The sequence below is a fragment of the Arachis hypogaea genome, chromosome 5 (genome assembly GCF_003086295.3).
Source record: "Arachis hypogaea cultivar Tifrunner chromosome 5, arahy.Tifrunner.gnm2.J5K5, whole genome shotgun sequence".
Taxonomy (NCBI): Eukaryota; Viridiplantae; Streptophyta; class Magnoliopsida; order Fabales; family Fabaceae; genus Arachis; species Arachis hypogaea.
This window is the reverse complement of record NC_092040.1, coordinates 9,858,249-9,922,090: the sequence shown is the minus strand read 5'-3', so window position 1 is coordinate 9,922,090 and position 63,842 is coordinate 9,858,249. Positions and strand designations below refer to the sequence as shown.

The 63,842-nt window shown below is 32.1% G+C and overlaps 1 protein-coding gene, 1 long non-coding RNA gene, 1 other non-coding gene and 1 pseudogene across 3 annotated transcripts; 1 reads left to right on the top strand and 3 right to left on the bottom strand.

Moving 5' to 3' along the window:
- Positions 1 to 11,033: 11,033 nt before the first annotated feature.
- LOC112800666 (UDP-glycosyltransferase 72E1) lies at positions 11,034 to 12,967 on the bottom strand. The gene has a single exon (XM_025843020.3). It carries the CDS (start codon positions 12,802 to 12,804, stop codon positions 11,326 to 11,328), a length of 1,479 nt encoding a protein of 492 aa, XP_025698805.1. The 5' UTR covers positions 12,805 to 12,967; the 3' UTR covers positions 11,034 to 11,325.
- A 3,123-nt stretch (positions 12,968 to 16,090) lies between these two features.
- On the bottom strand, positions 16,091 to 16,746 carry LOC140173310 (uncharacterized). Its single transcript, XR_011861891.1, has 2 exons — positions 16,588 to 16,746; positions 16,091 to 16,449 (listed from the first exon to the last, which is right to left on the bottom strand). It is a non-coding gene; the product is annotated as an uncharacterized lncRNA (long non-coding RNA).
- Positions 16,747 to 36,802: 20,056 nt separating this feature from the next.
- On the top strand, positions 36,803 to 36,910 carry LOC112804551 (small nucleolar RNA R71). Its single transcript, XR_003203162.1, has one exon. It is a non-coding gene; the product is annotated as a small nucleolar RNA R71 (small nucleolar RNA).
- An 8,937-nt stretch (positions 36,911 to 45,847) lies between these two features.
- On the bottom strand, positions 45,848 to 48,862 carry LOC112800665 (anthocyanidin 3-O-glucosyltransferase 5-like; annotated as a pseudogene).
- Positions 48,863 to 63,842: the final 14,980 nt, after the last annotated feature.

Here is a 63,842-nt window from a genome sequence, read left to right as displayed (position 1 = left end):
AGAAACCTTTTGCAACTTGTTGCATGCCATAAAATTCTTCTCCAAGAATCAGGTTCACATACATTTATGTGTGTAGAGGTAAATGTATAAAACCCTTGTGTTTTATTCTCTCTCAGTCACATTCCTCTACTCTTGACATACATATATATAGTATGAGATTTGTTACTGATTTTAAACTTGAATCTCAATTCAAATTTAAATCATATCTTGAAATTCTAAATCTGAATCCTTCAAATTTATGAATCATATCGTAACTCAATTTGAAAACATAATCAGTTAGGATCTCATCCAAATTTAGAAATAGAATAACTAATTATTCTCAAATCTCATTTAATATTCTCAATTATCATACTATTATTATATTCTTGGTGCTAGCAAAAAATATAATAATATTCTATTTTGAATTAATGTAATTATTTATTTGATCAAATCAAAATAATAATTAACTAATTCGATAGCAAAGATTAGTGTGTGACCCCATAGGTTCAATACTAAGCAGGTAGTAAATTTAGTCATACTAAATTTACTAATCAAGGTTGGCGTCTAGCAACACTCCTCAACGACCCGATGGTTTGAAGTAATCTATTTTTACAAGAATCTCAGAAGAACAAAGTATAATTCCTTCTATCTTTTCAGCTCTTAGTTAACCTTTAGAGTATGGTTTAATTGTCAAATTCTAACTTGTTACTATTATTATAATAAACTGTGAATGACCCAAGAAATTCATTTCTTCATTCATTCAATCCCCTTGGCCAATGTTTTATTCATCTCAGTCATTATAATCATAGAGCTCAAACTCTTTACCGAGAGTTGACGGATTCCTTATTGACTAATCATTAATTCTACAAGTATTTAAATCATACCCAATATCCATTCAACTAGTACCCTAGGGTATTAGGTGTCCGGAATCAAAGTATAATAAATACTTGTTTGTTACTATGACAGTCGCAGATCAAAGGAAACTCTTACTATGTTCATCTTGAGAATATCCTATTGACAAATATACGGTAATTATAACTATTAGGAATTCTCAAAGTGAGTCAGTTCAATAGTCATATGTCTATATGCACCATCTATATATATAATTTATCAAATAAGATCTATTTATATTCATCCAATGAAGATCATTATATATATATTGATCTTTCCGGATTATTAATGTCATTTTTAATAATCCTATGACCAAGAATAATTTAGATTAAATTATAAAAGATTTATCTCTCAATATTATTATCACTATCACAATGATAAATCTCTAAATTTAATCAAGGACCTTATTATATTAACATTTTAATATAATAACAATAATAAATCATTTGACACATGATTAATTGGATTGTGGTCATACTACTTATTCCCAACATTTAGAAAAATAAGGAGCTCCTCCTATTTCTATAAATAGCACAAGACAGTCTTCAACTCAGATACAACCGGTGAATATCACAGCTACTGAGCTACCTCCTTAATCTAATCTGGTAGTTAGAAATGCCATTCCTAGAAACTGAAGAAGGCTACGCGAGTTTGAACGCTTGAAGCCAAGTATTTGGAAGATGCGGTAATGAATGCTCACTTGTTGCTGTTAAGTGAAGCAGTGATATTAGTTGTATTTAAATGTTAGTAACCCGTTTTAATCGAGGTTATGGGGATTGATGTATTTGGGGTAAGATTGATGGGGTTTGCATTTTCATAATTGAACTATTTATTTATTTATTTATTTGTAATTTGCATTGGTAAGTTATATCACAATAAGATGATGTTATTTATAAATGGTCTCTTCTTTCTTCTCTTGAAGAAATTGAAATAGTTTTTAGTCGGCATTGCTGGTACGCAGAAAATATTCGTGCCAATAAGAAAGAAGCAGCATAAGAAAAACTTCAATGGTCATTAAATCATGTTGTGAAATTGAAACATATTCCTCGTTTGAATTGATATGTGTGTCATTGTTAGCCCTTGTATTTGATTTTGTGTCATAAAAAAGTGAGAAAGTTTAGAACTTTTTAGAAAGGGAAGAACTTGACAACAAAGAGACAATGAAGATATTGTGAACATAATCGAATTAAGGTCATTGGATTAGTAAAATGGTGAAAGGTGAAAAATTGAAAAAAAAATTGCAAATGTTTGATGTAAGAGTAACTGAAAATGTTGCTGATGATTGTGTTGCTTTCATGGCTTTCATGGTGGTTATTCCTTTTTGTTTATACTACTCTTTATTCTATCTCCAATTAACGGATATAAATAAATAAAATAAAATAAAAATATAAGATTAAAATGGAAGACTTTTTGTAAAGAAACATAATTACAAAATGATCTTACAATTGGTGAAAATTTTAAAAATGATCCTGATCCTTAAAGGACTAGAAAATATTTTTATCATTCTAGACCTTTCCTTAAATTTTGACGGTAATTGTTTTAAACAACACGAGAATTCATCTGAACATATGTTTAGAGATGAAATCACTTTCGCATTCAGAGTTTAAAAAAATTGTTAAACATAAAAAGAGACTAAAAGATGTAACACCCTACTGCACGAAGCCTTTTGCCTATGACGTAAATCAAATGTGGTGAGGCGTTACGACATCTAAAAGAAAGGCGTATGTAAATATAGTTGAAAGAAATTATGATTAGGAGTCTTGAAGAAGAAGTTAAATGAAACACCAACGGAAAAGCGCATCACTCATGATCGGGTCAACATAGAAAGGTAGATAAGATCGAACAGAAAGATAAAACGTAACTAAAGAGATTAGAGTTCCAAAAGATACAAAATATCAAGTTTCAAACTCGACCTGCGAAACTAAAACCGGCCAGAGTATATACAAAATACAAAACACCAAGTCTCAACAGAGTTCTTTACTTCTAAAAAGTCTTCAGAATGCTCAGTGAGGTGCCTCTCGACCTGCATCTGAAAAACAACAATATATGTATAGAATGAGAACCTCCGTTTCTCAGCATGGTAAAGGTGCCCGCATAGTTAAACAGTTAGGCAAACCAAAACAATGCACACTCAAGCAAAACATATAAATGCATATGATGTATAAAAAATATTTATCATATAAATAAAATAAATACAATAAAAAATTAAAATATAAAAGAGAGTACTACAAGTTTTATAATGTCAAACAAAAAAATATTTTATAATTTTTCTAGTAGATGAAGGTAATGTTGTGGTGGAATATGGTGAATTTAGTGTCGGAATGAAATTTGGTTTTAGAGAGTTGGTGATCTCTACAATAAAAAATTATGCTATCTCCTTAATTTAGTATTATTTTATATTATACATTTTTATTATTTATAACTCTATTGTTACTCTTGGTTAGTTTTTTATTTACTTTATCTTTTGTTGATGGGATCATAATTTATATTATACAAAATTTTCATAATAAGCATATTATATAAAAATTACAAGCTAAAGTAGATGATTACTGGTACTTTTTTATAGAAAAAAAAATAAAGGATAAAATTAATAGAAAAGAAATAAATTTTTTCTGTTATTTTCTAACTGTAACAAGCTAATAAGGTGAACGTGAACGTCGAAACTATAATTTTTAGCTTCACCTGAACGTGTGTTTAGAGGTGAAATCACTTTCGCATTCAGAGTATAAAAAAATTGTTAAACATAAAAAGAGACTAAAAGATGTAACACCCTACTGCACGAAGCCTTTTGCCTATTACATAAATCAAATGTGGTGAGACGTTACGACATCTAAAAGAAAGACGTATGTAAATATAGTTGAAAGAAATTATAATTAGGAGTCTTGAAGAAGAAGTTAAATGAAACACCAACGGAAAAGCGCATCACACTCATGATCGGATCAACATAGAAAGGTAGATAAGATCGAACGAAAAGATAAAACATAACTAAAGAGATTAGAGTTCCGAAAGATACAAAATATCAAGCTTCAAACTCGACCTGCGAAACTAAAACCGGCCAGAGTATATATATATATATATATATATATATATATATATATATATATATATATATATATATATATATATAAACAAAATACAAAACACCAAGTCTCAACATAGTTCTTTACTTCTAAAGAGTCTTCAGAATGTTCAGTGAGGTGCCTCTCGACCTACATCTGAAAAACAACAATATATGTATAGAATGAGAACCTCCGTTTCTCAGCATGGTAAAGGTACCTGCATAGTTAAACAGTTAGGCAAACCAAAACAATGCACACTCAAGCAAAACATATAAATGCATACGATGTATGGCGGCTATACTGTAGCCGATGAGTCTCATCTGTCGGTTATATACCCAAATTCGGAGCTAGTGGTGACAGAACTTAACCTTGGCCTCTTACCTGTGTCTCGAACTTTTATCTGAATCAAGTGGACAACGCCACCGTCTCTTGCCCGATCACATATATTTCAATCAAATTCAAATTTCATTTTCAAATCCATTCTCAATATCATTCAATTCATTCAAAAATCATACTTTAAAATCAATCTTCATCATCTTTCATTCAAATCATTTCTTATTATCACACTCATCCTCATCACACCTCCCATTCCATTCATCAATAATCCAAACTCAAAACATAATTCATTCTTTTTTAAATAAATCAAACTCATCAAACCTCAAAACATAATTCATTCTTTTCTAAATAAATCAAACTCAAACTGTAATCATTTTCTTAATAACTCAAAATCAAATCATACAACTCTTAAATCCAAATTTTTTTAAATAACCATTTCAACAAAACCTCCAATTTTTATAAAAATTTCGTCAGCATCCCCTCTAAAACTCGGACTTTGCCACCCTTACAAGTTCTATCAAAACCACATTTTCCAAACTATTCTCAACTATTTTTAATATCAAACAATTATCAAATATCAAATCCTTTCTAATTTTTTTAAATAAATTCCAACATCAAATCAGATTCAATATCAAATCACCTCCAATTTCAATCATTTTCAGTATAAATTCACTTTTTTATATCAATTCAACTCTAAAATCAAGAAAATTACTTTTCATAATAATCAATAAAATTAACTTTTCAAATTCAATTTTATTAGCAACCACACACCACTCCAACAACCAATAATTCCATCAAACAAATAATAACATCCATAAGACTTACATAATCACAGAAATATGTTTTTCACATCAAATTTAGTTATAACAATTTCATAATAGAAAATAAGTTTTAAGCAAAATCCTTACCTCTATCACGATTTAATTACGTAACAAGCTTCATTTTCTCTTGGCGTGCAATAACGACAGCCACAACCACAGCTTCATTCCACTTCTGCAACAACCGCAGAAACTCTGATTGTTACATGCAACCTTGAAAACTTAATCCTATCGCAAAAACGCCTCAAATCCCTCAGCACATATAACAAAAATAACGACTAAAAGGTTTGGAACAAGGAATAGCTTACCGGACATGTCGGGTTTGGCTATATAACCGACAGATGATATCATCAGCCATAGGGTAGACATGCATCATATGCATTTGTATGCTTTGTTTGATTTTGAATTTGTTTTGGTTTGCCTAATTATTTATTGGTGATTAACTACTATCTGATCTATTTATTGTAATTGCTATCTGTATATGTGCTTCTCTTGTCTGTTTTGTTTGTGTTCATATTTGAGAGACTCCTCATATGGTGGAGGTGTGATGAGGGTTGTTTCACCCGGTGATTAGGAGGTTTGAAGGTGATTAGAAGGTGAAGAGTTAGATTAAATTTGGAATCCCTTAGATTATCGAAATTTCTGGTTCAGAATAAGTTTTAAGTTTGAATCTGAGTGTCGGAGTTCTAGAAATGCTTTTGAGTTTTATCTATGTGAACACCTTTACCATACTAAAAATTCCCGATTCTCATTCCATACATATATTGTTGTTTTCATATGTAGGACGTGATACACCACGTTGAGTTTGTTGGAGACTCTTGGAACACAAAGATCTGCCTTTGAGATTTTGTACTTTGTATTTTGTATATGTATATGTATTTATGTTCTCCACTTGTATATATTTATATTTTGTCCCTCTTAAAAGTTGACTTGGAAAAACAAAGTTTATATTCTGTATTTTGGTAAACACTTTTAGAATTATATATATATATATATATTCTAATTGGCATTTGCTTCGCAAGTCAAATTTAGAACTTGATTATATATCTATCTTTTAAAACTCTATTTATATATTTGTCTCTTAAATTTTTTGTATAAGCCTTTTATCTAATCGCTTTTCGAATGTGACACGTTTTCGATCTTGTTTTATTCATCTTTTCTCTTAAAATTCTTAGTTAAATTATTCTTTTTCTCTCTCTCTCTCTCTCTCTATATATATATATATATATATTTTAAAAATTGTAACACCTCATCTTTAATCTACGTTTTAATCGTAAAACTGTGTGTAATAAAATATTATATTATATCCAACACCATATCAAACACATCCTTATTAATCGTTAATTCGTTTTATAGGCTTAGATCTAATACAAAATAATGTCAACGAACTATACATAAAATAATTCCTCATCTATTCAAACTTGACGGAAATTTTTATTATACTATTACTCAATTATTAAATAGCACGAAAATGTACTTTTGTCTATTTATATAATTGGAAAATGCTAAGAATAATGTTTTTAGAAAAAAAATAAGAAATTAATTAATATATATTAATTCAAATATAAAAAAGCGCAATAATTTTATATGTCGTCCATATTCATTACGGATAAATAAGCTTATTGAGAATAATTAAATAACAAAAAACTGATAAATGCTCTTTGGAGGGATAATACAAATTCCTTGCAACAAGTTTTTAACATAGGTGATGCACATGAATCATGATGTACATCTCTTCTATTAAAAATACTAAAATCCGACTGCACCGGCGACGGTGACCAAAAATATAAGTTATATCTTCAGTCAATCCAGTCAATGCAAATAAAATTATTTTTGCCGCCGCCCCCCATTTTCAAATCCCAAGTGCTACGGCAGAATGCAGTTAAAACAAATAAAAATATTTTATAAGATGATAATACTATATTGACAAACAATAATTAAAATTTATTTTATTTAATATTTATTAATTATTTTAATAATTAATAAATATTAAATAAAATAATTTAAAGTATTTTAATTAATTTTTTTATTATTAAATATTTTCGTTTATAAAATTTAGTATTTATTATCCAATATCCGATAGCATGCAGGCCATTTGTCAACAAAAAAAAGTAAGCTACAACGAGTCAACGACTATATCTGAAGTTACAAATTATCATAAATAAATAAAAAAATTATATTATTATATATATATATATATATATATATATATATTTCATAAAAATTTCTTTTTTATTTTTTTATTAATCACTTTTAATATTTAAAATAAAAGTTTTATATATATGCATAAAATATTACTCTAAATTTTAAATTTTATATATATGTAAGGTTGACTACTGCACATTTTGTTTGTTATTGGACCGCAGTTTTATCTCTTAAGTCTTAATAATTAAATGTTATATAGAATTTAGATTTTTAAATTTTAAATTTTATTTTAGAAGATAAAATATAATTTTTTATTATTTATTTTATAGATAAAATAAAAAAATATGAAAAAAATTATTTAAGAGTAAAAAATTAAATTTTATTATCTAAAATAAAATTTAAAATTTAAAAAATTTAAATTTTTTCATATTTAAAATTAGTAGATACTATCATAAAGATTTTATAATTATCTTTAGATAAAGATGTATTTTTTTTATTATTAGATAATAAATTGTAGAATTTAATTTGATATACTATAAAAATATTATTTTTTTTAAAAAATGTAGCCAAACAAACAAAACATATTTTTAACACAAAATTTTTTATAAAAAAATATTTTTAACATCTTCATTTGAGTAAGTGACTTCAAAATTTAAGCGCCTTATCTTCTTACTTCGTCAACAAGTGTTTTGAGTTCGTTTCATCATTAATAAGAAGATATTACACTAGAAAAATATTAAATGATTAACTTTTTATTCATTTTATGTTCAAATTAATATTGGTTAATCTTTTATTAAAAATATCATCCTTTCATATTTCCATTATATTGTTATTTGTAGTAACTTTTATTTGAGGAAATCTCAAGAATACCCATCAGTCACAGCAGATTAAAACCTTATATATATATATATATATATATATATATATATATATATATATATATATATATATATATATATATATATATAGGACTAAAACTAAAGTAATATTTTTTAAAAAGTATTTTGATTTAAAAATAAAACATAAAAATGTTGCACAAATTTAGAAATAATTTTATTTCTATAATTACCGACTATCATAATAATAGCCACGGTATACTCCATCTATATATTTGTGTTATTACTTATTACTATATCTATTATTTCATGTGCAAATGAAATTTCTTTGGCATACTAAATATTAAGATAGATGTATTTGGTTTATATTTGTTATTTTTAATATTTTTATTTTTAAAATTTTTGTAAAAAAATTTAAAATAAAAAATAAAAGTTTTATTGGTTTCAACTTTTTTTTAAATTAAGAAAAAAACAGAAATTGCAAACCTAGCACACATGGTAATTTTTGTATAGTTCATAAAAGGCGTAGGGTTTCTTTGTTACTATTCATCTGGTATCTTTTTTTCTCATTATTATTAAACTATATAATAATGACTTTTCAGTCTCAGATTCCCAGATTGAATACAAATAAATAATATGATCTATATATATTGAAACAGTATAATGTATAGATAACATTTTGTTAGATATTATACAATATATTTTTTAAATATTATGTCAAAATATACATATTTTATGTTCACTTATATTAATATTGGATATTTGATCTTTTATTAAAAAAAATAAACACGAACACGCATACACGATATTCATCCAATAATAATTTAATTAAACGATCTACTTTCAACAATTTCGAAAAAATGATACTTTATATGAACTTTTAATAAAAGTGATATTAGTCTTAGAGAGTCCTGTAGTACGTAGTACAGTTTGCATGTTGAAAAATCATTTTCCTTTGGGAGCAATATAATTAGAATAAACACAGCAGTATTGTTATATTGAATTGTCTATTTTATTTTGCTTTGGGTGTCCATATTGAATTGAATTGTCTATGCAAAGAGAGGGATGGGTCAAAGCCAACATCAATGGAATTTGTCCTTTACGCTCCGTTTGTTTATGAGAATAAGATAAAATAAGATACTGAAAACAGGATAGAATAAAATATTGATAGATAAAAATATAAAATTTTGTGTTTTTATATTCTATTTGACAATAAATTAGAATAAATTATAAAAATTTAATTTATTTTTATTTTTTTTATTCAAAAAATTTGAGATGAAAAATATAATAATAAAAAATATAATTATAAAAAATTAACAAGAATAATAAAAAAAATAAAAAATAAGTTGTGTCTCTTGTTAGTATTTTTATGTTCTTTCTGTTAGAATATACACAAAATACAATAATTCAATGTCTTTAAATACATTATCTCTATTCATATTTTCTCTATCAAACATAATTTTATATTTCTATATTTCTATTTTAGTATCCTGTCTTTATAAACAAATGCAGCCTTATTTATGATAACTTAGCCTAGTACAATGCAGCTGTGATGAGAGACAACACACCCAGAGGCAATAACTTTAACTTCAATGTGGAGCCAAATTTGACTTGGCATGCGCAACATAATTTACAGAGAGTTAATTCTAATTATAATAGCAGCCGAAACTAGAGGGAGTTGTCGTTTTTATTACATGCTTGATTAATGTAGCTTTAATATTGATTGGGATTTCTTTGCATATATGTCCCACTTTTGAAGAGAAAGTGAACCGTACTACCCGCTGCTTACTCATCGTTATGCTTATGCTTCAACTATATATTTCAGTTAAAAATAGGGACTATTTAGAGAAATATGTCTAAAATATTTTTTTAATATTTAAAATTTAATATATATAATTAATTAAATCGTATTATTTTTATTAAAATTAGGTCAAATAAATAAATATAATTAAAAAAATAATAAATTAAATTTTAAATTAGTCTAAATTAATATTATTTTTTATAAAAAATGACTATAATATTATATATAATTAAGAGTATTTTAATTATTTTTTATAATAAGGATATTATAGTAATTTTTTATAAAAAATAATATTAATTTAGATAGATTCAAAATTTAATTCACTATTTTTTTTATTAAATTAAATTGTCTGACCTCGTTTTGACAAAAATAGCACAATTTAGTCGATTATATGTATTAAATTTTAATTATAAAAAGATATTTTTAAAACAGACGTTTTAGATGTTTTTATCTAAATAGATCTCAAAAAAGGTGAAAACTCAGATGCAGTCAACTTTATGTAAAGTTGATAACTGAAAGTCGTTAGATAAAAATTTAGTCAAATAATTCAAATTATTTAAAGGCTCTCGACTATTAACTTCACGTGAAGTTGATTGCACTTGAGTTTTCATATTATTTATTCTTTAAAATTCAGTATTTGATCCGTTTTTTTAATTTATTATTTTTAATTAATTTAGATATTTATTTTTATTTACCAGTTATTCAAAAAATACAAAAATTTTATTTATTTTTTATTTTTTGGTTTTACTAAGTATACAATAATTTTTGTGAATAATGCGAATAATAAGCTCTAAAAATAATTCAATAAAATAAAAAAATACTCCATCATCCAAATTACCTCCTAAACCCTAACATTAGAATAATTATCCGTAAACCTAATGAATTAAATATTGAATCATTGTTAACTGTGCATGAGTAAACCAAATCAAAAAGAATAACCATTCAATTAAGAATCAACATAATCATCTGCATACCTATTAAATTGAATATCCAACATATCATATCTATTGTTTACCTTACTTTGTATTTTTATTGTCTCTCTATATTTTTTTATTATTTTTTTAAATTAAAATATTAAATAAAAAATATTTAAAAAATATCTAATTGAACTAATTCCAATTAAACGTTCACGTTTGTTATTGCTTTCACGTAACTGGCAAGATAGATATATTAATAGGAAAAGTCTAGGAGGCCAGTAGTTTTATTGAATTTTGGCCAGCATGTAACCAGCAGAGGAAGGTGAGTCATTAGATGAAATTTCACACCAATCTCACACCATCAAATCATCATTGATGGCTAATTGATGGCTAACAATCACAAAAATTACTGGCCCCTAGCATTGCTCTTAATAATATGGCCGAAAAATAATTAATTATTTTTTATAAAATATATTAAAATATAAAATATACCTTAAATTATATGAAAATTTTACCATACTCAATATTTTTGCACTCTTGAGATCAAGCACCACGAGCTTTAGCCTCTGAAGCGGCGCGAGAGTAAGTTCTGAATTGACGCAGCGACTCATAAGAGCTTCCAAACTCACACACTGCTTTCTCTGCACTCGCTTTCAGCTCCTTCACCTTTGCCCTCATTGCACCACCTTCTTCTTCCACCATTACCCTTCTCACAACCCTTGCTATCTCATCCCTCCCAACCACACCACCACCCTCCGCTTCACCCCTCGCCCTCACCGCCACCCCGAGCTCCTTCGACAACATGGCAGCGTTCATCTTCTGCTCCGAGTAGAGCGGCCAAGCCACCATTGCCACCCCACCAAAGATTGCTTCAAGCACAGAGTTCCAACCACAGTGCGTCACAAAACCACCCGTCGCAGCATGTCCCAGAATCTCCACCTGCGGGGCCCACATGGGAATCACCAATCCCAATTCCTTCGTCCTCTCCACGAACCCCTTCGGCAAGTACTCCGGCGACCCGTCCCCCCCAATTCCGACGTCGAAATATGAGCCGGAAGCATCGCCCTCAATGGGTGGCCGCACCACCCAAACAAACCTCTGCATGCTGAGCTCCAATCCCCACGCAAGCTCCCTAATCTGAGCCTCAGACATGGTCCCTCCGCTCCCGAACGACACGTAGATTACCGATTCCGTCGGTTGCCGGTCAAGCCACCGCATAACCTTGTTGTCCACGTGTACACTACCCGTGTCACGGTCCGCTAACGTCCTCACTAGAGGTCCAACCGGATAAACCGGTCCATTGGTGAACCTTCGCAAGATTCCAGAGTCCCCCAGCGCCTTCGTTGCTGAGGGCTCCAGATCTTGCCAAGTGTTGATCAGGATCCCATCAGAGCCATTGATTACCTTTGAAACCTTGGAGTATCCTTCATATATGGGCCCTAGGGGGTCCAAGAGAGCTTCGAGTGTGTCTTCGAATTGAATCGGTTCGCAACCAGGGATTGGAAGCGGTTCGCGGTTCTTGATATGAGTATTCTCCACCTGGTTGGGGTCCATAGCTGAAAGGTGTATGGTGAGAGCGGAGAACCAGGCGCTGGTGGTTAAGAAGACGAAGGGTTGCATGCCGAGGTCACGTGCCATGGGAATAGCTTCTGTACCGAACAGGTCAACGACAAGAAGAGAGGGAGGGTGCTTCATGGAGAGGATGAAAGAGCGGAGAGATGGTAAGGACTCAGTCATGGTTACGACGATTCTGTCCAATAGGGAAGGGTCTGGTCCCAGTTTGGATGAAACATCTGGTTGCGGCAATTCCACAACGTTTGGGGCAGTTTTTAGATGTGAGGTTTGTTGGTGGATTTGGGAGCGAGCCGTTGCGAGATCGGTGGTGATGAGGAAGATGGTTACGTCGAAGGCGTGTTGTGTGAGGAGGCTCTTGCCAAGCTCCACCTCCGGGATGAGGTGGCCCATCCCTGGGCTGGTCAGAATGGCGGCGTGTGGCTTCTTGTCGTTGTTTGCTGTGGCCATGGCGGCTCTGCAGCTTCAGAGAGAGAGAGAGAGAGAGAGAGGTATTCTGTCAAATAATAATAACGATAATAAAAAGCTTTTATAAATGTAATCAATATAGGTCATTTTAGGAAGATGCATATTATAAGGTGGTAGCCATCTTGACTACAGTGCATGGACCATTCACCCATTGACATGCCGCAAAGGTTTCAATGTGCTCTTTAATTGGTTTGACTAAACAAAAATATTATTTTATACTAAAAATTATTTATTAAATTAATTATTATATATTCCTATATGTATATTTATATATTTATATAAACTGTTTTACATATTTTTAATATGTATAATGTATTGTATTTTATATATATTTTTAAAAAGAAAAAGTCTAGGAGCCAGCAATTTTATTGAATTTTGGCCAACATGTAATCAACAGAGGAAGGTGAGCCATTGGATGAAATCTCATACCAATCTCACACCATCAAATCATCATTGATGGCTAATTGATGGCTAACAATCACAAAAATTACTGGCCTCCTAGCATTGCTCTTTTAAAAATATTAGTACTTACCTAAATATTGTTAACAATGTAAATACTTTGAAATTTAAAAAATAAAAATGAGACAAATATTAATAATAAACATGATATCGTTTACATGAAATATTCTTAGCACATAAATTTGTTTAATTGTCGTAAAAATAATAAGGAGGTGTGTTTATCTTAAGTTTAGCAACAAAAAGATCCATAATTACTTAGGCTCCTCTATACAAATTTTCTATTTGTTAATAGCCTAATTTTTATTTAATATAAGTTTCATTTTTTGGTGAACCATTTTCATACGTATTATCGATTGCTAATTTTCTAATTAACGTCTTTATACCTTTCTTAATAAAATCTTTTTCTTCTTCTTTCAAAAATAAAAAAACACTTTGCAAGTTTTTATTTTCCGGTTTTTGGTTTGGTGGAAACTCACCTGTACTCGACTGCAGGTGAAGTTGCTTTTAGATCGTTGACACGCATTACTGTATGGTTTAAAAAAAATCAATTTATTTTATACAAATGGTTTATTTAAAAAAATCGGTTTAAATAGACCAAATAACTACTTTTAAAATAATTTAAATTCTTTCTACGTGTTATTCCTAAATTCCTAACAGATGAATTTGATATGTTCTTTTTCTTCATTCATATTGACCAATTTTTCTTTAAATTTATCTGAACTTTTTTTATTTAATTTTTGTCAAATATATGTATACAAATTGTTTGAAAAAGTAAAATTTAGTATTTTGAAAAAAAAAATAAAATTCACGGTTTTTTTTATAGAAATGGCATAAATGATATTATCTGTCCTTTTTTTGTGTCTATGTTTCTATTTTCTTGATGAGTTTTGTTTTGTTTCCCATAACTTATATTTTCAGTTGCTTTTAAATTAAGCTGTAAACAGATTTTAAATTAAGTTGTAAAAATATGTTCAATTGCAAATTTGTCGTTAAATTAAATTTTATGGTAATCAATCAATTAACTTTTATTTTACTAATAAACTATTTTCATGCAAATTATTGTTGATTTTTCAATATTATTCTATAAATAAATTATTTTTTTTAAGATAATAAGACTATAATTTACTTGTTTAGAAATTATGATTTCACTATCATTCACGTTTTTGTGTTTTTACTTATCAACTAGAATTTATTTTTTAATGAAATTAGAATTTATTTTCAATAAAATAAAAGTATCTAATCAAAATATTAATTTGGTCTCCTTAAATAATTGAACATAATATTATTAATTTTGTCTACAACAAAAATTTTTAATAAATTTTTTAAAATAAAATTGATTCAAAAATAGAGAAAAAAAAGAACAACTAATAAAAATATTTATTTTGACATTGCCATCAAGAATAGGATAGCCATAGAAAAAATTCAACCAAATAAAAAGGACCTAACTCATACAATTAAACTACCATCATATCATCACAATAAACTATAACATCACCAACTAAAGAGACATATAACAAATATGAAAGAGATCATGTCAAAATTTCAACAATGTTCATGCTATCAAACTAGTCTACCTTGTACCATAATTACATTTTTGTCTTCCATCACATGAAATTGCCACGAATTATCTTGGCATTTATGATTCTGAACATCAAAATGGTGTGATGACATAAATATGTACGTATTTATTAAATAATTTTTATCATTCACAGAGGAATGAATAAAAACATAAATTAAGAAATACATTTGAAATAATAAATTTGATTAAGAAATATAAATAAAAGGAACATACCTAATTGAAAGTTTCATATTAGTTCTGAAAAAAGGATTGAAAGAGAACGAATTTTACGTGCGAAACGAAGAAGAAGAGAATAAAAGTAACTGTTTGGTTCAATTCAAACCGATTTTTTTAAATAAACCATTTATATAAAATAAACCAATTTTTTTTAAACCATATAGTAACACGTGTCAGCCATCCAAAAACAACTTCACCTGCAGTCGACTGCAGGTGAGTTTCTGCCATTTTGGTTTTCCCTATTTGGGTCTGAGTATAGCCCGTGTTGTTAAGATAGTTGCAAAAAGGCTCCGAGTCTTGACTAGTAATAAGCAGATATGTGTTATCCGAAAATAATAACGATATAGTGACAACTCTCCATTTTAGGCCCAAATTTCAATGGATGTCTTTCCAGAAATATCTTTGTTAATTGGATGTCTATATTAAGGAAAAAAAAACCGTTTTTGTCAAAATGCAATTCTCCATTTAGCCACAAATTTAGCTAAGTTTGATATTTAACACATTAAAAGCAGCATTATCTCCATTTGCAGCAGTAGATCCACCTCCATTGTCTCCATTTGCAGCAGCAAATCTACTATTATCAAATTTATCCTCCTCACTAGATGATTCTGATTCACTTTCAATTTCTACTTCTACCAGACCACTAGTTTTAATAGGTACATATGGCTTGTTTAGGTGAGTTTCTAAGAAAAGATCTTATAGAGAAGTAAAAGTAATTTTATGTTTGGATATCTCATGTAAAAAAGTCTTTTTATCTATCAATTATGTTTGGGTATAATAATATAAAAGTACTTTTTTGTTTATTTATTACATGAAAAACATCTTTTTTTTTAAGGAAAAAAATCTTTTAAAAAAAGATGTAAATTACAGCTTCTCAAAAAAGATCTTTTTTTTTTATTTTACTAGTGCTTTTACTTTTACTACTAGAAATTTGCCAAATACGTTAAAAAATAAAAAAAGATCTTTTTTCATTGAAAAAAGATCTTTTTTTAACAAAATAATGGCGCCCAAACATGCACATAATCCTCATCATTTCAAGTTATCTCAACATTATTACTTTTTTTACATCCATCAACAACATATATCCAACAATGCTTATGACACTAATAACTTACCCATTCTCATGGCCTTTCTATCAATTATTAATTCTCTAAGATCCTCAGTTGATAGTCTAGTTCACAGTATCAAATCTTAGCATAACCTTTGTACCGTAACCTCTTTAATTCACTAACTATTTCTTACAAACTCCATTCATCAAGCTCAAAATACAAGTTTTCCAACACCAACCACCCCCCAAATATTCTAAACCGTGCCTTGTATCATGAAAATTTCCACCTTGATATAGGTCTATGGTAAAATCAGAATCCACATCACTACACCAAAAAGAAAGAAAAAAAAACCAAATAAATGCCTTTTTACAGCTAAAAAGCCCCCATTGTTGGAGTCATTTTTAGTAACATATTCATCCTATCACTATAACAACAATGAGGAGAAGATAGCACAGTACATACCTTCGAGCAGCAACGACTAGGTACCTCCGACAACACAGTGCCTTTGACAGCAGAGAATACGCTTCAACGAGGTGAGTGGCGAGGTGATCGACGGAGGCCTAGGTCAGTTGAAACCCCAGCAGACCTCAACAAAAAACGAAAAGGGTTTGGACTTTCTGAGAGCGAAGAAAAAACAAGGATGTTTTTGGAATTAACCTCGCCAGGTAATCAATAAAAATTTAGCCAACAAATATTTTTAAATTATATTTTATATTAATTAATAATTATTTAATTTTTTTTAAAAATATAAAATTATTAATTATTAAATATAATGATTTAAAATTAGTTTATTAAAAATTATTTATTTATATTTTTTTAATTTAAAAAATATTAAAATGCCTTTAATTAGGTTTTGTATCCTTAATTTTAGAATATTTTTTTTTAACATAAAATTCTATTATTTTAAACATTTTTGTAATTGTAAGAAATGAATTAAAAAAATTAAATGATATAAAAATTCAATTAACAAAAAATAAATATAAACACTTAATTAAAATTTCGATAAAACTATAAAAATTTGTAAAATAATTAAATTAAATATTATTTTATACTTAAAATTATTTATTAAATTAATTATTATATATTTATATATATTTAGGGTACCCATATTTTTATATATATTATTTTATACGTTTCTAATATGTACTCTATATTAATACTGTTTTTAATATTTGTTCCATTTATATATCTGTATAAATTAATCATTATATATACTGTATACTTATTTTTTAAAATATTAATACTTACCTAAATATTGTTAATAGCCTGTTTTTTTTTTAACATAAGTTTTATTTTTTGGCGAACCTTTTTCATAAGTAATATCTAATTTCTAATTTTCTAATTAACATCTTTATACTTTTCTTAATAATATCTTTTTATTAATAAAATATTTTTCTTCTTCTTCTTTTTAAAAACTTTGCAATTTTTTTTCTATTTGTGTCCGAGCGTAGGACGTAATATCAGTTTGAGTGTTAAGGTAGTTGCGAGAAAAGCTCGAGTCTTGACAAGTCATAAGCAGAGTTGTCCCTTTTTCTCTTTTTGGACATTAAGCAGAATTGTCTTATCCAGAAATAATAACGGTCTACTGACACAATTCTCTATTTTAGGCCCATATTTCAATGGATGTCTCTCCAAAAACAACTTTGTTAACTGGTCGTCTAAATGGATCTTTTTCCAAATTAAGGGGGGAAATAAACAATTGTTTGTCAAGATGCAATTCTCCATTTTAGGCCCAAACACCCACTCACACACACTAACCTAACCACCGCATGCCTCAGCCACACAGTGCACTGCCATGTTGCATTGTAGTTGTTGCCTATTGTAATAGTGGGCTTCATTAGTTAACTTGCCTAGACAAAACAAACCCCCTCCCTAGAAAAAAAAAAAATGATTCATGCCTTGTGCTTTATTGTTAATGATGAGTTACAGTATAACTGTATTTTTAAAGAAGTTACTTAGAAAGTCAATTTTTTTCAACTAATATTAACTATTAATTTTTTTTTAAATTTTAAATCAACTAATTTTTTAAAATAAATTTTTATTTTAAATTTTAAATCCTAACTTTTGAATTCTAAATGTTAAATTATAATTCTAAATTATAAATTTTATTAAAATATAAGAATTGAAAATTAATTAAAAATTTAATTTTTATACCTATTATACTTGTGTACGTCACCAAAAAAAACATTTAGGCAGGATCTAATTTTTTTGAGAAAATTCGATGGGTTGATTTTTTTTTATATAGAAAGAAACGTGGAATTTAATATTGAAATAGATGTGTATAAAATAATTACATTAATATAATATCAGTATAAAATGCAGGTAGCGATTTGCTTTCTTCGATTTTTTAAATTTGAAGCCTGCAAAACGTAGGTTACGTTTGGTGTTTTAATATTTTTATAAACGGGCAGCTTGCAAAACGCAGGTTGCATTTTACTAATGTATTTTTTTTAAATCACAAAATGTAGGTTGTATTTTATATTTTTTAATTTTTTTTGAAAGTTGCAAAATGCATCTTGTATTTTGTTTCAAAAAAATATTTTAATCGAGAGTCTTATCTGTAAATACCATTGTCAATCCCTCTATCTTTCATACCAAAGTCTCATTCTTCTATCTTTCATATTTGTGAGTTTTTTTGGCAATTAGTAGTGTCAAAAAAGTTGGGTGAGGTGAAGTTGAAATTATGAAAGGTATTGTAAATTTACGGGTATATTATGACGGTGAGATTATATCAAACACACATGAAGGAGTGACTTTTTTTTGTGAATGTCCGCTTTCTTTTGCTATTCCATGCACTATAAGTTTTGTAGAGTTACAAAATAATTTTTGTGAGAACATACAAAGTCACATTTCAAAAAGGGTGAGCAACATTTTATACAGGAATCTTGTACAAGTATTTGGCGGGTTGATACAATTTCAAATAATGTCCATCACTAATGACGCATGTATGCGGCAAATGTTCTATATTTATCAACAAATCTAATTTCACGTGCCAACGATAAAGTTGTACGTTGAGTTTGGACAGCATATGGAGCTGAACGCGGTTAGTGAGGAGGTGAATATGGATGAGTTCGGGGATATAGATTGGCAAGAATATAACAACGACAGTGAATAGGAGTTCGAATCCAACTACGAAATCAATGACGAAAACAACGATGGAGACGAAGCAGGAAATCCGGTGGTGCAAAATGAAGCAGATGCACTTATAAACCAATACCCCTTTGGTGTTTCGTCTTTTATGCGAACTTTGGATCTCGCAGCCATGCATGCCCCATAATTTTTTGAGTATGCGAATATGGGTATGTTATGTTTGTTAATTAAAGTTACAACTACCATTTCTTTAGTTAGCATTGACAGATTAACGGTGGTTTGCATTTCGTAGGTGAAGACAATGTTGCGGAGAAAAATAGTGAACTTAGTATCGGAATGAAATTTGGTTCTAAAGAGTTGGTGATCTCTGCAATCAAAAGCTATACTATCTTTAGATGAGTTGATTACACTGTGTATGAGTCAGAGCCGTAGACATTCTATAAGAAATACAAGGGGTATGGTACATGGTACATGGTACAGTTGGCTTATTCTAGCTAGCTTGATTTAAAAGAAAGATTGTTGGGAGATCAGGAGATACAATGACAAACGCACGTGCACCATGGGAACGATTACACATGATCATGCCAAGTTGGACTCAGATACGATTGCATATGCTATTAGGCCGTTGGTTGAAGCAAACCCATCGCCAAAAGCAAAGTCTATTATTGCAAAAGTTTAATCCAGGTTTAACTACATTGTAAGTTACCGCAGACTTGGTTAGCAAAGAAAAAATCTGTCACAAAAATTTTTTATGATTAGAAAGTTTCTTAACCAACTCTGCCAGTGTGGTTAAAAGCAATGGGTGTGAAGATGCCAAGACCTCGTGTTCAAATAAAAACTCTCCCTATTTATCATGAGAGCGATGACTTGTGTAAGAATTCTCCATCGGGTATTTTGGAGTTTCTATCTGTGTATTACAATATTTAGACATTGCAAGACATTGGTGTAGGTTGATGGCACACACCTTTCGAAAAATATAAAGGTGCACTTTTAGTTACGGTGGCATAAGACGGGAACTAAAATATTGCATCAATTGCTTTTGCCATCGTGAAAGGTGAGACGGCTGACGTGTGAAAGTTTTTTCTTACTAATTTGCGAAGATATGTTGTTACTCGAGATGGCGTGGGTATTATTTCTTACCACCACAACACTATCGATGCAGCAATAGCTTACAATAATAGTACATGGTCACCACCAAGAGCGTGGCACATGTTTTACATCAGGCACATCGAGTCAAACTTCTTAAAGAGATTCAAGGCTCTATACATGCATAAACTCATGGTTAACACATGCATTTAAATTTTTTGTTATGGTCTTATTAATTTGTAGTGTTTGCTTATGATTACATGGTTTATTTTACAGGCTATTCTAGGATAGAGTAAGAGTATAACAAAAACTACCAAAGGCTTAAAGATCGGGGTGAGGCATATACTCGATGGTGCGATAAGATTGATGTTGAGAAATAGGTGTTGGCATTTGACAGGGGTCATCGTTGAAGTCATATGACGATGAATTTGGTAGAGTGCATAAATTCTGTCCATATGGGTACGCACAACCTTCCTGTGACTGCCATCGTTAGGTCTACTTTCTATCGGCTAAACGAATTGTTTACTCGAAAGAGCGTCGAGGCTCACGATCACATTCGCAACAGATTCACTTATTCAGAATTTACCACTAAATGAGTTGAAGAAAGTTTTCGAAGTGCCAAAAACATTGTTGTCAATCAGTTCGACAGGCGCAATGAGATATTTGAGGTTCTTAAAATGCGAGATGGTTCTATATACACTGTTAACCTTGCGCAACCACATTGCGATTGTGGCCATTTCTAGGTCAAGAGACTTCCATATTGCCACATTCTTGCATGTTGTGCTAACTAGCATCTTGATTGGCAAGTATATGTACATGATATTTACAAGATATCTAAATTTTGCAAGGTCTACAGAGGCGTGTTTGTTCCGATGGGTGACCCATCTACGTGGTCTAGATATGATGGAACGAAGGTGATCGCCAATTGGACATTGAGGCACACGGCTAAAGGACGACCGAAGTCAACCTACTACTTGAATGAGATGGATTCACGGGATATGCGTGCTCCTCGCCGATGTGCTGTATGTGGACGAGAGGGACATAGCCGTAGTCGATGTCCTCAGCGTGCAGGTCCAAGCTTTGCCGGAGGTCAATAGTGGTTAACCTTTGTTGTGTATTTGTCACTTTTTTATGCCACTTTTTTACGTATTTATGCATGTGCATTTTTTATGTAACTTTTTTACGTATTTAAACATGCGCACTTTTTTATGTATTCATTAAAATAAAACATAACCAAACTTACAATAATAAAGACAAGAACAAATAGAAACATATATAAATATAAAATCAGCCATACATTAATAAGAAAGACAAGAATAAAGACAAAAAATAGAACAAACCTATTTCGTCGCCGCTTTCTTTAAATAGTATGATGGGGTGTATTTATTCGGGAGAGCAATTTGTGTCCGTAGATTATACGGACAACCCTCAAAAGCACCAGCATCCTGATAATTAGGTTCGCCACCCCCATAAGCCTCAGAAGCTCCAACATCTAGCATGTTGGCTCCGCCGGTGTCATAGATACTGAAAGCACTTATGTCGGGAGCACTCACTCTACCACTATAATACTCGTGCTGCATATCATCCTCTTTGAATCCCTCTTCCTGCTATAGATATTCATTCAAATTAGACAACCCGGTATGCGATGGTATGGAAGGACAAGAAGGGTCAACAGGACGCGATGGTCTATCGATCAAAAGGTCACTAGCATGGGCTAAGAGAGAGCGACGACCAACAGACAGTTCAGAAGCAACAGGCCTTTGTTGAGATTATTGAAATAAATAATATGTGTCTCTTAGTACTTGAGACAAACTAATGTCATCAAATCCAACCAACGAACTGAGGTGGCCTTCTGCTAGAATTAACAACTCTGCTGGTCCCTGTGGTTGTGGTTCCGGTTCCAATTCCAGCTCGGGTTCCGACTGTAGTATGTATTGTTGTTGCACATAAGCTGGAAACTGTTGTTCTTGCTCATAAATGCGGAAACTATGGGTGGTAAACGGGGCTAAACCCGCCGGGTCAACCCGCGTAACCCGCCAAAAATGTGAGCCAGGTTGGAAATTTAGGATCGCCAAAGAGCAAAAGTCTGCCTAACTCGCACCGCTTAAACCGCGGGCTTTGGCGAGGTAGGGTGGGCTTTCCTGACGGGTTTAGTTTTTTTACAAGGGGTATTTTTGTAATTTTTTTCCAAAACCCAACTTCTCCCAACTCAACTTACAAGAGTATGAAGATAAAAACTGAGTGTTTTGGATTATGTTTATGTTGCTTTGGAGATAATATTTATAATTGTGTTTTGGATTATGTTTATTTTGCTTTGGAGACAATATTTATAATTATGTTTTGGATGAAAACTTGGTTTATAATTATGTTTATTAGATATTTATAATTATAAAGACTTTAATGTTTGCGAATATAAAAAATATATTTTTTATACCTTTAAAAATTATAAATTTATTAATATGGTTGTGAAATTATATATATTATTTAGTAGTTAATAGTAAAAAAAGTGGGGCGGGCTTCCCCACTTGCCACCCCTAGCGGAAACTGATGTTATTGGCCATAAGCCGGCACATGAAATTATTGCTCATATGCTGGTACTTGAAATTATTGTGCATAGCCTGGTACTTGAAACTGTTGCTCCTAGGCCGGTACCTGATACAGTTGCTCAACAACTGGTACCTGAAAAATGTTGCTCATATCCTGGGTCATGAAACTGTTGCTCGGGGGGATTTGGCTGCTGAGGTCGAGCTGGTGGCTAGGGATGGCAATGGATCCCCATGGCCCCACACCCCGCCCCCGCCCCCAATATATGTCCTCGTCTTCGCCCCGTCTCCGCGGATATCCGTGGATTTTGTAAAAAATAATAAAAATTAAAGAAAATGAAAAAAAAAATGAATAAACATAGATAATCCTCAATTGTCATTACAAACATAATTTCTATAGTCTTTAAAGACTTAAATAGAAATAACCAACAAACATAAACATCCAAACATATCCATAAACAACCTAATATTCCATAAAACAACCAAATATATCCATAAACAACCAAACAAAGTTCATGACTTTGTAAACACATCATTCTCAATCCTTTTTTCATCCCGTAATAGTAGTGATGTAGATTCTGATTTACTTGAATTCTACATAAAAAAGAAAGCAATTTAAAGTTGAAATCGTATATTAACTCAATAATAACTCAATAATATAAAAAATAGTGTGTTGTATATAATTTAATAGTTTACTTACATCAATATCTTCTTCAATGTTATGTATTTTGTAGCACTCAAATACTATGTTAGTTGTGGTTTCAAGTTCATTCCAAAGCCAATCATGATTACATATTAAAGCCCTTAATGTATCCGGACGCAACCTACTACGACGTGGTGTAACAAATCGACCACCTATACTAAATGAAGACTCAGAGACAACTGTAGAGATAGGAATCACCAAAAAAATTCCTAGCAATTAGGGGTGGCAGTGGGGTGGGTAGGGGAGGGTTTTTGCCCTACCCGACCTCGCCCCGCCGTCCTGTTAATCATATACTACCCGCCCCGTCACTACCCGCGGGTAGTAGACTGTAGTACCCTAACCCGCCCCACCCCTACCCGCCCCTGTAAAAATTAAATAACATTTTAATTTTTACATATTCATATATAAATTAAGACAAAAACTTAAAATTCATGCATAAATTAAAATACAAACATAAGATTCATACAATGTCAATAACTTGAAATTAAAAAAAGCTAATGTTTGATCACTATAAATTTAACATCATAATAAAAAATTACAACATTAATATAAAAGAGAATTCAATCTTTATTTTTGTTCATTTTTCACCGTTCTTGTCCTCAAAAGACAATGACAATCAAGGCATACTTTCTAATCCTTTCTTAAAGGATTCTTCTTACTCATCAAGAGGTATCATCACAATCTCAAAGCTCTCCTCATCTGACCTTAACTTGTCATAAAACTTCACCAGACCGAAAATAAATTAAGTGCATCTTTCATATGAACTCGATGAGAAATAAAGCTCAACCATCTTGCTCTTGAATTCAAAAATAGCTATATGAATGAATGAATAAATATACACACAATCACATTTGGAAACTGCTATATATGTTTTAGTTTACAAAGTTAATTAATTAGTATCTTACTTTATTTCCATAATAAGAAATCACAAAGTCACCAGAAGGAGATAGCAAGAGAGATTTCAAGGATTGGTTCCTCTTAGCTTCCTCTTCAAGATCCTTCAATTCTTGAATCTTTGCTAATGTAAAAGTGGGAAGCACTTTGAAAATTTTACAAAGAAGCATTATAGCATAGGTAAGTATTAGATTGTAAATACTAGTATAAACTATAGAAGTACTAAATTTTTATTGTTCTATTGATCTAAAGCATGAATATGACAGCCTCATTCTCAATCAACATATATAACCAGTTGCAACATGCCAAAGTAATTTAGGAGAATAATTTTCTAGCTGCCAGTCAAGATCTGAAGTTGTGCCACCTTTTTTTATCAACAAAAAACAAAATGATGAAAAATTCAAAAAGAAGTTTCTTAGTAACTATCAGTGGTTGGTGAAGTACATATATCCAGAAAAATCTTCATGGAAAATAATTGGAGTATGGACTTTAAGCATAAGATAGGTCACTAGACAACAGCTACACTAAGACATATATATCAAAACAATTGCAGAGAGATATCAACCACATTATATTATAAAAGTTTAAATACTAAATACAATTTAATAAATCTATAGAAGCAAATCAAATTATTTACAAATCAAATTAACTTAATGAGAATAAAGTTATTTACAAATCAAATTCAAATTATTTACAAATCTATGTCCATGTTTCAAATATACCCGAAGCAGCACATTAATTTAATGAGAATAAAGTTAGAGAAAAGCTAGGCAAAACAACATAAAAGAAGTACACTAGAATGCAATGAAGGTAATATAAATTCTCAGTATGCCATCCTCCTCAATTTTGAGCCATTTAGATTAATAAATAAATAAATAATGAATAAAATAAGTACACTAGAATGCAATGAAAGAAAAAGTTATCAAGTTAGCAACAGCATGCACAAATCATCTTAAATAATAAGTTAGAAAAATCAGCATTCATACAAAAGATGAAAAATCAGTACCAATAATTGGAACTATAGTTTTAAGCAATGCAATTCAACAGTACCCCTAAAAAGAATGCAATTTAAATTCTTTTAAGCTCTTGCTTGACAAGATAGACAAGATTAAAATTCTTCTTCTTATGCAAATTGCCTGCACGGTCCACATTTTATGGACAACGTAATAAATCTAAATAAAAGAAATTACCATATCACTAACCAATGGAATAGATACCTTGATGCCAATGTTTCCAACTTCAAATTTTTATAACCAAGAAGTAGGATATGGACATTTAAGAGCCCTGAAAAAATATTATCTAAGAGGGCAGCGCAGAGAGTAAAAAACAGGGGAACATACATGTTGGAGGAAGACGGTGAGAAAGAGGGGTTCACTGGTTCAGTATTCAGTAGCTTTGGTAGTGCAGCAACGATGAGTAGATTTGAGGCTTTGAGCGTTCGGTATCGCGGCGACACGGCGTCAATAGGACGACATCGCAATGGCAGCAACTCGGCTTGGCAGGACGGCAGCGCAGCGACGGCGACAAGCTTGACGGAAGGCTCGACAGCGCACTGAAACTATGAAGGTGACCAGATCTGAGGTTCACTGGGGTCTGGGGAGAAGAGGAAGTGATTTTCCTTCCTTCTTCTCTGCTAGGGTTGGGGCTGAAGGGACGCGTATGAGGACAGTGGCTCAGTGGCTGTAAGGATAAGGAACCCTAAATGTTTAAATTGCGTATATATATATGTACTCTGGGGCGGGTAGGGGCGGGTTTAGCCTGACCCCGACCCCACCCTGCCCCGCTCATCCACCCGCCCCTGATCAAAACCTGCCCGACTTCGGGTCGTGTTTAAACCCGCCCCGACCAGGTTGGGGCGGGTTGGGTACCCGCGGGTTCGGGTACTCCTACCACCCCTACTAGCAATAGCTTGCAAAGTAGGAAACTTCGCTCCATTTGACTTCCACCAATTTAAGATATCAAAATCATGTTCAGTTTATGGCACTGGTCTCTCTTCAAAATAATAATCCAACTCGCTCTTTGTATTAATAAATGCATATTCCTCACTTACATCAAAGTCAACTTGCCAAGATTCATGACTAAACTTCCTCTCCTTTGAACATGAAGGAATTGATGGTGGTGGCGGCATATCTAATTGAGCAGCTTGGTCTCTCTCTCTTCCCTTTGTTGCATATTCTAAAACTAAAACTTGCACTATTTTTTTCACTTGACCAATTACAACACATGCCTCCATCTCACCATATATTTTATGAAAAAGAAAATTCAATAAATACATCTTGTACCTAGGATCCAAAAGAGTCCCAATAGCCATAACTGTATTAATCACACCCCAACACTTTTCAAACTTAGTTATCATGCTGGTAGCCAGCATTTTAATTACCTTATTTCCACAATTTTTTTACTCCATCAAAGCCAACTTAAGTACACAAACATTAGGAAAATAAAGATTTGATGTAGGATAAGTTGTTCCAGAAAATAATTCAGTCACATCAAAGAACACCCTCAATCTTTGAAAAATCTCATCCGCCATATCACAATCCTTATCACTAGGCAAAGATTTATATTGACTCTCACCCAATGACAATCTTTCAAACACATCTCTATATATAATTGCAACTTCAAGTATCAAAAAGGTTGAATTCTACCTAGTTTTGTAATCAAGACAAAGATTTTTTGTGTAGGCTATTTTAAGTTGCACACATGTTTTTTTAAATTTTTCTTCCCTTTTAGGTGTTGCAGTCCAATAATGAACATTATCCCTCACCCTTTCAATAGCATGTGAAATAAGTTGTAACCAATCCTTGACAGTCAAATTTAATATATACGCACAACATCGCATGTGAAATAATTTATCACCCAACATAAAGTTTTTATATAATATTTTAGTCAAAATATTCTCAATCATAACGTCATTAGTAGTGCAATTATCAACAGTCAAAGTAGATACCTTCCTATCAAGATTTCAATCCATTAAATAATCCACAAGAATCTTTGAAAGTATTCCAATTATATGCACCAACCACAACTGTTTTCCCACTAGTTGTTGGAGTTGTCTTCATCATACATTGTCTTATATCTCTAGTAGTGCGAAGCTTGCACGTTTTGAAGTGATCACACAAGTGCAAAGTTCCTTGTTTTGAGTCACCAAGTAGCTTTGATTTGCAATAATTGCATTCAGCTTTCAATTTTTCCTTAACTTCAACAATCCAAAAGTGATTTCACACTTCAAAAATTAACTTCCTTTTTTTGAATACCACTTGTAGAGTTTATTGTTCCTTCATTGGTAGTTGTTGTATCGGTTGGAGGTTTTGAGGTTGGGATTGAGGAGTCTCTTGAGTAGTTTGAAATTTAGTGGTTATAGGTTCTTCCGATGGAGTACTTTTCTCAAGAGTATTACTCAATGCATCAAAAGAAGATATTTTCTAAAGTCACATTCACATAAACACATAAATTTTAGAATCATCATAATCATAGAAAATCAAAATAAACAATGAAAATTTTAGAATTAGCAAAATCATAAATACAAGTACTTCAAAATAAATAATGAAAGTTTCATAATCAGAATCAACATAATCATAAACATAAATGCTTCAAAATCAGAATCAGCAATGAAAATTTCATAATCAAAATCAACATAATAATCAGCATAACATAAACCCAAATGTTTCAAAATTAGAATTAGCAATGAAAATTTCATAATCAAAATCAACATAATTAGAATAATCATAAAAACAAATACCTCAAAATCAAAATAAACAATGAACGTTTCATAACCAGAATCAGCATAATGATAAACATAAATGCTTCAAAATCAGAATCAGCAATAAAAATAAAAATCTCAGAATAAAAAATTCAAAATCAAATTAAAATAATAAAAATTTCAGAATCATAGAAACTAGAATCAACAATTCAATATCAGAAATATACATTATACTTAACCTAACTCACCTAAATTATAACAAATACTTCAAAATCAAAGCAAATAATGAAGAAATCGGAGTTCTGTCTTCTGTGACTTACCCGACAAAGCAGAGGCAATGAGCGGCGAGGAGGCGATGTCTGGTGAAGACGCGACGACCGGTGAAGAGCGACGACTGACGAACACGCGATAATGAGAAGACATGACAACGACAAAGATGGCGAACTCCTTGTTGTAGTGTGCGTGACGTGATGGTGACCTGACTGACCTCCACAGTAGTGACAGTGCGTGAGAGACTGAGAGGTGGCAGTGAGGAACTGAGGGAGTGAGAGGTAGCGGTGAAGGACTGACCGACTGCGGGGGTGGGAGGTGGCAGTCAGCGGTGGTGGTTGTGAGAGAACAGGGCGAGACTTGAGAGGATGAGGTTTGAGGTTGAGGGACTTCAGAGTTTAGTTCAGACTTGATTAGGGATTTGGGGTTTGTGAGTTGTAAGTGTAAGTGTGTAATGGCTAGGGTTTCTCAATGTCCCTCATATGGTATATATAGGGGGTATTCTAGTCTTTTTACATTTAAGAGGGTTAAATGGATTTCCACGGGGCAGGGACCTCTATCCCCGCCCCGCCCCGTTTATTATATGGGACCCCGTCCCTGCGGGTAGAAAAACCTCCCCGTATCCGCCCCCCTGCGGGTAAATCCCCGCGGATACCCTCCCTAGCTAGGAGGTTTTTTCCATCCCTAGTGGTTACGGGAGTTGCACCTGTGGTTCATTCACCTCGGGTTCTACATGTGCAACTCTATCTGACAACCGTATTTGATTTTTGTACTGATGTGTGTACCACGCATAGTACACTGGGAGAGGATGAAAGTCGACAATCTCGTCTCCTATTTACAGTGTATTATAGCAGTCAAAATTTCACATGTTAACCCAAACTCTATTCCTTTCGCTCCAGTCATAGTTCTATATTACGGTCAACTGCCTACAATGAGCATCACCAATCTGGAATGGTTCCTCTGGTCGAAGTTGTTCAAGCCTGAATTGATATTTTACTCGGTCTGTTGAGTGCCACTCTATGCATTCAAATGACACTAACAAAGATTTCGTGAACCACCACTCTCATATATGGCCACCATATAAACTGGACATCAATAAATACAATGACAATAAGTTAAATTAGTAGACATAATAAACTTCTTAATAGAAATTGTTAAAATGTACGTTATTGACTTCCATGTCATCTAGTTGTTGTCTAAAGCGCTCTGTAGACCTTCGCGTATATCTCGTTAGCTAGCGCCAATGACTCCACCTAAGTAAGTTTAGAACGGTTATAATCAACATATAATAATAATAATAACAACAATAATAATAACAATAATATTAACAACAATAGTAAAAATAATAATGATGATAACCATTACGTTGTCCAATTAGAACACCAACAACGAAAAGCTCATTGCGAGGAATAGGTGCTAAAAATGGCATACGTTCCCACACCCAAACAAAAAAGCAAAATAAGGGGGTCGACCAACTCTTTACAGTTGTATCGTGATGCACGGCACAACTACATATACAGATGTGCCAAACTAATTACCCCCAACTGTAAAGTTGAATGTGATAGAAATCTCAAAGAAGAGGTAAAAACTTCGAGTTTACAAAATTCATCAACTTATCTAGAAACACAATTGTTCCAAGCACACAAAATATGTGAGTTCAGACATACCGTTCGATTGACTCCTGTGTGTCTAACGGTTCAGTGTCTCTGCGTCACCGAACCTATGCAAAGTTTACCTTTCCCAATGTATGATCGTCCAGGCCGGGTGGCCTACCAAAAACTGCTAAGCAGTTCTCCACCAAGAACTCATGGTTGCTGTCCGTTCAACCCGTCACGAGCTCCCCATTAACTGAAATTATAATACAGCAATCGAAAAGCATGAAATGTTCAACACAACAAAATGAAAAAAAGGTTGCTTTCATTAATTTTTCCAACAAAGCAGCCAATCAACCATATTTTGATGCTCTCTAGTAATATAGCAAAACATTATTCAGCAAACAAAGAACCTGAAATCAGAAGCTGAGTTATAACACAAACAATTAATACCAAATGGGGTTGTATATTCAGGAAAAAAAGAATGTTAAATGGTGCGCGAAATTGTGAACTATACTTTTTCACAACTCTCATAATCCCCGGTAATGGCTCCAAGAACTTGGTGGCTCAATACCATGGCATTACACAACTTCGCACAACTAACCAGCAAGTGCACTGGGTCGTCCAAGTAATAAACCTTACGCGAGTAAGGGTCGATCCCACGGAGATTGTTAGTATTGAAGCAAGCTATGGTCATCTTGTAAATCTTAGTCAGGCAAACTCAAATGTATATGGTGATGAACGAAAATAACATAAAAGATAAAGATAGTGATACTTATGTAATTCATTGGTAGGAACTTCAGATAAGCGTATGAAGATGCCTTCCCTTCCGTCTCTCTGCTTTCCTACAGTCTTCATCCAATCCTTCTTCCTCCTTTCCATGGCAAGCTCGTGTAGGGTCTCACTGTTGTCAGCAGCTACCTCCCATCCTCGCAGTGAAAGCTAATGCACACACTCTGTCACAGTGCTGCCAATCACCGGTGTGGTTCCCTCCCCTACTGGAATAGAATCCAGTGATTCTTTTGCGTCTGTCACTAACGCCCAGTAAGTTACAGGTTTGAAGCACGTCACAGTCATTCAGTCATTGAATCCTACTCAGAATACCACAGACAAGTTTAGACCTTCCGGATTCTCTTGAATGCTGCCATCAGTTCTTGCCTATACCACGAAGACTCTGATCTCACGGAATGGTTGGCTCGTTTGTCAGGCGAGCACTCGGTTGTCAGGCGATCAACCATGCATCGTGCAATCAGGAATCCAAGAGATATTCACTAGAGCCTCGAATGCTAGTAGAACAAGAGTGGTTGTCAGTCACTTTGTTCATGAGTGAGAATGGTGATGGGCGTCAATCATCACCTTCATCAAGTTGAAGAACAAGTGATATCTTGGATAAAGAACAAGCGGAATTGAATGGAAGAACAATAGTAATTGCATTAATACTCGAGGTACAGCAGAGCTCCACACCTTAATCTATGGTGTGTAGAAACTCCACCGTTGAAAATACATAAGCATAAGGTCTAGGCATGGCCGAATGGCCAGCCTCCCAATGATCTAAAAGTGATCAAAAGATATAAAGATCCAAAGACCTAAAGATCCAAAGACTTCTAATACAATAGTCAAAGGTCCTACTTATAGAAAACTAGTAACCTAAGGTGTACAGAAATGAGTAAATGACATAAAAATCCACTTCCGGGCCCACTTGGTGTGTGCTTGGGCTGAGCAATGAAGCAAATTTCGTGCAGAGACTCCTCTTGGAGTTAAACGCCAGCTTTAGTGCCAGTTTGGGCGTTTAACTCCCATTTGGGTGCCAGTTCCAGCGTTTAACGCTGGGATTTCCTGAGGTGACTTTGAACGCCGGTTTGGGCCATCAAATCTTGGGCAAAGTATGGACTATCATATATTGCTGGAAAGCCCATGATGTCTACTTTCCAAAGCCGTTGAGAGCGCGCCAATTGGGCTTCTGTAGCTCCAGAAAATCCACTTCGAGTGCAGGGAGGTCAGAATCCAACAGCATCTGCAGTCCTTTTTGGTCTCAGAATCAGATTTTTGCTCAGGTCCCTCAATTTCAGCCAGAAAATACCTGAAATCACAGAAAAACACACAAACTCATAGTAAAGTCCAGAAAAGTGAATTTTAACTAAAAACTAATAAAAATATACCAAAAACTAACTATATCATATCAAAAACATACTAAAAACAATGCCAAAAAGTATACAAATTATCCGCTCATCACAACACCAAACTTAAATTGTTGCTTGTCCCCAAGCAACTGAAAATCAAATAAGATAAAAAGAAGAGAATATACTATAGACTCCAAATTATCAATGAAACTTAGCCCCAAATTAGATGAGCGGGACTAGTAGCTTTTTGCCTCCGAACAGTTTTGGCATCTCACTTTATCCTTTGAAATTCAGAATGATTGGCTTCTTTAGGAACTCAAAATCCAGATAGTGTTATTGATTCTCCTAGTTAAGTATGATGATTCTTGAACACAGCTACTTATTGAGTCTTGGCCGTGGCCCAAAGCACTCTGTCTTCCAGTATTACCACCGGATACATACATGCCACAGACACATAATTGGGTGAACCTTTTCAGATTGTGACTCAGCTTTGCTAGAGTCCCCAATTAGAGGTGTCCAGGGTTCTTAAGCACACTCTTTTTGCCTTGGATCACAACTTTATTTCTTTCTTTTTCTTTTCTTTTTCTTTCTCCCCTTTTTTTTCGTTTTTTTTTTTGTATTCACTGCTTTTTCTTGCTTCAAGAATCATTTTTATGATTTTTCAGATCCTCAGTAACATGTCTCCTTTTTCATCATTCTTTCAAGAGCCAACAATTTTAACATTCATGAACCACAAATTCAAAAGACATATGCACTGTTCACGCATACATTCAGAAAACAAAAAGTATTGTCACCACATCAAACTAATTAAGCTAGTTTTAAAGATGAATTTGAAATCCTGTACTTCTTGTTCTTTTGTGATAAAAACAGTTTTCATTTAAGAAAGGTGATGGATTCATAGGACATTCATAACTTTAAGGCATAGACACTAAGACACTAATGATCACAAGACACAAACATGGATAAACATAAGCATAAAATTCGAAAAACAGAAGAATAAATAACAAGGAAATCAAGGAACGGGTCCACCTTAGACATTGTAGCTCCTCAATGTCTCTTCCTTGTCTTTGTTGCTCCTCCCTCATGATTCTTTGATCTTCTCTAATCTCATGAAGGATGATGGAGTGTTCTTGATGCTCCACCCTTAGTTGTCCCATGTTGGAACTTAACTCTCCTAGGGAGGTGTTTAGTTGCTCCCAATAGTTTTGTGGAGGAAAATTCATCCCTTGAGGAATCTCAGGGATCTCATGATGAGTAGGATCTCTTGTGTACTCCATCCTTTTCTTGGTGATGGGCTTGTCCTCATCAATGGGGATGTCTCCCCCTATGTCAACTCCAACTGAATAACAGAGGTGACAAATGAGATGAGGAAAGGCTAACCTTGCCAAGGTGGAGGTCTTGTCCGCCACCTTATAGAGTTCTTGAGCTATGACCTCATGAACCTCTATTTCTTCTCCAATCATGATGTTATGGATCATGATAGCCCGATCTATGGTAACTTCGGACCGGTTGCTAGTGGGAATGATTGAGCGTTGTATGAACTCTAACCATCCTCTAGCCACGGGCTTGAGGTCATGCCTTCTCAATTGGACCGGCTTTCCCCTTGAATCTTGCTTCCATTGTGCGCCCTCTTCACATATGACTGTGAGGACTTGGTCCAACCTTTGATCAAAGTTGACCCTTCTAGTGTAAGGATGTTCATCTCCTTGCATCATAGGCAAGTTGAACGCTACCCTCACACTCTCCGGACTAAAATCCAAGTATTTCCCCCGAACCATAGTGAGATAATTCTTTGGATTCGGGTTCACACTTTGGTCATGGTTCTTGGTGATCCATGCATTGGCATAGAACTCTTGAACCATCAAGATTCCGACTTGTTGAATGGGGTTGGTAAGAACTTCCCAACCTCTTCTTCGGATCTCATGTCGGATCTCCGGATATTCACCCTTTTTGAGTGAAAAAGGGACCTCGGGGATCACCTTCTTCAAGGCCACAACTTCATAGAAGTGGTCTTGATGCACCCTTGAGAGGAATCTATCCATCTCCCATGACTCGGAGGTAGAAGCCTTTGCCTTCCCTTTCCTCTTTCTAGAGGTTTCTCCGGCCTTGGATGCCATAATGGTTATGGAAAAACGAAAAAGCAATGCTTTTACCACACCAAACTTAAAATGTTTGCTCGTCCTCGAGCAAAAGAATAAAGAAGAGAGTAGAAGAAGAAGAAAAGGAGGAAGAGGGAGATGGTGGTGTGTTCGGCCAAAGAGGGGGAGAAGAGGTGTTTAGGTTGTGTGAAAATGAAGGGTTGAAGAAGGGTATATATAGGAGAGAGGGGGTAAAGGGTTCGGCCATGATGGGTGGGTTTGGGAGGGAAAGTGGTTTGAATTTGAAGGGTGAGGTTGGTGGGGGTTTATGAAGGATGGATGTGAGTGGTGAAGAGAAAGATGGGATTTGATAGGTGAGGGGTTTTTTGGGGAAGAGGTGTTGAGGTGATTGGTGAATGGGGGAAGAAGAGAGAGAGTGATGGTAGGGTCCTGTGGGGTCCACAGATCCTGTAGTGTCAAGGAAAAGGCATCCCTGCACCAAATGGCATCAAAATCCACGTTTTGAGCCATTTCTGGCGTTAAACGCCGGGCTGGTGCCCATTCCTGGCGTTTAACGCCAGGTTCTTGCCCTTTCCTGGCGTTTAACGCCAGTCTGGTGCCCCTTTCTGGCGTTAAACGCCCAGAATGGTGCCAGACTGGGCGTTAAACGCCCAACTGCTAGGCTTACTGGCGTTTGAACGCCAGCAGCATCTTCCTCCAGGGTGTGCTGTTTTTCTTCCTGTTTTTCATTCTGTTTTTGCTTTTTTCATTATTTTTGTGACTTCTTATGATCATCAACCTACAAAAAAAGATAAAATAACAAAAGAAAATAATTAATTATAAAACATTGGGTTGCCTCCCAACAAGCGCTTCTTTAATGTCATTAGCTTGACAGAGGACTCTCATGGAGCCTCACAGATACTCAGAACCGTGTTGGAACCTCCCAACACCAAACTTAGAGTTTGAATGTGGGGGTTCAACACCAAACTTAGAGTTTGGCTGTGGCCTCCCAACACCAAACTTAGAGTTTGACTGTGGGGGCTCTGTTTGGCTCTGTTTGGAGAGAAGCTCTTCATGCTTCCTCTCCATGATGACAGAGGTATATCCTTGGGCCTTAAACACCAAGGATTCTTCATTCACTTGAATGATCAACTCTCCTCTATCAACATCAATCACAGCCTTTGCTGTGGCTAGGAAGGGTCTGCCAAGGATGATGGATTCATCCATGCATTTCCCAGTCTCTAGGACTATGAAATCAGTAGGGATGTAATGGTCTTCAACTTTAACAAGAACATCCTCTACAAGTCCATAGGCTTGTTTTCTTGAGTTGTCTGCCATCTCTAGTGAGATTTTTACAGCTTGCACCTCTAAAATTCCTAACTTCTCCATTACAGAGAAGGGCATGAGGTTTACACTTGACCCTAAGTCACACAAGGCCTTTTTGAAGGTCATGGTGCCTATGGTACAAGGTATAGAAAACTTCCCAGGATCTTGCCTCTTTTGAGGCAATTACTGCCTAGACAAGTTATCCAGTTCTTTGGTGAGCAAAGGGGGTTCATCCTCCCAAGTCTCATTTCCAAATAACTTGTCATTTAGCTTCATGATTGCTCCAAGGTATTTAGCAACTTGCTCTTCAGTGACATACTCATCCTCTTCAGAAGAAGAATACTCATCAGAGCTCATGAATGGCAGAAGTAAGTCCAATGGAATCTCTATGGTCTCATCTTGAGCCTCAGATTCCCAAGGTTCCTCATTGGGGAACTCATTGGAGGTCAGTGGACGTCCATTGAGGTCTTCCTCAGTGGCGTTCACTGCCTCTTCTTCCTCCCAGAATTCGGCCATGTTGATGGCCTTGCACTCTCCTTTTGGATTTTCTTCTGTATTGCTTGGGAGAGTACTTGGAAGGGGTTCAGTAATTTTCTTGCTCAGCTGACCCACTTGTCCTTCCAAATTCCTAATGGAAGATCTAGTTTCAGTCATGAAACTTTGAGTGGTTTTAATTAGATCAGAGACCATAGTTGCTAAGTCAGAGGTATTCTGCTTAGAACTCTCTGTCTGTTGCTGAGAAGATGATGGAAAAGGCTTGCTATTGCTAAACCTGTTCCTTCCACCATTATTATTGTTGAAACCTTGTTGAGGTCTCTGTTGATCCTTCCATGAAAGATTTGGATGATTCCTCCATGAAGGATTGTAGGTGTTTCCATAGGGTTCTCCCATGTAATTCACCTCTTCTATTGAAGGGTTCTCAGGATCATAAGCTTCTTCCTCAGATGAAGCTTCCTTAGTACTGCTTGGTGCATTTTGCATCCCAGACAGACTTTGAGAAATCATATTGACTTGTTGAGTCAATATTTTATTCTGAGCCAATATGGCATTCAGAGTGTCAATCTCAAGAACTCCTTTCTTCTGACTAGTCCCATTGTTCACAGGGTTTCTTTCAGAAGTGTACATGAATTGGTTATTTGCAACCATTTCAATCAGTTCTTGAGCTTCAGTAGGCGTCTTCTTCAGATGAAGAGATCCTCCAGAAGAGCTATCCAAAGACATCTTGGAAAGTTCAGAGAGACCATCATAGAAAATACCTATGATGCTCCATTCAGAAAGCATATCAGTGGGACACTTTCTGATCAATTGTTTGTATCTTTCCCAAGCTTCATAGAGGGATTCTCCTTCCTTCTGTCTGAAGGTTTGGACTTCCACTCTAAGCTTACTCAATTTTTGAGGTGGAAAGAACTTTGCCAAGAAGGCATTGACTAGCTTTTCCCAAGAGTCCAGGCTTTCTTTAGGTTGAGAGTCCAACCATGTTCTAGCTCTGTCTCTTACAGCAAAAGGGAATAGCATCAGTCTATAGACCTCAGGGTCTACCCCATTAGTCTTGACTGTGTCACAGATTTGCAAGAATTCAGCTAAAAACTGATGAGGATCTTCCAGTGGAAGTCCATGGAACTTGCAATTCTGTTGCATTAGAGAAACTAATTGAGGCTTAAGCTCAAAGTTGTTTGCTCCAATGGCAGGGATAGAGATGCTTCTCCCATAGAAGTCGGGAGTAGGTGCAGTAAAGTCACCCAGCACCTTCCTTGCATTGTTGGCATTGTTGTTGTTTTCGGCTACCATTTGTTCTTCTTCCTTGAAGAGTTCGTTCAAGTGCTCTAAAGAGAGTTGTGCTTTGGCTTCTCTTAGCTTTCTCTTCAAGGTCCTTTCAGGTTCAGGATCAGCCTCAACAAGAATGCCTTTGTCTTTGCTCCTGCTCATAAGAAAGAGAAGGGAACAAGAAAATATGGAATCCTCTATGTCACAGTATAGAGATTCCTTAAGGTGTCAGAGGAAAAGAAGAATAGAAGACAGAAGTGGAAAATTCGAACTTAACAAAGGAGATGGAGTTCGAATTTTGCATTAAGGGATAGTGTTAGTCCATAAATAGAAGGATGTGAGAAGGAGGGAAGTAATTTTTGAAAATTAAGTGAAAATTTTGAAAGCATTTTTGAAAAACATTACTTAATTTTCGAAAATGAAAAGGGAAAAGAAATCAAATGATTTTTGAAAAAGATTTTGAAATCAGAAATCAAAAAGATTTGATTGAAAACTATTTTGAAAAAGATGTGGTTAAGAAGATATGATTGGTTTTAAAAAGATGTGATTGAGAAGATATGATTTGAAAACAATTTTAAAAGATATGATTTGAAAACAATTTGAAAAGATATGATTTTAAAAATTAATGACTTGCCTAACAAGAAAAGATATGATTCAAACATAAAACCTTCCTCAACAGAAAAGGCAAAAAATGTTCAATCAAATCATTAATTGTTAATAAGTATTTTTGAAAAAAGGAAAGAAATTGATTTTGAAAAAGATTTGATTGAAAAGATTTGATTTGAAAAAGATTTGATTTTGAAAAACTTTGAAAACTTAAAAAAAAAATTGATTTTGAAAACAAAATCTTCCCCCTTGTGCCATCCTGGCGTTAAACGCCCAGAATGGTATCCATTCTGGCGTTTAACGCCCAAAATGCTACCCTCTTGGGCGTTAAACGCCCAACCAGGTACCCTGGCTGGCGTTTAAACGCCAGTCTGTCCTTCTTCACTGGGCGTTTTGAACGCCCAGCTTTTTCTGTGCAATTCCTCTGCTGTATGTTCTGAATCTTCAATTCTCTGTATTATTGACTTGAAAAGACACAAATAAAAAATATTTTTGGATTTTTAATAATAAGAACAAACCAAAATGCAACAAGAATCAAATGACAATGCATGCAAGACACCAAACTTAGCAGTTTGTATACTACTGACACTAACAAAACGAAAATGCATATGAGACACACAAAACACTCAAGTCAATAGAATTCAAAGATCAGAACAAGGAAATCATCAAGAACAACTTGAAGATCAATGAGGACACATGCATGAATGCAATAAGAACAGAAACATGCAATTGACACTAAACTTAAGATGAGACTCTAGACTCAAAAAAGAAATATTTTTGGATTTTATGATTTTATAATTTTTTTTGGATTTTTCGAAAATTATGTAGAAAAAGAAAATAAAGGTATCAAAATTCTTAATGAGAATTCCAGGAATCATGCAATGTTAGTCTAAAGCTTTAGTCTAAAGAAATTAGACATGGCCGGCCAAGCTTCAGCAGGACATTGCATTCAAGAGCTAAATTGATGAAGATCAATCAGCTTTGGTGATGATAAGAACATCACCTTGAAACACTAGAATTCATTCTTAAGAGCTCTGAAAAAAAAATACCTAATCTAAGCAACAAGATGAACCGTCAGTTGTCCAGCCTAAACAATCCCGGGCAATAACATCAAAAACTTGATGTTGTTGCCGGATCTTGGCACTGATGTTACCAAAAGCTTGCTCAAAACTTGAACAATCCCCGGCAACGGCGCCAAAAACTTGGTGCGCGAAATTGTGAACTATACTTTTTCACAACTCTCATAATCCCCGGTAATGGCTCCAAGAACTTGGTGGCTCAATACCATGGCATTACACAACTTCGCACAACTAACCAGCAAGTGCACTGGGTCGTCCAAGTAATAAACCTTACGCGAGTAAGGGTCGATCCCACGGAGATTGTTAGTATTGAAGCAAGCTATGGTCATCTTGTAAATCTTAGTCAGGCAAACTCAAATGTATATGGTGATGAACGAAAATAACATAAAAGATAAAGATAGTGATATTTATGTAATTCATTGGTAGGAACTTCAGATAAGCGTATGAAGATGCCTTCCCTTCCGTCTCTCTGCTTTCCTACAGTCTTCATCCAATCCTTCTTCCTCCTTTCCATGGCAAGCTCGTGTAGGGTCTCACTGTTGTCAGCAGCTACCTCCCATCCTCGCAGTGAAAGCTAATGCACACACTCTGTCACAGTGCTGCCAATCACCGGTGTGGTTCCCTCCCCTACTGGAATAGAATCCAGTGATTCTTTTGCGTCTGTCACTAACGCCCAGTAAGTTACAGGTTTGAAGCACGTCACAGTCATTCAGTCATTGAATCCTACTCAGAATACCACAGACAAGGTTAGACCTTCCGGATTCTCTTGAATGCTGCCATCAGTTCTTGCCTATACCACGAAGACTCTGATCTCACGGAATGGTTGGCTCGTTTGTCAGGCGAGCACTCGGTTGTCAGGCGATCAACCATGCATCGTGCAATCAGGAATCCAAGAGATATTCACTAGAGCCTCGAATGCTAGTAGAACAAGAGTGGTTGTCAGTCACTTTGTTCATGAGTGAGAATGGTGATGGGCGTCAATCATCACCTTCATCAAGTTGAAGAACAAGTGATATCTTGGATAAAGAACAAGCGGAATTGAATGGAAGAACAATAGTAATTGCATTAATACTCGAGGTACAGCAGAGCTCCACACCTTAATCTATGGTGTGTAGAAACTCCACCGTTGAAAATACATAAGCATAAGGTCTAGGCATGGCCGAATGGCCAGCCTCCCAATGATCTAAAAGTGATCAAAAGATATAAAGATCCAAAGACCTAAAGATCCAAAGACTTCTAATACAATAGTCAAAGGTCCTACTTATAGAAAACTAGTAACCTAAGGTGTACAGAAATGAGTAAATGACATAAAAATCCACTTCCGGGCCCACTTGGTGTGTGCTTGGGCTGAGCAATGAAGCAAATTTCGTGCAGAGACTCCTCTTGGAGTTAAACGCCAGCTTTAGTGCCAGTTTGGGCGTTTAACTCCCATTTGGGTGCCAGTTCCAGCGTTTAACGCTGGGATTTCCTGAGGTGACTTTGAACGCCGGTTTGGGCCATCAAATCTTGGGCAAAGTATGGACTATCATATATTGCTGGAAAGCCCATGATGTCTACTTTCCAAAGCCGTTGAGAGCGCGCCAATTGGGCTTCTGTAGCTCCAGAAAATCCACTTCGAGTGCAGGGAGGTCAGAATCCAACAGCATCTGCAGTCCTTTTTGGTCTCAGAATCAGATTTTTGCTCAGGTCCCTCAATTTCAGCCAGAAAATACCTGAAATCACAGAAAAACACACAAACTCATAGTAAAGTCCAGAAAAGTGAATTTTAACTAAAAACTAATAAAAATATACCAAAAACTAACTATATCATATCAAAAACATACTAAAAACAATGCCAAAAAGTATACAAATTATCCGCTCATCATTAAACAGTGATATGAATGCTTAACTAAACTAAACATGTGCCTCTAAATGTTAGGTATTCGTGATTCTCAATCCTCAAATTTTTTAATTATTTTCAAAATTAGAATCATAACAAGTTTCAGCAAATAAACACAGTTTACAAACAAAATCATTGGTTCACTTTATTAAAACAGTAAAATCGTTGTAGTACAAGGCAACAACCTTAAACCAGAATAAAAAAAAGTCAAAACAGAAGATAAAAACCAACAGCCCACTTTTCATCTGATCTTGAGTTATTATCCAGTATTACTTACATATCCAAGAAGATTGAGACTTTGATTTGGGATGCAAAAACCTCTGTTCTTCCTCCTACAAGCGACTTCAAGCACAATCACACCAAAGACAAACACATTCAATTCATAGCCAAAAAAATCAGAACAGAACCAAAACTTTAAACCAAAAATCACAACAACAAAAATAATGAATTCAGAAATCAAAATAAACACACAAAAAAGAAGAATAAAATCAGAATAAATCCTAAAATATAATAAAGATATAACAAAATCAAAATAAATCAAGAACAGAGGCATAAAACATAATCATAAACAAAAAAACCCAAATAAGTGTTATTACCAATAATAATAACAAATTGAAAATCATTAAAACAATAATCAGAAAACCAAAACCAAGAACCAAGAACCAAAAACCAATAATCATAACTAATAGAAAAATCATCAAGTCACAACATAAAAAAATAGAAGTCAGAACATAAAAAAAGTTCACAAAAATGAGATTAAACAAGAAATTAGAACAAAATTTGAAAAAATCGTACTTGAGGCCGAGAGATGGTGCGGAATTTATAACCCACAAACTAATCGGCAAGTGCACCGGGTCGTACCAAGTAATACCTCAGGTGAGTGAGGGTCGATCCCACGAGGATTGATGGATTAAGCAACAATGGTTAAGTGATTTACTTAATTAGACAAACAGAAAATAATATTTAAGTGTTCAAAAGTATTAATCATTAATTCAGATAATCAAAAAGCAAGCAATAAATTGAGGTGAAATATATATAGAGAAAACACTTAACACATCAGAGATATCTATTTTTCGGATTGACTTTTTTTACTAACTATTTTAATCATGCAAGATTTAATTCATGGAAAATTGTATGTGACTAAACCCTAATTCCTTAGACCTTTTTAGTCTCCTCTAAAATTCATCAACCGCCAATTCTTTGGTCACTTAATTCTAATTAGAGGGTGAAGTACAATTCTAGTTTATATGCCACAAAAACCCTAATTACCCAAATATAAGAGGATTATATGTCACGTATCCCGTTAAATCCAGATAATTAGAAGTTTAGGAGAAATTGTTTTCAAGCTATTGTTCAAGTAAAGAGCTTTTCCAAGTTATACAAGAACTCAATTAGAACAAGGGTCATACTTTTGTTCCACCCAAATTCATAAAATAAAGAACGAAAGTAATTCTTGAAATATAAATCAGTACATGAATTAAAATAGAAAAATAATAGTATCAATCCATACAATAGACAGAGCTCCTAATCTTAACAGTAGAGATTTAGTTGCTCATAGTTTAGAGAGAAAAACTAGGATCCGTAAAACTATAAAATGCAGAATGAGGTAGAAGAGAGAGAAGAGATTTTCGAAGGGCTGATTCTTTTCCCTTTTATATCTAATCCTAATTAATGTAAAATATATTTGCTAAACTAAATAATATATTTTTCTAATTATAAAAAAATAAAAGTTTAATAAAAAATTAAATAAATTCTGCGTGCAGCCTTTGGACGTGAATGGGGACCACTTGGATTATTAAGGTCCACGCTGAACTTGAGAATTATCAAGTTCAGCGTGGATGAGAGCAGTATGCCCTTTGGAGCTTTGAATCCATGCTGAACTTGGAATTTCTCAAGTTCAGCATGGAAGAGACAGTGCTTCCTTATTGTTTTCCTTTGAGTCCACGCTGAACTTGGGAAGCGTGGGATGATGTGCGTTGGACTCCTTTGGTGCGTGGGCTCCATGCTGAACCTGAGGTTTCCCAAGTTCAACGTGGAGGAAGCCGAATCAAATGGAAGAAAAGGGTATACTATTATATATCCTTGGAAAACTATGAAAGTTAGCTTTTCAATGCCGCTGAAATCATGTCAATTGGATCTCTGTAGTTCAAGTTATTTTTGTTTGAGTGCAAGGAGGTCGGGGTTGACAGCATTATTCGTTTTCTCCCTTGTCTGTACTCTTTAACTTTTGCGTTTAGGCTTCTTCTTACGAAGTTATGATGTTGCGGATAACAATGGCCTACTTCCCATGTCGTTTGGGGGTACAATCACCACATGCATACAAATTAAACATGATACATCTATTCCACTTTAAGAAAAAGATTGACACAAGATATAGTGATATAAAATTATATTTAATAGATAAAATATAAATAGAAATATTATATTAAAAAATATTAAATTAATATATTTTGTATTCATTTTAATAAAAAAATAAAAAAATACTAATAAAAATATAATTTATTTTTTATTTATTTATTATTATTTTTATTAATTTTTTATAATTAAATTTTTTATTCAAATTTTTTAGATAAAAAATAAAAATAAATTAAATTTCATAATTTATTCTAATTATGATCAAATAAAAAATTTTATGTTTGTTATTTATGTCTTATTTTTAATATTTTATCTTATTCTATCATTTAATAAAACAAACAAAATCATAAAAGATAAAGCAATAATCTTATACAGTAACACATTACATTAAACAATAATTAATTGTTTAATCTCATCTTTTATTATTCTCTCTTATATTTATTTTTAGTCTTATTTATAAAATTAATAGTATAAAATTATATTTTATTCCTTCAAATATTAAAGATATAGAGAAAATTTATTTCCACCCAAACCCTTCCCTTCTCCTTCTCTCTCTCCTCATTTCCTTAAGAGTTAAGAGCACCTCCAAAGGGCTAAAAATTGAAGCCCTCCTTCAGACATATGGAGGGACCAACCATTAGAAAAGAAGAGACAAGAGTCCTTGTAGATTATTCAAGAGGAGAGAGACACGAGTAAGTCCCTTTGAACTGGAATTTTCTCCCTCCAATAATAATTTGTCACATGACAACTTATTATAAAAAAAATATTTATATAAAATTATAATTAATTAAATAATTAAATTATAATTAATTCATTAATAATTATAATAATTAATTATATCTATATTTAATTAATAATTTATATTAATTATTTAAACAATAATTAATTAATAATTTAATTATCTATTGAAAAAAGTAAATAACTTAATCATGTTTAATTTATTAAAAATTATAATAATTAATTATATTAAATAGTTATATCTTTATTTAATTAATAATTTATATTCATTATTTAAATAATAATTAATATAAATAATTATATTAAATTCACATTAAATATTATTTTATTGTTATATTAAATTATAATTAATTAAATTTATTTACATAAAAAATTAAATTAAATTTTTACATTTTACAAAATAATTTAACTATTTTTTTATATTAAATAATTTTACAAATTAGTATAATCTTAAATTATATATTGTGTATTATTTTTATATATAATTTTTTTAATATTAATATTTTTTAACAGTAAATTATTTTTAAATTTATAAATTTAAAAATATTATTGAAAAAAATAGTAATTATATTTATTTTTAATTATTTTAATTAATTAAATAAGATTACAATAGAGATTAAAATTAGTTTCTCTTAATGCAAAAAAATAAAGATGTTTTGAGTTTTTATTTATAGTTTATGACGTAAAAATTGATATAAAATTACTTTTTATAACAGATAAATCATAAATAGAGATTAAAGACTGAAATGAATAAAATGGTCTTACCTAATTATCAATTCGTACTGGATACTATCATATGAATAAAAAAATACAATAAAAACTAAATAAAATTCTTATGAATAAAATGAAAAAATAAAAAAATTTCATACACAACATAATTACAATGTAGTAAAAGATAGAAAAAAAGAATTCATATAAATAAAAAATAATAAAATATCATAAAAATTAATAAATTAAAATACCTAAAAAATTATAGCACTACAAAAAATAAAAAAATCAACAACATTTTATCATATGAATAAAAGAAATACAATAAAATAAATAAAAAATCATATAACTAAAGTCAAATAAAAATAAAAAATATTTCATAAAAAATATACATATAAAAAATAGTATAGAAAATGATAAAAAAATTTATATAAAAACATAACACAGAAATCGTAACACTAAAAATTAAAATATGAAAATGAGTACTAAAAATAATAAAAAATTAAAATATTTAATTTATTAGTTATTGGTATTCTTTTTATAGAATAAAAAGAAGGGTAAGGTTGGTAAAAAAGAAATGAATTTCTCACCTAATTTTCTAAAGGTAACCCAACAACCATCAACGGGAAACGCAGAAGTTACAATTTTAGTTTCTTATCAACGTGAGTTTAGAGGCAGAATCATTTCTACTTTTAAAAAGAAAAAAATTGTCAAATATAACTGTAAAACTTTTAAAAAGTTCAAACACATTTTTTTTCATCAACATATTTTCCAAACACACCCTTAATAACAGGGGACAATCGATGCATGCACAGCAAGGACAACGAGTATGTAGCATGTGAGATCACAAATAATAGGGGGTTTGATAAAGATGTATAAAGATATTTACGGATAGTAATGTGAGATCACAAATAATAGGGGGTTTGATAAAGATGTATAAAGATATTTACGGATAGTAATGTGAGATCACAAATAATAGGGGGTTTGATAAAGATGTATAAAGATATTTATGGATAATATTATTATTAGACGTATTAATAAATTGATTATTTTTAAATTTTTTAATAAATTAGAATAAAATCGATTTTTTATAATAATAATAATATATTCAATTTTTTTAGAATTTAATTGTATTTTTAAATTTTTAAAAATTTAAATATCCAAAGAATAAAAATTAGGAATATAATTGTCTTTTTATAAAAAATTTAAAGATATTTAATTTAGATGGTATAATTCGATCGGATCAAATTGAGTCTAATAATTATAATACAGACAATTAAGTTATTATTGTTGCTATAATAAATCAATTTTGTTAATAAAAAAATAAATTTAAAACGTGCAAGGGATAGGTAACACGTGTCGATCATTCCGTCACTCACTCCTCGCCAGTCGCCACCACTTGAGCAAGTGCGCCTCCTTTGGACAAAGCTTCCACCGCACTTCGCTGTATGGCTTTCACTCCCTCCCTTATAGGGTTCTTCTTCTTCACCTTATTACAATCTTCTTCAACCACCATGATCTCCCTCACCACGCTCGCGATCTCATCCCTGTCCACCACCTTCTTGGTCGGCAGAACCCTTGGCCTCACAGCCACCCCGAGCTCCTCCACGAACAGCGTTGCGTTCATCCTCTGCTCGGCGTAGAGAGGCCAAGCAATCATGGGCACCCCGTTAGTAATGCTTTCAAGAGCGGAATTCCAGCCACAGTGCGATAAAAAGCCACCAACGGAAGGGTGCCTCAAAATATCAACTTGTGGGCCCCATTCCGAAACCAAAACGCCAACGTTGTACGTCCTCGACGAGAACCCTTCCGGCAAGTACTTTGACAGCTTACTGCCGCCTTCATCGCGGCCATCACTCCCAGTGGTGAAAAAAGCTGCGTCCGCAGCGTCTATGGGTGCGCGAAGCACCCAAATAAACCTCTGGCCGCTCAGCTCTAAACCCCAAGCCAGCTCTGTCATTTGCTCACACGACATCGTTCCACCGCTCCCAAATGACACGTATATCACCGATTCCTCCGGTTGACCGTCGAGCCAATGCGTGAGCCATTCAATCCCTTGACTCATTTCTGAATCGGGCAGCCTTACTAGGGGCCCCACAGCATAGACCGGAGCCTTCAGGATCCCACCCAATAAGTTTCTGTTTCTCAGTGATTCAAGATCTTTCTGTTGAAGAGTCTCCCAAGTGTTCACCAGCACCCCGTCACCTATATCATTAACTAATCGGTTTAAAACAGTAATCTATTATTTTATACAAGGTTTTGGCATGTCTATACAAATATTTTGTCAATCATCAAACATTTAAAATGGACACTACTCATATAATTATAGCAAAAAAATGTTTTTTTAACTTTTTGTTTGGACACAGTTAAAAAATATATTCTAAAAACATAGATTAATAATAAAAATATAAATTATGAATAAAATAAAAAATTAAAAAAATAATTATACTAATAATTCTAAATGATATTAATTAAAATATATTAAATTTCTTGATTAATATAAATTTTTTTAAAATCTCAATTTTATAATAATTTTTTAAAAAATTTTAAAAATAAATAAAAATGATTAGACTTAAAAATAGAATAATTAACAATAATAATTGATAGATTAAAATATAAATTTTTAAAAATAAAAATATTTAAAAAATTATAAATAAAAAATCAACTCATAAAAAATTATTAAATTCGTAAAATAAAAAATATCACAATATAATAAAATGAAAAAAAATATTATAAAATTTATAAAAGTAATAAAAATATAAAATAATTTTCTAATAAGATTATTATTAAAAAATTAAACTTTAAATAAATTAAAAAATTAGTATCAAAATCAAATTAACATATTAAAAATATAGTAATATTTTTTAATAAAGATAACGTTTTTAATCTATATTATATGTCAAAAATTTAATACATGATAATCTCTTTAATAGATAAAAAATGTCTTTATCGTCTGAATTTTTACCATTTAAAATTAAAAATATTTTATAAGGTTGGATAAAGTTTATAAATTTAAAAAAAAATTCTACTATTGGATTCTTAACTAATAACCTTTAATTAATTTGATATAAGGACTACTTAAGAGAACTTTTTATAAAAACTGTCTTTTCTTGATTATTACTTGTTCCTCTTCCTTTTTCAACTTCTTTTAATATTCTTTTTCCCTTTTCTATTCTTCGTCTATACATGTGAATTACAACAATATAGTATACAAACATACATATGAAACAACCAAGTAATAACTTTAAACTTAAATATATATTACTCATAATGTATTTTTATTTTATACTTGTAAAATATTATGAAATTTAGTTAATGAAATATATTTCTATGCTTATTTATTTTATTTCAAATACGAATTGATGCCTTTTTTTTATTTAGGCAATTCTTTTTGTTTATTTATACTAAACATATTTGTCATGAAGTGATTTCTCTTATTTTTAGATATATGTGGTAACTTTCTGCAAAATAGGAAATTTCATAACAATTATAGAGAATATAATGCACGGTATAGTGTCACCTTTGGGTATTCCGTTGCAAAAACCTAGGTATTCTTGGTACTGCTTGTCATTTCGGTCCAACATGGGGTCAACCACGTCTTCGGGTCGAAGCGGAGTGCAACCGGGGATCTGGAATGGTTCTTTCTGGTCAACATATTGACCCTGAACTTGTTTGTCAAGAGTTGGAGCGTATATCAACAAGGAAAGGAACCAAGCATGGGAAGCCACGAACACGTACTTACGCATCTTCAATTCTTCTGCAACACCAAGAGCCTCCGTCCCAAATATGTCTACGATGAGTGCCGAAGGTCGCACCGTGGCCGTGCCTGCCAGTTGGAAAGAGCGTCACGGATGGCAGGGACGCCTTCACGCATCATGACAGAGAGGCGGGTGACGATGGCGGCGTCGGGGTCGATGACAGAGGATATGTCCGGCGGGGGGATTTCTACGATGTCGATGAAACCGCCGGACGTGGCAGTCTTGAGGACGAGTTTTTCAGCGTGTGAGGTATGCGAAGTGAAGGCGATGATGGTGATTTTGAGGTTGTGATGGAAGACGAATCGTTTTCCCAGTTCGATGACTGGTATGAGATGGCCAAGCCCTGGACTTGAAAGTAACACCATGTGCTGCTGATTCTCCATGGCTGTGTCTGAGAGAGATAACTTGAAGAAGAAGAGGGGGTTGGTTGCTTGGTTAATTTGGATAAATCTCTACAAAAATGCTCCCTCCAAACGCTGTATAAATAGGCAAGAAAAACTTTAAGTAGCTGCACTTTTATTAAAATAAATAATTTTATATTATTAAAAATATTAATAATAACTAATTAATTATTACAAATTATAAAATTTATTCCTCCTCCCATTTTTCAATAGCCAATGCCAAGCAGTAGGGGTGTACATGTAGACCGGACCACACTGCCTTTGGCTTAATTTAAATCTGACCTAAAATATAGATCGGATCTAATTTTTAGACCCTAATCCATCTTAAATCCGATGAAACCTACGCATCTTCGGACCGGGTGAAAATCGGATAAAAATCAAGTGAAAATCGAATCTTTGCCATGTAAAAATCAGCTAATCTTCAACCATTATTTCACAATTCACATAGTAAAATTCACTTAAAAAATATAACAAGAACCAATCATTCTTTAAAATTAAAACATAACTATAATCAATAATAATATTGTCTAATAACACCAAATATTTAAATCAATACAAATAACACAATATTATGTATTAGTCTAAAATTTTATGCATTTTAAACATAAAACATTAACTTATAATCTTATAATGACTAATAACACAAAATATTTAAATTTCATATAAGAATAGCCATTATTCATCACTAATAACAAAATATTAATTGTGTATAATGACCGGGTCACCAGGCCAAATTTGAGTGATCCGAATTATGATCCAGACCCGACTCGAAATAATGACCGGATGAATTTTTGAGACCCTTACTCAATTTTAGACCCGATAAAATCACACTAAATTAACCTCTAAAATATTCGAAATCAAACCAAATCTTTAAACTGAACTGAACTATGTACACCCCTACCAAACAGGTCTATCTAAATATCTTAAAGCATGTGCGGATGCGGATGGATTAAGAAGCGGGGTGTACACATCGAGGTTAATTACGAGGTATACGTATAAATAAAAATAGATATTCAAGTATAATTAATGGGTCCATCTACTGTAAAGATGCATTTCTGTACAGATTTACAGATTTTTGATTTAAAAGCGTATCACTAAAAGTGTTACTTAAAGAAAAAGTGTTATCCTTAATTGTTAACTTGGCTCTGATACCAATTTTTTTCATCGACTTTTTCGAAATTTCTATTAACTCTTCATATTTTATTTTGAATAAGTTTATAATTTGTATAGATTCAATTGGTAGTGCTTTATTTAAAGGATTTTGATAAAAATAATTTGCAAATTCATAATCTAAAGTATTGACCATTTCTACTATTTCTCTTGCATTTATTATTAGTCCTTTATAATTTTGATTTATAACTTTTCAATCTTGTTTTAGTTTATAATATTTTTTTTTGCATGGATTATTGTATATAAAATCTTTTATCTGTTTGTCTTTTTCTTTAATATAATTTCTCAAATCCTTAATAACTTCTTTTATTTCTACACTTTCTCTTGTTTCTAAATATCTGTTTAATTTTTTAATTTCATTCTCCATTTTTTCTTTCAACAGCTTTAATTCTTTTAAGTCATAATATAATTTTTCAGTCATTTATAAATTTTTTAAGTTTAATTCCAACTTGTTTATATTTATTTTTATTTCTATCCTTTTTATTATAAGATCATCAATTTCAATCTGAAGATTATTTAATTCCCTTTTATACTCCTTTATTTTACTTTTTAATTTCCTTTATTTTATTTTCTGGTTTTTCAATCTTTTTATGCTTCATTATTTATTTTAAAATTTCTGCAAACTCTATCATCGATTCATCACTATTTTCTAGAGATTCTATTAATTTTTCTAGCTCTTCAACTTCTCTTTTCAACTTGTCATAGATTATTTTTAGGGCTTCAAATGCTCTTTGATTTATTTCAGAATAATTCAGACAATTTTCTCTTTCAAAGAGCTCTTGTTTCTTGTCTTGATAAGTTACATATATTTCTTCTTTATTTATTGTCATAATTTAGTATTTAGGGTTTCATTTAATTTTTCGACCTTTTTTGTTAGTTCTTTTATTTCAGAATTTTCATCTTTAATTTTTAACTTGGATAAACTTAAAGGGCTATTAATTTTAGATTCTCTTATTTGAAAATTCGATGAAACTAATTTTCCTGATAGTTCTTTTAATAATAAAACTGGGTTTTCAATAGCTTTATATTTTGGTATTTCTGTTTTTACAATTTTCTGAAATAATTCATCAACATAAATTCTTTCTCTGTTTTTAAATATTACACTATGATGGCTATTTGTTAAAGCATAATTTATTGCATATGTAATTGAAAATGGTTCGTCATCTTGTTCCATTAGATTCTTTCTGTGAAATTTATAAGCCAAACTTATAGATCTTCCAAGATTTTCAATTGATAAAGGTATAGCATATCCAAGATGGGCATTGAATTTAACATTTACGTTTGCTAAGTTTCCATGAACAATTCCAATTATTTGATCTATTGGGTCATCAGTAATTCTTTTGTCACAGATTGCTAAGCTTATTGGTGAATTAATTCCTTTCATATATGTAGATTTGATTAAGACTTGTATAGTACTAATATGAATCCATCCAATTTTAGATCTTTTTTGTTGATCCTTAATTTTCTCAATCTGTTTACTCAATTCTTCATCATTTATCAAAGCTATTTCAAGTTTTCCATTGGCGGATTTTATCTTTATAGGGGTTTCAAGTTGAATTTTTCCATAATATATTATATTTTTTCTATTAAAAACTTCTTTTAAAAGATTTTGTTTATTAAAATTTTCATTTGATTTGAGATTTAATTCTGTTTTTAGAACAGCTTGTTTTTCATTATCTAATAAGTAGATAATCTATAATAATCAGATTCTTCCGTAAATTCTAAGCTTTCTAAATAATTCATAACTAAGAGATTAGGATAAAGGCGTACCTTTCTGGAGAAAAACTTCCTTTATTTAGTATATTTTACATAAGATGTTTTTATCTCCAGAGGGGAGATTATAGATATTAACTCCAGAGGGGAGTTTAAAACTATTTTTTCCTAAGGGAATTATTTTGTCAGACTACAGAATCGCCTCAGCAGCTTCCTCCTTGCTCTCCTAGCATATGAGTACTCTTAGCCTTCTGTTTTCTGTTTTCTGATGATCTCTACAATTGCCCAAGCAACCTATTTATAATAGTTGGGTTTGATGGACAATTCCCATCCTCACCCTTCTTATGACGTCATTGCTTACGTCATTGTTTGTTCTCTTGCACCAGCTACATTGTTGGTGCTCTATGACCTAAGTGCTTACGTCACTATGCAATAATGTTGAGAGATGCTTCAAATGCGCTGTCCTCCTCTTTTATCATGCGACTCTCAGTTGCATTGTCTTCTTCCTTCATCATGTGAGTTGATTCTGTTTCATTATTGCTTTCTTCAGATATCTCTGAGGCACATAGCTGGCACTTGTGGTCTTCTCTGTCTTTTATCAAATAGCAGAGATTCCTCTTTATCCCTTCAGAGAGCTTTTCTAAGAGTCCAGATAAGTTGTAGAATGCTGATTCAAATTCTACCAAGAGTCTCATCTCTCTTTCTTCAATTTCATTTCTTTTATTACTGGACACAATTAGAGTATTTCTACTTTTATAATTAATCCTTGTGTGAGATTCCTTTGTTATTTTTTGAGTTCTTTCAAAGACCCTTGCTAATGTGCTAGCTAGCCTTCCTTCATGACTGTAAATTATTAAATCTTGAATCTGATCAATTGGTTGAAAATTTCCTGGGAAGACGGACATGAATATTACTTGGTGTGTTGGGACCAAGCATTCTTCTTCTTCATTAAAAATAGGTTGACTGTTTGTAAATTTTAGGGATATATCCCTTGGATTCACATTGTCAATCATATTTTTAAATCTCTTTACTGCATCAACGAATCCTGCAGGAAATTCACTAATAATTTTTAGATCATTAAAAATTAAAATTGTATCAATTAATCCGTACTGAAAAAACTGATAGGTGTCAGATGGGGAAGCATCTGGAAATATAACCAGCTTTGTTAGCTGTTCTTTGGCAATAGGATAATATCCCAAAATTGCCCTTTTTTCTTCTGTCCAATTTAGGACTATGTTAAGGGTTTCTCTGAGATTTGATCTACAGACCCTTTTCTTTTTCTTGATTTCAGCCCTTGTAGGAATGTTTCTTATTATCCCTGTTCTTTGGTTTTGAATTGGAGCTTTATCTGCTCTTTTTAGGGTTTGCTCTGGATGGAGAGCTTCATATTCGCTGAAGGATTCCTTTACTTCTTCCAGTGTTAAAAACCCTCCTTTATGAATTATCCTTGATTGATGTGTGAATGGTGCTGCTTTTTCCCAGGCATCATATACTCCTTTCATGGAGCCATTATAAATTACATAATATTTTTTATCTTGGGTAGATTTTTTAATAATTTCAGCAATTGTTTTATTTTCTGAAATTTTATCTTCACCTGATTTGTCCACCATGCTTAGCTGGCTGAACTCTGATGGTTTTACTTGTTGTGTTGATTTCATTGCTTCAATGGCCTTCTTGAGGGATTGGATCTATGTCCTTATTTGCTGGCAATGCTTACATTTTTCGAGTTCCTTCTCATATTTTTGAATTTCTTGATCTAATGCGTTGTAGACGAACTCCATTCTCTTGTTAATGTATCTGCAATAACATTTTTGTCACCCTTAATATATTCAATTTTTATTGGATATTGTAACAAAAATAATTGCCATCTTACCAATCGTCCATGATTATAACCAACTTTTAAATTATATCGTATGAAACCTGTTAGGTAACTTGAATCTGTCCTTAATGTAAATTCTCTGGGTAGTAAATCAATTTTCCATTTCTTAAGAGATTTAATTGCTGCTAGAGTTTCCTTTTCATGAGTGGTATATCTCTGTTCCGTTGGAGTAAAAGTCCCTGAAATATACCTGCAAAGTAATTTCTTTGGGGAATATTTAGAATCTAGTGATTCTTTTTCTTGTTCTAAACTTTTTATAGCTTTCTTAGCTTTTAGACAACCTGACCAGGTTATGTCTGAAGCATCTGTTTCTACTATTAAATAGTCATTTTCTTTTGGAATATAAAGTTCTGGAAGTTTTTCGCATAATTCTTTAATTCTTTGAATTTGCATACTATCTTTTTCATCCCATTTCCATTCTTTTTTAGTACTTATTTTTGAAAATAAGCTTTTAGTGTATTCTGTTATATTCTTTAAAAATTCTTGATCAGAAATATAATTTATACATCCTAAAAATCTTTGTAATTGTTTTCTATCTTCTATTTTATTAGGAAATAAATTTACCTTTTCTAGAACATTTGGTTGAAGTTTTAGCTTTCCTTGGGTGGATAGAATTAATACAAGAAACTCTATTTCTTGTTTTGCTATTCTTGCTTTCTTTTTGCTAAGAACTAATCCTTTTTCTTTACATCTTTCTAAAACTATTAATAATTTTTGGAGATGATCTTCTTTATTCTATTTTGTAAAAATTAGTATATCATCAATGTACACTAAAACAAATTTATTTAACTTTTTTAGATTTTCTTCCATAAATCGTTGATAAATACATGGGGCTTGTTTTAATCCGAATGGTAATACATTCCATTCATAGAGCAACACACTTGTTGATTCTTTTGTTGGGCAAGTAAAAGCAGTTAATTTCTTTGTTTCTTCGTCTAAACGAAGTTGCCAATATCCTGATTTTGCATCAAGAGATGAAAACCAAGTTGCTCCTTTGATTTTTTCTAAAATAGAATCTTTCTTGGAAGTTTATGAGCATCACCAATAGTTACTTCATTCATCTTCTTATAGTTAATAACCATTCTTCGTTTTCCCCTTTTAATTTCATTATTGTTTTCGACATAAAAGGCTGGAGCCGCATTAGGACTTTTACTTATTCTTATAATTCCTTTTTCCAAAAGATCTCTACATTCTAATGAGAACTCTTCTCTATCTCTTGCGGAATAAGAAATTTTATTTGGAACATTTATCTCTTTTGTAGGATCTTTTAATTTAATGCTTACTAATTCGTTATTTGTATTTTTAATATCTAAATGATTTTCAGCACAAATTTCATCCAAAAGTTCTTATATCTTTATTTCAAGATTATTTTTTGGAATATTTATCTGAAAGTATAAATTTAAATAACATGTCTCTAATATAGAAAATATTTTAAATTTTAGAATCTTATCTATAGTAGTAGTTGGTATTTTTATACGTTTTGATTTTTGATTTATTGAAGAATCGTGTGGAGCTTTTAAAACTATATATGTTAATTCTTGAATGAATGGATGATATAGCTTTAAAAAGTTATTTCCTATGATAAAATCCATTTCAGAATCTAACATATATATAGATGGAACAATGAACCTATAATTTTGAATAAAAATTTCAGCCATCTCTGTTTTTTGATCAATTTTATGTATTGATTTGTCAGCTATTCTAACTCTTAATGGTTTTTTTAATTTTTTCCAATCAAGTTTTATATTTGAACTAGCAAAGCATTGTGTTGCTCCAAAATCTATGAAAGCATTTATAAACTTTTCTGTTATTTTTATAGTAATAAATGTGGCATTATTACTCAATCTCTGAGTCTGTTTCTGAAACATATTCAAAAATATAGTCTAAGTTATCATCAGATTCCTCTAATGGTTCCATGAAACAAGACTTAGCAATTTCTATTTGTTTAGTAAGATTCTTTTTATCCTTCTTTTTCGGACATTCATTTGCATAGTGTCCTTCTTCTTGGCAATACCAAAACTTGCAATTTTCTTTTTTATTCGGGCAATAGTTATTTTTTTGTCTTTTGTTTTTATTGTTATTTCTTTTTCTAAAGTACCTCTTTTTTCTCCAGTTTGGATAGTATTTTCTTTTTCTAAATTTATATTTTCTTTTTCTTTGAAAATTTTTATTAAGACCATATTTTTGGGGTATTTCTTCATTATCCTGACAGCAAATTCTGATTATATTTGCAAATCTTTTTTGAGTTGCTTCTTGCATACAACGTTCTTTTATTTCCTCTCTTATTGCAGAGGTTGCTCCACCAAAATTATTTTCAATTGTCCCTCTATTTATTTCTCTTATAAATCTTCCCATTATAAATTCGTTAGTAGGATATGGAAGTTTTGTTATATACATACTAAGATAATGATTTTTATCTTCTTCTTTTAATTTGTAATAATGTATTCTATATTCACATATATAAGACTCTACATTACATAGATCATATATCTGAATATTAGCTAAATGGTTTTTTGTTTCTTGATATTCTTTATTATAGACTTCTTGTCTATGATCTATAATATTTTTTCCAAAAAATTCTTTATATAAAATCATCATTATATATAATATCTTATCATAAGCTGTTGTTTTTGTTGCTAATTCTTCTATTATTTGGTTTTCTATTGATGTCATATAATCTCTTATAGTTCCTTTAGTATGAAACCCTATGTAATTCCAAATATCTCTTCCAGACAATTCACTAAGTTTTGGATTAGTAAAGGCTTCTAATAAAAAGGAATTCAACCAATTTTCGAAAATTTCTTTTTCATTCTTTTTACAGTCTAAGTCAAGCATTCTTTCTCCTTCCATTTCCTGGATTTTAGGAACGTATTTTGATGGTATTTTTGTATATTTTGAATCTTTATTTATAAACCCTTTTTTAAAAGCATAATTATCAAAACCTGTTTCCCATTTAAATTGAGATTGATTATCCTTAGATGTTCCAGCTTCATTTTTTACTTGTATTGGAATTGCTGGTTCTTCGTCACTTGAATAATCTAGAATATGTTCTTCATTTTCTATATTTTCCGAATTTACTAATTCTTCTTCTATTTGAAAACCATGTTCCATAATATTATTTTCTTGAGCTATTTTTAATTGTTTAAAAAGCATTGTAACTTCTTCTAATTTTTCTTCAATATTCATAATTTCAATGGTGGTTTTACTTTTAGATCTGTTATGTTGATTATATTTTGAATTTTTTCTTCTTTGGGATTCTCTTTTTCCTTATCTCTTTGAAATTTTATGGATACTAATATTTCTTCAAGCATATCTACTATAGAATTTAATTGTGGGTTGAAAGTATGATAAAGATGTGGGGAATCATTTCCATGGTAATATTTTTTAGAAATTCCGTGTGAAAAATAAGTTTTTTCAGGTTTTTGAAGTCCTTCAATAAAATTTATAGTAAAATAAAGATTTTAAGAAAAATCATTTTGTATTGATTTTAAGAATTCGGTATTATTACAATTAACATTAGTTAAAATCATTAATTTTTGATCTATTATGAAAAGTGTGGCTTTAGAATGTATGATTTAAATTTTGCCACATAAGCATATCTTTAAACTTTGCTCTGTACACTATAATTCACTATAATTAAATTTGTGTCAGATTGATAATTAAAAGTTACAGATGAATTTATTAAATTATTTAACTATTTTTAATAATTAATTTTATATAAAATTATTTAACTGAACTTAAATTTTTGAATTTCTACCATAAATAAATGTATTCAGTTAGGGAAAGGGATAGTGATTTTGTGTAGACTCGATATGTATCTGACACACTTATTAAGAGGGCAGAGAGTAGGTGTCCGTGCGGGGAATATTATTTATATTTATAATTTTATTTATATTTATAATATTATTAATAGTGTAGGTGTCCGTGCGGGGAATATTTATTTTTTATTTATATTTAAAGTATTTTTTATAAAAAATATTTTTAAAATATTTAATTTTAAATTAAATTAAATTTATTATTTTTATTTATGTAAATATTAAACAAAAATACATAACAAATAAATAACAAAGAATTTCATAAAATAGTTGGATCAATTTAAGAAAAAAACGTAGTATATAATAAATTAATATTTCAATTTTTATAAAAAAAAATGTGTATATATATTTTTTACAAACAATCAAAATTTTAATTTATATCTCTAATATTGATCATTATATATCCATAATTTATATCACTATTTAAATATCGAAGTATTCTAACTTTAAATTTTTAAATTTTATGTTTAGATGTTGTTTTAAAATTTTTAATAAGATCATACATACAAAAAAATTAAGATAAAATAAAATAACAAAAGAATATAAATAAAAAATTTTAAAAAATTATATTTAATATTAAACTCAAAATTAGAATATAACAGTAACCATAACAATTATTAAGAAAAATATAAACCTCAAATATAAAAATTTACATATATATATATATATATAATGTAAGATTAATCTAATTTAAATTAAAAATAAAGATATTCAATTAATGCTAAATTAATTTAATTACCTATTTTCAGAACAAATAATTCTAATTATACATGATTGATTTAATTTGTATGATATTATTATGATTATTTATTTATGTATGATATTATTTTTGAGCCAACAATTATTCAATAATTTTTTATTTTTTATTATTAATATTATTGTATGCGTAATTTTTATAAATTACGGCGTCAATCTTTGTTAATCACAGTAATCTTTATAAATTACTACTAAAGACAATGAACTTATATGCTAATTAATTATGCCTAATAAAATATTAGATTAATTAATTATTATTTTAAAAATATATAATAAAATAAATAATTTTAATTATGCATATTAATAAATAATCTAATTAATATATAATAATTTATTTTTAATAATGCATTCATTCAAATAGGGGTGTAATAAGAATAATAATAATCATCATGGATAGTATTATGATTACGTAAAATAATGTTAATTATAATTGTAGATTTATTTAATAATAATAATAGGATTGATTTGTTTTAAAATAAAAAAATAAAGTTTTAATTAATACTAAATTAATTTGATATATAATGATTATAGTCATTAATTATAATTTTTTTATACCTATAATTATTATTTATTTATATATCTAAACATATATTATTGTACAGTAAAATTTTATCTCGATAGTCCTATTCATGATAGGTTAATCAATTTTTTAGGCATGTAAAGTATATTCTTTGGATATATTTATTAAATTCTTAATATTTTTTATTTATTTATATATATTAATTGTACGTAAAAATATTTAAGTCATATGTCATTTATATGTTTTTAAATTATGATTATTTTTTTACATATATATGATTATTTTTGAGTCTACGATCATTTAATAATATCTTAATTTTTTTTATTAATATCATCGTATGCATAAATTTATAATTTTCATAAATTACATAATCTTCATAGATTACTATTAATAAAAAATTAGACAAATTAATTATCACTTTGTATAATAAAATATATAATTTTAATTATAAGTAATTAGTGAATAATCTAATTAATATGCAATAATTTTCTTCTGATAATGCATTCATGTAAATAGTAGTACAATAGAAATAATAATAATTAGGGTAAAACACATAAACAAAGTAAATGAAAACCAATATTACATGATAGTCTTAATATAATAATGTTACATAGTTGTCTTGATTGTATTTATATGTAAATCAAATTTATTATACATTCTCAAGATAAATCGAATTAATAAGATTCGAATTAGTAAGGATATATATATAAATCAAAATATATAACTTCGATCTAGTAGGTCTAGTACATAATAAAATGTTGAAATGACTAACATATAGTAAATCGAATATATAGGTTTCGATTTATGTTCATAGTAAATCAAAATTAGTGGTTTTGTTTTACTAGGGGAGTAAATCGAATAGAATCAGTTCAATTTATAGGCATTATATACTACAGCTAAATCGAATCTATTAGCTTTGATTTACTATATAAACACCTATATATACAATTTGAATTACACAATATTCAAAACTGTAGACATGGAAGACGACCCGGATCGTATCTATTAACTGGACGGAATTATTTATATTGCTGGTACATTAATGAAGAGGTTAGTGAATGAATTTTTTTTTTAAGATAAATTAAAAATGTTAGTAATATTAAGCCGCTTAGAGTATTTATTTATAATCGTCAGTTAGAAATGAGACTTTTTAAACTATAAATGGTGGTTAGAGTAATAATTAGTAATTTGTTAGTAAGTTATAAATGTTAGATTAGATAGTAAAAATTAGTTTAATTACAATTTAATTTAACTCAAAAGTGTTAATGATTACGGGTTGTGATATGTTTTATATTAAAATTATTTTTTATTAGAATCTTCCATGCTAGGTCCATTTAGATTTAGCTCAGGTTCTTTGTTTTTAACTTGTAAAATTATTTGTTTGGGTTTAGAGCATTTATTATTTAATATTTTTTTAGTAAACTGTTTTATAATGTAGGGGTGTTCGCAGTGTGGTTTGGATCGATTTTGAGTTAAAAACTCATCCGATTCGAACATTAATTTTACTTGCAGTGTAGTTTGGATTGGATTGAATTTGCAGTTTTATAAATTAAAAAAATTAAATACATATAACAAGTCTCAATATTAAATTTTAAATAATCAACAATGACATAATAAGTCTCAACAATATCTTAAAAAGTTAACGACAACATAACAATAGAAAAAAATTATAGGTTAGTTAAAAAAATAAATAAATAACATTTTAAACATAAAATATTTATTAAATAATAATAATAATACATGAATAATATAAAAATATATAAAAAATTGAACATATTATAAGTACAATTGTAAATATAATAATAAAATAATAATATTATAGCACATTGTGCGGTTTGGATTGGATTGGATCGGTTATGAAAAGTAGATCCAAAATCCGATCCGATCCAGCGGTTTGCAAAAAATAGAATTCAATCAAATCTGAATTAGTGCGGTTTTAATCGGTTTTTGGTTTGGATTGGATTGAATGAGCGGTTTAATTTGGATCGGTTTAGATTTGAACACCCCTATTGTAATGGTTCTTAGAAATAATTTTTTTATCGTTATGCAATCCCATCGATGTGTTACTAGCATGAGAAGGCAACATGGTATGCCCCTAGACGATAAGATCGTACCATATTTGTAGATGGCAGGTTTATAACATCTTGCGAGGCTGAACGAGACCTTGTTTAGGTTGGATGAGCCATTAGTAAGTGCATTTGTGGAGAGATGGCGTCTGGATATGCATACTTTCCATATGCTATTTGGGAAGTGCACGATACATTATAGGATGTAGCATACCAGTTAGGGCTCTCGATTGATGGTGAGTACGTCAGTGTATGTCTAACGGATTTTGAGAGATACATCGATGGTGGCCGACCAGCATGGGCATGGTTCGAGGAGCTATTGGGTATCTTATCTTCTGCGAACTACATCGACAAATTCATTGTGAAGTAGCACTTGAATGCAGGACACATTCAGTGAGCTTCCACAGGGCACAGATGTTAATACGATTAGGAGGTATGCGAGGGTCTACATTATGATGTGTTATCCATTCATCTTTTTTGTGTCAACTCTGGTACACGTCTTCACATTCGTTGACTATTGTACGTAGCCAAGCTAGAGGACATGGGCAGATATAGCTGAAAATTCGCTGCTCTTTCATTGTTATACCGGTGCATGTGTCGTGTGGCCAACAAGAACGTGGTAAAGTTAGCTGGTCCATTGTAGCTCCTTCGGTCATGGATCTTCTAGCGGTTCCTTAGTTTCAGGCCTGATGGTTTTGACACCTTTCATTGGTTGTTGGTGTCGAGGTACTTAATGTTTATGGTTCTTATGTTTGTTAATATTTTTTTGATATATGGCCGTTGTTGATGCCTTGGGTTGCAGGTGGTCAGGTTATCAGCCAACATTAAACAAGAAGGGGTCTCAAGTTGCACATTAGAGGCTCAGGATAGATTTACTTCAAGTTAAGGATGTGAGTGTTTAAGCTTTCAAGTTTTTATTGTTAAGTTATTTTGGCTTTTTACTGTTTATAATGACATGTGAGAACCATTTATCCTTACAATTCGCGTGGATACCATATAGCTCGCCAGAGGTCATTTAGGTAGTGCTTCCCGAGATACTAGAGCCACGACATATGGCATTATGGAGGTTTGTGACGACATTGATCTATTTTGCTATCATAGAGCGGCATCATGTGGATTGTGTGCTACCATAACTAGGTGAAGTACAACATCGACTGCGTGCCGCACTTAACATTGATTTCTTGATGTCGAAAGATGGCAAAGGAAGAGATCGGTGATTTTCCACTACCTTACAAAGTCAGCACATTCATTGGACTAATAAGTCGCAAAATGTGTTACGATTTAAAATCATTCCAGACCCAGGACCGTCATAAGTGTACTTGAAGTAGTGGCATGCGCATGGCAGAAGATTCTTATCGCCTAAGTTCTTTCTCGGTGACCCCAGAGTAGTTGTAATCCTAGCCGAGGTAATGCAGAGAGGTCCATGACAGGTTCCTGATATAGATTAAACATGATGTTCCAGACAAGTGTTGTGTTGAGCGGAGATGTCGTGTCAGGACACGTTCGAGTCAACGTGAGTGGAGGTGGATCGACAATGCAATTGATGCATTCGAGGGGAAGGGTAGAGACCATAGAGGAGCTAGGGGTCGTGGCCGACAGGGAGGGAGGGTGATGGTTGAGGTAGAGGTCAACATGAAAGGAGAGGCGGAGAGGATGATGGTAATGGTGGAGACGAGGGTGGTGATGGTGAGGATGATAGTGCAAATGGAGGAGGTGGCAGTGGATATAATGGTGGTGACGATGGTAGATATGATGGTGGAATGGGTGGTGGTAGTGGAGGAGGTGAGGGTGGTGGTGGTGGAGGAGCTGGAGGCAGTCTCAATGAAGATTGTTATGGTTATGGTGGTGGTGGAGACAATGGTTATAGTGGTGGCAGATTAGGTGGTGATGGAGGTGGCGGTGATGGTAATTATTTTGTTAGCAGTGACATGGCGATGCAGGAGAGCCAGACGCATTAGCCCAAGTGACATGCTATCGAACTTGCCTGGTAGTGAGGGCCTTGACACGGAGTTTAGAGGGTCACACGTCCTTGATGAGATTAGTGTGCTCATGCAGGAGAATGACTTAAACAGACGCAGATCTCAGGTGGCCAGACCCTAGACACACCTAGATGTGGATCTGAATGATCCTCCTTCTAGACCTTTGGATGACACATTTGTATTGGGCGGGACTCCCCCCTCAGAATTCACTACAAATCCCTCGGCACATCCTGGTCCATCTATGTCACCCGAGCGCACACCAAACAAGATGGAGCATGATGGCGACAGAGATGAGGATGAGATCTCTCTGGCTTAGAGAGCACAGCGGATCAGGCGTCGCCGTCGCTGCTTTACAAGATTGCATCTCTTTTTATTACGGTGTATACATTAATATATTTTGATGATTGGTTTTATGTTGTTAGTATAACAAGTATGTTATATTATTTAGATGGTAGCTATATGTTGCTTAGATACGATGTATGTCTTGGGCCATTCTATGTAATGTGAGCATTTGGTGTCTTGTATTTACTACTTCATAGTTTCTTACACGACTGTTGGATAACACGAGTGAAGAATATACAATATAACCAAAAAACCAAATGATTGAATTCAATTAATTCTAACACAGGAAAACAAAACACAATAAAACTTACAACCGACACAAGATTAAAGTAAATGAAAAAAACACAATCGACAAAATATTACCCTAAATAAACACAACCCTACACATTACTAGCGGAAGCAGAATCCATGTTGACACCTCCCTGTAGACACCTCCTCTGTGTATGGCCAGGCTATCTGCAAAGCCCACACCGCTTGGGTCTATTCGGATTAACCTCATCCATGGTAGTTCATATTTAAGTAGTCTTGGGACTCCCTTCAGACGCACGTCTCTTGGTGGGATCGGATATGACTGTGGGACCATCATATGGTGGCCAAAAACCCTCAGGGATTGGAGGTGTGAATCCTATCTGGTAAACATTAAACACTGAGCTAAGGCGATACACCTCATGGACATAGATTTCCCAACTCAGACGTGAGTATACACAGCATGCTAAGGCATGTGACATAGATAATGAAGTGCCTAGAAATATCCGCAATTACATGTCTGAGACACTCTGTAAGATCC

Bases quoted from the DNA above. Each gene is read 5' to 3' on its own strand.
- LOC112800666 (XM_025843020.3), bottom strand. From the start codon at position 12,804: ATGGCCACAGCAAACAACGACAAGAAGCCACACGCCGCCATTCTGACC.